Raw genomic sequence first — 72,089 nt, 5'->3', positions numbered from 1 at the left:
TCTTTTGGAATTCAGCCTCTTTGCATAGTTATCTTTTAAACTGAAGACAGATTCCAGCGTAGAAATAAAAGATAGACCCAGTAAAGTCGAATTCTCACTGGTTAGCACTTTCCAAAGTTCTCTCCCTTTTTTCCTTTTGCAGTATAAACCTGTGTTTACATATTGTTCAGAAGAAGTATTCTACATTAAATGATGGATTAAGTTTGTTTTCAGCAGTAATGCAAGTGTCTGAAAGTCTTCAGGCTCTCAAACAACTAACTTCTTTCTGCTATTCATATATAGAAAAGGAGATTTTATTTGATGCTGTTTTGAGTCCTCACCATAAAAACCTGTCATCTCAGTTGACTGACTAAAGTGAAAAACTAGATTGTTTGTTGATTTCCAAAATAAGATTTCCACTCTGGGTTCCCAATATTCACATGTGATCGCAAGCCTTGTTATGAAGTTAAACTCAAAAGGAAAGTTTCTGCCCTGACCAGTGTGCCTCAGTAGGTGGGGTGTCAATCCCCAAAGCAAAAGGTTTGGGGGTTCCAAACCACGGGTTCCATTCCTGGTCAGTGTACATGCCTGGGTTGTGGCTTCAGTCCCCGGTTGGGGCATATTCAAAAGGCAACCAATCAATGTTTCTATCTCACATCGATGTTTTTTCCCTCTTTTTCTACCTCCTTCTCCTCTTTAAAAACAAATATTTTTAAAAGAGATATTTAAGTGATATTATCTATCGTTAAAAAGTACATATTTTATACATTTTAAATTATTTAAGATAATCAATTATAATTTTTTATATTGCTGTGTTCCTGAATATTATAACGGCATGGAACTTGAAATTCACAATTTTTGAATTTCACGTTGTCACGAACAAGCTGACCATGTGGTCCAGTTATATGTGAAAGCTGGCCAGAAAACCCAAGGTCACCACTCCTCTCCCTACTGTCTTAGACCAGCGGCAGGTGTCATATTGGTTTTCACTCATAAGCATCAAGAAATGAGGAGAATCTTATCAGTTGTCTTTGTACTCAGCTGGTTGCCACAGATTCTACTTTAATTGGAGCTCCATCATTGCATACTCTATGAGCCAGATTTCTTTCTCATTGCCCCTGCTTTTGGGGGGTGTCTTTCTCATATTAGAATGCCTTTCACATGGAAGAAAGGCATTCTAAGACTTTACTTGAGCTCAACTAAATGTTTAATTATTTATATGTTTAATGTTTATATGTTTATATGTTTAATTATTTAAATGTTTAATTATCTCTATGTTTAATTATTTCTGAAGTTTTGTTACGGCTTTCCATTGCAGCTTCCAAGGTCATTTGCAATCTGTGTGCTGGTGATTATTACCATTCTACTATAATGATGGAGTAAAAGCAAAATTGTAATTCATTTTATATTGGCCTTTCTCAACCCTGTTCCCCCCAACACTAATTCTTCTAAAAGTTAACATGTGTCATGAAGAAATGTTCTGTGGTTAATATGGTTTACGTAACAATGGTGATTACTACACAAATTAGTGTTTTAAAGGTTCCAAGAAGTCCTACAATAAAGAAACTTGCTTAATTTGGCTTACCCCAGCATTTCCCAAATGTATTTGCCACAAACCCTCACAGACCTCTCTACCCCCCACTACTTTCATGAAGTACAGTTTGGGACATGAATATTCATTAATCTCGGATGGGGTAGACAGTCATAATCCAGACAATATAGATGAAGATGTATTTAGAAACTCAGATAAGGATGTATTGAGATAAGTATGACCCCAACTTCAGCTGAGGGTTGAAGACTATTTTCCCAAGGAAGTCACTCTTTTGCTGAGACCTGAATGGTGAAGGAGACGGCTACCTGCTGGTGGGGCTGGGGAGGGTCGAGGAGCCTTCCTTAGGCTGTGCACTCCTTCCTTCTGTCTCAGTGGGCTGGCTTCTAGGCTTCTAGGTCTGTTCATAAGACAAGAATTCAGAAGAGATTTTATTTTCTGTTATATGGCCATTCCTTATCTTTTCTGGTGACAGTGAGATTTCCTTAGAGAGAGAAAAGGAAGGAACAGAGAAACCACTAAAGCTTTTTGGATAAACAAAAACCCTCATAGGATTAGGAGACAGCTGGGATGTGGGAGGTGGTAGCTGGAGGCAGTGAGGAGGGAAATGCCAAAGATAACACCCATTTTTATAACAAGACTTGGTTATTTTTACAAATAATTGCACAGATTGTTCAACTGTGGTCTATGAAACATAGACAGTCACTCGTCAGTAGTTAAAGGATATTGTATAGTACAAACCTCAAGAGTTTAGCATATTTCCCATCATACATTTGTTAATTGAATGCTGAAATTATCTACCTTCACCAATGAATGGACTAAACTTGGTGTTTAGAGGATTGAAGCCAGGTGCAGGAGGCTTTCACAATTAGGGGAGAGATATGGGCTTATTTAAAGACCATAAAGTTGAGAATTTTTTCTTTGATTTTTTAAAAAAGGTTTTCAGGGAAGATGATCTGAACATTCTTCTTCCTCTGGCAGAAAATATAGTTTTGAGAAATCTGGTATTCACCCTCTTCTAGGTTCCCCTAAATGTAATACAGTACAGTAAGCCAAACCTTACTGCATCATTAAGCAGATGGTGGTGGCTTGTTAGGAGTGGCATGGAGTTTGATGATTGGCCAACAGAGCATTATTGATAAATGATTTACTTTAGCAGGCACTTCCTGGTCTGTGAGGTCAGATAGTCTGAAATGTAGGAATCTAGCAGAGAGAGCCAGAGAGAGAGAGAGAGAGAGAGAGATCAGCTTGTATGCCAGAGAAAGTGCACAAAATACTTAGACTTGGGTGTATAAGTAAAATGGATTATCATGAAAGGATAGGGTCTCCAAGGGTTGAAGCTGAAAGGAGGGGCATAAGACCAAGAGCACTAGGAAGAGAGTGCATAGTTCCCAGACACTGGAAGCCTGCAGAGCAATGTGAGATTTCAACTTGCCTTAATGGTGTGCACTCAGTGCCATAGAATTTACCGTCTCATAGCAAATCCAGTTCTAGTATACTGACCCCGAAGGTTCAGGGAGCAGAATTAGAGAAGATAAAGGGTTGTGGTGCTGGAGGCAGCCCTTAGCCATGAACTCTTCCAGCCCCGTTTTGATCTGTGGGTTGGTGGCATTGTAAACTTAAGTCATGACAATGAGCAGTGGAAACATGAAGTGGGAATCCTCGTGGACTTTCTCTGGGGGAAGTAAATATCACTAGTTTGCAGCTGAAGTTCAGAGAATGTCTCTGTGACTTAGCTGTCAATTACAATGTGCTCTTTGGAGTGTAGGTTCTGGAATCAAATGGACTGAACTTTGAGTCCTAACTCAGCCACTTATTAAATGCTCTATCAGTCAGGGTCTGTTCAGGAAAACAGAGCCAGTTACTAGATGCCAGCTACTAGATGAAACTTAATGTGGAGAACTAATTGCAAGTGGAATGAAAGGGCTAAAAAGCTAAATAGGAGACAGTGAGACCACCCAAAGATCAGAAAAAAGGAAGCTGTTTTCACCCCAACGCCCGGAGAGTGGAAGGGAAAATGGGAATTCCTGGTAGGATCTGGGAACATGGAAGAAAGGCATTCTCGTGGGATCTGGGGCATGAAGAAGAGGCAGTTATTGCCAGAGATGTCAAACGCAGGGGGAAAAATATCTTGGCCTCTCCATTTATCTTGCTATTTAATTTCCTGCCAATGAACCTCATGGTGAGTCAGAAGCCAGTTGGCAAGGGAGCCTGGGAGATATAGTTTGCACAGCCAGCAAAGCAGAGGAAGGCTGGGAAATAGATGTGAGTGCAAATAAGCAAATGACCAGTCCAGGAGCTATGTAATCAGCTTCTTAATGCCTGGTAGCCTCAGTTTCCCCATTTATAAAATGGGAATATTATTCTTACCTCTTAGAATTTTCAGGAAGATTAAAATGACTTAACATATGTTTCAGTTGAGTTTTCTTGGTTGTAAGAACAGTCTCATTCAAAGAACCTCAAATAATTGGAGTGGAGGAAGGGAGACAATTATAAAGATTCCAGTGAGACCAAGGAACTAGAGGTCCACGCCCAGGACCAAGCTTAACAGTAACCAATGAGGAGTCCAACCAGCAGTCTCGGGGAGGAAGGGCAGGAATGACTGTCGAGCTGGGTCTGCTGCAGGCTGAAGTCAGAAAGACCTTCACCTCCTCTGGATCTCAGTGGTAGGCATAGTAGACTTTCACTTTTCTTCATTAATGTCAATTAAAATTCCTCTGTGGGTCTGGTTTCCTCTTTTAGCTGTCTGGCGGTATCTTCAGCCGCCACTCTAAAGCTTATACATTTTGTTGTCTCAGAGTTTCTGCTTCCTCATGACTACTGGTGATTCATCAGAGACCTTTGCCCCTCTGTGCCTCAGGATCTTTCAGCTCGAGTTTTTACTGAAAATTGTTTACTTGGCAACACATTTCCTGATCTCATTTCATTGGCACAAGAATCATTTGGGGGCAGTTCTTTTACACTTGGTAGAACCTTTTATTCCAGGCCCCTCATAGGAGCCCTATTGTTTGGGTGCCTTGGTCCTTGGTCCAGGGAGCAGTTTTGGAGGGAGTAGGGCAGGGTGATATGGTTCAAAATGTGGCTTCACAGCACTGTCCCTTTAGAAGGGGCTGAAGTAAGTAATAGCCTGAGGTCTCACTTCCATCCCCACCTTCTCTGGGGGTATTTTGGCCCCCATAGCCCCACAGGAGTTAGAACCCCTGGCCACCTCTGTTTATTTATGGTTCAGACCCCAGTGGCTCCCACTTCTATTCTTGCCTCTTCCTATTCTAGCACATAGAGATATTTATCTTGTTTTGAACATGGTCATGCTTTTTTCATTTTCTTTTTTCTATTTTACAAATCATAGCAATTCTCTGGGAGCAAACTAAGCCTCAGATCTTGAACTTGCAACACCATCTTGACTAGAATTCATGCCAATGATTTCTAAAATGTATGACCAGTACAGAGCTGCAAGTTATCAAAATTAAGTTTTTACAAGAAACTCTTTTGATAAGAATGAATGACCGAACGGAGAAAAAGAGGGAAGAGGTGAAGATAATCTAGCGTACAGATTGAGAGAACCTGAGGATGCGGATGTCACTGAAGGCAACTGAAAATAGACTAGAGTGTTGTGAGGAATATCACTTCAGGCACAGGCAGTTTTGGAGACTGGGATAAATGTGGACTCCTTGTCTGAAACTCAATAACCTCCTCACAAAAACAAACCAGAAACAGAAACCCGTAAACAACAATAAAATCAATACAAAGTGGATGAGTGGATATGTGGAGCGATGAAAGGAAAATGAGCTCAAAGACAATTTTAGAATTGAGATGAGGGTGAGACGTTTCATCTTAAAATCATCAAATCCTATTCACATCTCCCTACCGTACACTGACCAAAAATCCCAAAGCCACCACCACCAACAAAAAATGTCAGGAACAGCTGTGGCGGGGGTGTGTGTAGAGGGATTGAGCAAAAAAGAAAAAAAACTCATGGACACAGACAACAGTGTGGTTATGGGGAGGAGGGTGGTGGGTGGAAATGGAAAAGGGTATAGGGGGAATAAATGGTAATGGAAAAAATACAATAAAAAACTATTAGAGAATGAACCAGGATAAGAAATATATGGAACCATGTGAAAAAATGAACTGCACATGGGATTTATTGCTAAGTAGATAGAGTTTCTAGGGAGAAAAGAATCACAGCAATGGATTCCTCAGTGCATCCCAGTCTCTGCAGCGGAGGTGGACAGGAAGGAGGGAGAGGCAGGCCTCATGTGCTCAGCTCAGTCCCCCCACTCCAGGCTCTCTGCCAGTCCAGAGCCGTGCTCCAGGCTGGCTGTGACGAGGATACAGTCTTCCCTCAACGTCCCTATGGCCTGTCAGGACTTACACCTGTTGCTTTCTCCGCCAAAGCGTTGGGGGTCCTCTCTCTTTCAGGAGTGGGGGATAGGGCAACGAGAAATGAGAACGGTCTGGCCTTGGCAGTCTCAGAAAGACAAAAACAAAGTTTTCTGCAGATCAGCATGTACACGGTGGGGCTTTCCCTAGTCCCATTTCCACAGCTTGTCAGACTTACGGAGTGAACCCAGATTGATTAAGGAGTGAAATACTCTTCGGGGGTGGGTGACTTCCCTCAAGGGAAGTATTTTGGCTGGACTTGCTGACTGGAGAAAGGAAGCTCATTTAGTGCTGCCAGAAAAGGAAGGTCCTGGCTGACATCCGTGGGGTTGTTCTTGTCTTCAAACCAGACAGAATATTGACTAGCTGCCTCCTGAACCATTGTCCTGGGGCTGAAAAGTAGGTCGGGCCCTGGTGAGTCAGAAGGGACAAGTCAAAGTGAGCTGAATCGAACATGAAGGAGCAGAAGGTTAGCTGGAGAGTCAAGAGACCTGAGACCCCTTCAGGGTCCTGAGACCCTCTCACAGTGTAGGTTCACAGGGCCTGGAATTCTCTTTCCTCTTCAACAAAAGGATAACATCATTTTCAAAGTCTTTCCAACTCTAATATTCAATCATATACGTGGGGTGGAGGATGGGGACCCACAGGGCGTCGAGAATGGTTCAGTTGGAAGCCACAGGGACAATTTAAGTTCAAACATCAAAATGGGAAAAATGGTAAAGGGAAGAAAGCATCTGATTTCTTTCTTCTCAGAAAGAGGAGGAGATTTTAGGTCTGGTCGCATCAAATGTTTTTCTTTTTTTCTCTCACTCAAAAAAACAAGGCACACTCTATTTAATTTTACTCATAATCCCTTTCAGTGACTTTAACACTTTACCAGTCTCTGTGTAGGTATTGGTTTTCACATTTAAGCTGGGAGATCTTCATTTAATCATCCTAAAAGCATAGGCAGGAAGCGCGCTAATTGCCACACTGGGATGTTACAGAAGTTGTGTCTAATTTGTTGTCGCTTCACTATTTCAGACCCATCCCCTCACCTCTTATTCCAAATAGAAGAGTCCAGAGGAAATGTCTATTAGATTCAAGATGTTAAATTCATTCACTATTTGTTTAATATCTGTTGAGAGCCAGCACTGAGACACTGGTCACAAAGAAGAGAACCGGAAGGGAAGCCTGTCCTCGTAGTACCTACAGATGAGTGTGTGTGTGGAGGGGGCACAGCTGCAAACAGGAAAGCAGAAGTTTAGTTAGGTGCCTGTGTATTGTGGTGAGAGCTGGGAAGCAGACAAATGCTGAGACCCGGGAAAGGGCAGTGCTAGGAAGGGGCGAGGGGAGTTCTTCTGAGTGAGTGGTCGGGGAAGGTCCCTTGGCAGTGGTGACATTTCCTCTGAAACTTGACAAGGGGAAGCAGCTACACCAGGAGTGCGGGCCTGATTCTAGGCAGAGGAAAAGTGCTGTGGCCTCTGGTGGGGGAGGATGACTGATGGGAGGGATTGCAGGATCTCCGGGGCAGCTGGGAAGATGGATGCGTGTTCTCTTCTCTACATACTAACATGTGTGGAATTTTCATTTGTAAGATTTAATTTAGCTGTTGAGAACAACTTCCTAGATTTACATAAATGAAACATGCTCAAAGGCTCCTCGAGACGCGCCTGGAACAACTCAGCAGGCCTCACCTTGCTCAGCATAGAGCCCCGAAGAGGTGGGCCTGGTACGCTGTCTCTTTCAGTGGGAACACCAACCAAATTTGGGACTGGAAAAATCTCCACTCAAAGAAAAGTCTTTCCATTAACAGAAGCCCAGAGAACAGAAAGTGTAGTCAAATGATAATAGTCAACCTTTACGGAACTTAATCTATGCTAGACTCTTTCAAATTGTTTTACATGTTTATTTCAAGACTGCTTCATTTCTGTGTGGTAGGAATTATTGTTACCCCAACTTTACACATAAAGACAGGCACAGGGAGGTCCATACGCTCACCCACGGACCCTCGGTGTTAGACTCCAGAACCCCTTTCCTTAACCCCCAGGCTGTACTGCTTGAAGAGTCAGTTTCACGTAAGGACATCACCTTGCACAACATCAGGAAGGAGAGGTGGAGTTTTTTCTCTTTGGGGAGTTTTTTAAGAGAATGCCACTTTTCCATCTAAGAGTGTGATTGCTAAGTGTATCATATATACTCAGAATTTCTAGGGGTGAAACTCAGGAATCTGCATTTTTAGATTGTTGTCCAGTTAATTATAAATGTTATCTGCTAATGTTTGAAAAACACAGATGTGGGCATTTACAAGCATGGAGCCAAGAGGCTCTGAATTTCTTCAATTATAACAGTAATAATAATAATAATAATAATAATAAATGCCATTTCTTGAGTGCCTTCTCTGGGCCAGATGTATTGGTGTGTTCATGGGTGATTATGTTTGATCTTGATAACTTTGCATGGAGCATACAATTTTATATTTTACAAATAAAGAAATCAACTCAAAGAGATAATAAGTAACTTGTCTAAAGTCATGCAGTGAGTTGCAGAGCTGATGTTCAAACCACATCTCCCTGTTCATGTTCTACAACATCGTATGCTTGGTAGCAATAATCCTGGAGGGTCATTTTTAGAATACAGAGTAACCAAATCAACCTCAAAAATTTTTCTTGCCTCATCTCAAAACATAACCAAATAATTGAATGAAATCTTTCCAGATATAAGTCCTTTGGTAAATTGTTTGGTCTCTCCTTTTCTTATTTGCAATATGGGGAAAAATAGTGCTTACCTTGTAAATGTGTTGTAAGGACAAAATGAGACAATCTATGTAAAGCCTATAAGGAAGCACCCAGCATTTGGTAAATACTCAATAAATATCACTGCTGTTAATATTACTGCTGTTATACTGTCCACCTCTTCAAATGAATTTCTGCAATTGTTCTGTGATCAGAATTTCTGACAACCAAGATGGATTGCTGGTTTCCTCTTGGTCCTTTTGAACCTTAAAAAGCAAAACCAGAGTCCTCAGATCTTGCCTTTGACTACCCCTCGCACGACATCCATCATGGCGTAATGCTTCTCAGCTCAGAACCCTCCAACGGCCACTAGGGCTCTGGTTGTGCATCTGCAAGTTCACCTTCTCACCCCTTTGTCAGATGAATTTCCATTTTTCACTAATCGTTAGCATCTTCTCCATCCACCTATCCATCCATCCATCCATCCATCCATCCAATATTCAGTGAGGACTGGTGCCAGGCACTCCCTATTCCAGGCACTGTAGATGCCACAGTAAATAAAACAAATATCCTACCTTTTTGGAGCTTACATTCTGGGGGGGGGGCACTAAGAGACTGCCATAAACAAACAAATGCAGTATAAAGTAGGTTATATATTGATCAGGGAAAGGGTATAAGGAAGGCCCGGGATGATGGGATGCAGTTTTACACAGCATTGCCAGGGAAGCCTTCACCAAGAGGGGAATATTTCAGCACAGGCTTGAAGGTGGTGATGGAGTGAGTCATTTGGGTTTCTGGGAAAGAGTTTTCCAGGGAGAATTTCAGCAAGAGAACAGTTCTTGATGCAAGTATGTTTGAGTAGCTGCAGGTGGAGTGCAGGAGAGGGTAATGGCAATGTGGTCAGAGGGACCATGTGGGGACATTTTGGCCACTGTAAAAGTCCTTGGCTTTTAGTCTGAGTGAGAAGGGATGTCACTGGAGGGTGAACTGATAAATATTCCATGGTGACATTTTTACTCAAAAACATACTAGCTTCTCTGTTGATAATAGACTGTACAAGAGCAAGGATTGAGTAGAACAACAATTATGCGACTGTCACAAAAATCCAGGTTCACTTAAGCAAAAAAAGAAAAATTTTATTAAAAGGATATTGGGTAGCTGACCAAACATCTGAGCAATCCAAAAGCCAACTCCCTCACAGTGTAGAACTGGCCCTGTGATGCCCTCCCACTGCCAGCAACACTCCTCCATGGTGTAGCCGCACGCCCACGCCCATCTGCTGGACCCATTGCTTAATGCCATCGCATGTCACTTCTGATCATTGACTGGCCTTCTGATTCTAGGTCTGGAGGTCACCTGTGATTGGTGGAGCCTGGGTTGAGTAGCTGCTACGTCCATGCCCTAGCTACAAGGGCAGCAGGCCAAACGAAAACATAACACCCTTAGCCTCTATGGTGGGAAGTGGGTGATTCCCAACTGTAGGACAGAGATTCAAAATGGTAACTGGTCAAAAGGAATGACAAGTCCAACACTTGTGTGTTCCCCCTGATCCTTAGCCCTTGCACTTCTGCCTGGTTGTGCACCAAATGGCACTTTGGGGTAAGCCTTTTCATGGTTTTTCTACAATAGCAGCAGCAATGGAATATCATTGTTCCCATGGTCATCCACACCCCCTCAGTGTTGGTAATTCAGGTATATAATGTGAGCCAGGCTGAGGTGTAACTTCCATACTTTTCCACTGCTCTGTAGCATTTCACCCGTTCCATCATCTGAGGCGTATCAATTGCCTACTTCTGCTCCTTTCTTATAGCTATAATTAACAGCTCAGCATTGTGAATACATGGGGAAATTGAAGAGATATATGAAGTCAGGGATGAGTAATAAACACCCCAGTATTCTCACAGCTGTCAATACTGTGACTTCAATCACTTTGTCATCAGTTGACTCATGTTACTGAATGAACCAAATATTTGAGAGAAAGAATTTTAGAATCTGCATTCCTCATGATATTAGAGAGACTGGACAACCAGGCATTTTGTTGCATCCCTTAAAGACCCCTTCTCCCCCACCACCCATTTTCTACTTAAATTCAATATTAATAGGTACCTGGTGACCCAGAAAGAATTTATATGACTTTCAAACCCAGAAGCTGAAAAGGCCCAAGGGCTAGTATTCATCCCTACTTGCGAAACTGTTAAAGATTAATATTTGCACATAGTTATTAGAGATTGGGAGTGCATTACCATCTTACATGCTTGTTTGATATTATGCATTTGATTTTTCTCCTTGCTTAAACCTTTTAGTTTTGTAAGTAAAACCCTGATGAGCTTTTAGGAGATGGTTTCTCTGATGAACTAAACTGAGGAGCTATTAAAAGTGCCTGTACCCGGGCACACTCGAGATCAGTAAATCAGCCTCTCCGAGGGGCAGCCTCCTGCCCCCTTCATTCTAATATGCAGCCAGGAGCTGAGAGCCACTGGTCTAGACCTTGGAAGCATTTGGATATTGAATTAAAGAACATCCAGATGGTGGCTCAGCTGATAACTGAACTTGACTCAGACCAGACATAGGAGTGTACCAGACGGTCTAAAGATAGTGTAGGCTTTACAGCAGGGAGGGATAAGGTATTAACTTGGGGCTGTGAGGGAATGAAGTGGTAAGTTTGCAAGGAAAGCTGGTGACTCCTGACAAGGACACACAGTTCTATTCCCCCAAAAGAGTTAAAAAGCTGAATTTCTCCCAAGGGTGGAATGAGCCTTAAACACAGGCATATGGCTGTCTCAAATAAATTAAACTAGATAGAGGAAAATGGGTCAAAGAAGGTGGTTCTTGCCAGAGCCAGAGAGAAACCTACAGGGGTGATAACAGAGAACTATCAGGTTGTGAGACTTTGGTTTGGACGGCAATGCTGTGAGGGTGGTGTCCTGAGAAGTCTCTCAGATGCAGCAGCAGCAGCCGCCGCAGAAGCCCCAATGAGGCATTGCCAGCCTAGGGCGAGTGGTGTAAACTCTGGGGTCTGTGCCAGCTGCTGTGGCAGGAGGACCTCAGGGGAGCACCCGCTGGTGTAATTTGGGAGACTTTCCTGGCTTCATTCCCTCCATGCCCAATTCCCCAGCCTTCCCAGAGACTGTGGTCCCTCAGCCTCTCAGTAAATCGCTGTTGCACTCAGGCCAGCAGGGATAAGTCCACATTTACAATGAAGACCTCTGAATGATAGACATATGTTTCTATTTAATATTCATTCTATTCCATGAGATGAAAGATCTTATTCCTATTTAGTAAAAGGGACAATGAGAATCAGAGAAGAAGCTTATCCAAGGTTAGACAGCCAAAAAAAAAAAAAAGAAGAAGAAGAAGAAAAAGCACAAAACCGCAGTCCAATCCCCATATGAATGGCCTCAGAGCCCGTGCCCTTCCCAGACTGGGAAGGGGGCCACAGGTGCTGAAAAGTGGAAGACTGGATATCTTTGACTTGGCATCCTTCCCCTTCATGGCTCAGCCAAGGGAAATGGTCTGGAGCTCAAGGTTGCCTAAAATTTGCTAACAAATGTCTCCCTTTAATTGAAGTTGTTCAAAGGATGTGGGCTCTGACTGGATGCTTCTACGGTTTTGTGTTGTTACACTTTGTGATTTCCTAGCAAAAAGTCTTTCCGAAAAATTTCTTCCTTTTCAGCACTGAACTTGCAGGAGATGAGATTTCCCTCACTCCTCAGCCAGTGTAGGAATGGTCACGTGGGCACGGCCTAGGGACCCAGTTTCAGAAGAGCTGGGGCAGGCGGTGAGTGTCCAGGAGGCAAGAAATGAGGAGTCACTGTTGTCGCCTCCTCATGGTTGCTCACAGGTGCCACCCAGCCTCGGCCTCCACAGACAAAGCACGTAGACCCAGAGCCAGGGTAGCAGGAGCAGCTCTGTCCAGTAAACCAACTCTAGCTCTCCTTGGAAAGTTCCGGAACTGAAAAGCTTGAAGGAACCTTAGATATCTCATTTCGCAGTGACAAAACTAGTCGGGAAGGATTTTCCTGAAGTAATGCAATTAGTGGCCAGTGAGAGGCATTGCTTTGGGTTGAGCACAACAGAAACTACAGAAGCAATTTATAATCAGGAAAAAAGAAAGCTTAAGAAAGAACATGCAGCTCTTTTTGTGTTTTACAGTTTAACTGGGGAGACATGCGGAGAGAAGCAAGACGGTGTGAACTGTGAAAGGGCTGAAGGCATTCAGGGCTGAGGGCATCACGGGGGCGGGGGCAGGGTGGTCAGAACCGGCCTCATCAGAATTCGGGGCGCGAGGAGAGCCCGGCAGCCGGCTCAGGAGAGGGGAGAGTCGAGAGAGCAGCCCGGATAGTAGGAGCCAGCTCTGCCACCCCTCCCTGTGCTAAAACCCTAGGTTCTGGAGGAAAAATAGGAAAAGCTGGGGAGATGGTTCTAACTGGTGCCCCCACCCCCACCCCAGAGAGTGCAAGCAAGTCCCAGGGTGGCTTCGGGGTCCAGGAGGAGCTTTCCCATCCCGGATGTATTAAGTCGGCCCCCAGAGCCTTCTCCACCCACGGCCTTTGCAGCCCACTGCTGCTCTGCACGTTCCACCCACACCCAGGCGGGGAACTGCAGCTCTGCCGCCTGGGCCTGTGGCCCATCCTCTTCAGAACCAGCTCCTGTGCCCTCAAATCCCAGTTTCATCACATATTTCTTGTTTCCTGTCCATGGGACCAGCCACTGCAGTTCATACTGCAGGGAGGAAAATGGCGCCCCTCTTCAGTGATGTGGAAAGAGCAGGCACACAGGATAAAGTGCAGGAACAGGGCTGTCAAAACAATGGGAACAAGACAAGAAGGAAACAGCCAATGTTCCAGAAAGCAGAAGGGGCCTTGCCCTCAGGCGCTGCCGCAGGGCCTCCTCCCCTGCAGGTAGGAAGGGCTGGAGACCTCGTGCTCTCCTAGACCCCACCTTTACTTCCTAAAAGTCTTAGTCGGTTGTCCAAGTTTTGGTTGATTTTGCCTTTTGAAGCTCTCACTAGGAGCAGAAGTCCCTTCTGGGGTAGAAAGGTTTATCCACTGATGTTTTTGTTCATTAGTTCCACAAATATTTGCCAAGTGCCTAATATGGGCCAGGCATCGTTCTAATGAACAAACCTGATATCTTTGCCCTCATAAAAATTTACATTCTCATGGAAGAAAGAGAAACTGAAAAAATAAACAAATCAATTATATGGTAGAGGGTAATTTAAAAACACAGGTTAGGGTAAAGGGGATCCGAGTGTGGAGGGCCCCAATTTAAAATGAGGTGGCCTGAGCAAACCCTCCGAAGAGTGCACAATGGAAATCTACCAGACAGAAATGAGGCCATCGGCAGAGTAGGTGCCGCCACCTCAGGGCAGCCCCTGGGGGGGGGCTTTGTGTTGTGTTCGCAGACTTGCATAATAACGCTAGAGAAGCTTGAAAGGGTAGCCCTCCTTCCTTCTAGAATAAAATGAGAGGCAGGGCATCAATTATTCATATTTTAATAGAGCATTATAGGTCTCACTTTCCCAGCTTCCACCCCTAATCTCTGGAGATCTGGAAAAGGGCTTGACTTTGGAAAATAGGTAGGGAGGTGGGGGAGGGGAAAGATCCTAAAGTGCAAGGAGTTCTGTGCTTGGATGGGCGCAGGGGGCCTGAGGGTGGCTTCTGAGAGGGCTAGTGCCAGTGGGCCCAGCTGTAGGGGAGGATATACCTGTACACGGGACAAAACCAAGGAACATATTTTAATAATCCTAAATTAGATTCTTCATTCAGGTTGTAAAAAGCAACGAGAATTAAAATAGCTATCACTGAGTGCTTCCTATGCTGCAGGCACCGCACGCAGGTTTCACAGGTAACCTCTCAGTCTCTGGCTTTTCTTCGACTAGAACACGAAAGCTACAGTAATCAGGCCTGGTATCAGTGGAACAATAGACACATAGATGAAAGGAGGGTCAGACAGACCCACACTAGGATGGTACACAGAGCTTTTTTAAGCTGCCATGGCAAAGTGATGGGGGAAAATAATCTTTTCAACAAGTGGTACTAAAGCGATCAGGTAGGCAAAATATGAACCTCAACCTTAACCTCATATGATACACAAAAATTAATTCTAAATGGATCAGAGATTTAAATATAAAAGCAAAACATATAAAACTAGGATAAAACACAAGAGCGAGTCTTCGAAAGCTTGTAGCAAGCAAAGATTTCTTAGCACAGTCCATAAGAGGAAATTTTATTAAGTTGGAATTCATCGAAATGAAAACTTTTTATTTTCTTTAGGAAATATTATTAAGACAATGAAGACAAATCACAGACTGGGAGAAAGTACTCATGATATGTATAGCTGATGAAGGACCAGAATAAAGAAGTGATACAACTCAATAAGAAAAAGACAAGTAATCAGTTAATGATGGGAAGATTTGAGTAGTTGCTTCACAAAAAAAGACATATGAACAGCAAGTAAGCACACAAAAAGATGCTCGACATTGCTGACCATCAGGGAAGTTCACATTAAAACCCCAGTGAAATACAACTACATACCCTCTAGAATGGTTAGAATAAAAGGGGTGAAAAATTACTGTGCATTGGTGAGGATATGGAGCAGCTAAACCTTTGAGACACTGTTGCATTTTATTATATATAAATTATATCTAAATAGAGCTTTTAAAATGAGCTAAGCCAATGAAGTTTTAAAAACAGTGGTAAATAATTTACAAGAAAAGCAAAACAATATTTAAAGAGGCACTATACTAACTCTTTGTTATATATATTTCCTCAATCTTGACAAAGAGCCTATGAGGTTGGTATAATTATATATCCACTTTAGAGTGCAAACTATTGATTCACAGTAGTATTCAGCACAAAGATGATCCAGCAATAATGTGGACATAAAGTCAAAAGAAATATCAGCATTGAATTAATATCTTCATTTCACCAAATGGGGTGTGGTCAGAAGCTACTAAAGTGACTCAGAGTTAAGAAACATTCTGATCCAGCCCTTAAGATATGAGTGTGTGTGTGTGTGTGTGAGAGAGAGAGAGAGAGAGAGAGAGAGAGAGAGATTCCCCATGGCACCAGTGCTGGCACAAGGGTTTCTGGCATGGGTGACTCAAGTAGCAAAACCCAAAGTGCTATGTGTCCCCTGGTGCAGCTCTGGTGCTCTTTGCCCTCTGCTGGCCTTCCTCTATATCCTGCCTTTGTACACAAGGGAAGGAAAATGAATGTGAAAATCTAAGAAAACAAGAAAAGAGCATGAGAGGATGAAGTAGAGTGGGGAAGGAACAGGGAGAAACCCTTTTAAAGGAGCAGAAATACTGGGGCAACACCCAGAGTGACGGTGAGGCTAGAGAAGCAAATGCAGGTAAATGGGGCTGAAATGTAGCATAAAAAGTGAAAGCAGGTGGGAGTGTGTGGGGGTGGAGGGGTGGCTGAGGGAGAAGTAGGGGAAGCTGACCGGGCTGGGTGCTGTGGCATCAGCAGCAGACACAAAGAGGGGATGTGAAGGAACAAAGAGGCTACAGAACCCTTGCAGGAGTGACACAAGTCTCTGATCACCTGGAGAGTCAGTGACAGCAGCATGGAGGCCTCCCCACGTTTTCCTTCCTGCTGCAACCTCAGGGCAAGGCCAGGCTGAGCCCCAGGAGCCCAGTCAGAATGCAGAGGATTTCCCTTTTAAGTGTGCAGAATGTGGGGACTGTCACGTTGAGGCGTGTTGTTCTCTCCCAGCCCGCTGTCCCGCCCAGAGAAAACCTGGACGGGGACATGTACCCTCTGAGCTGTGCAGCTTTGATGTGATGGAGTGGCGTCTGGTCGGGATCTGGAGACATCACCTCTGGAAACGCTGGAAGGAGCCTTCTCATGTTTTCAAAATACTGCTGTGAAGCAGCATGGCTCTTAGACACTAAGTCAGCCACAGTTTTTCAAAAGGATTCCCATCCCTGCCTGTGCCAGCTGCTCCACTCCTACATCCCACAGTAAACAAGCTTCTCCCGCTCTCCCTGAACAGTCATCCTCTACCACTTGCCAAGTCACCCACTGGGTGTCTAGAAGCTAAAATGCCTATGTCCCTCCCATTAGTTTTCATTAGGAGGGAATCCATTAGGTTCCATTTAGTTCCATTAGGAGGGATTTCTAATCAGGCCCCTCAAGCTGGAGAAGCTCACTCTCCAGCTGTCTCCTGGCTCCTTCAGATTTGAACTGAAAGTGGAGGGAAGGATGTTCACACTGGGGGCAACTGAGGAGACCATGTGCAGAAATGGAACATGGCCACGCCTCTGAGCCAGCAGGGAAGCCACATATTGCATTGGATATTAGAGATCATTGGAGCAGAGACAGAGAGCTGCTACACCCTGGCACCAGATCAGGGGACGGGCAGTAACATCATGCTATAAAATTTGGTGCAACCAAAGCAGTGACCAGGCTCAGAACCACAGAAATATAAACTCTACTCACAATGACTCCCCGCTTCTGAAGAGTCCTAATTGGAACTCGTCCAGCTTCTGACCATCCAGAACACCAGAGCTATCTGTTCACCCCAGCACTCAGCCAACCCCTGATCACGGCAGATGGTGGAGCGAGTGTGGGCTGAAATATACGCTCAGAACAATGTACAGAAAGGTGAGTGTCTATGCCAGTGATCTTTCCCAAAATGAACACAACTGAGTAACAGAAACAGAACAGAATGTCCCCTGTGTTCCTCTAGCCACTACCTCCCCTCAGGGTCCTAACTCCTACGCCTGACCCAGATGTGTATTAATTACCTATCATTAAATTCACATAACAAATGACATCCAACTGTACTCTTCGTTCTGATTTTCTTTGCCTCGGTATTATGTTTGTGGGATTCACTCCTATGGTTGAGGGAGCTCACTCACTCTCATTCTATGACTGTATCGCAGTTAACGCATGCTCTCCTGAAGATGGACATGTGGGTTGTTCCAAGTTTGCGGCTGTTTCACAGGGGCCGCCAGGTGTTTTTTCAAGTCGGATGCAGGGCTCTTCTCTCTCCAGGACAACTGTCCATGCCAACAACCTTTCTGTTTGACTTCCTCTGGCACACGTCTCCTCTCACCTGGGATGCCTGGCATACGTGGATCTTTAGATTCAAATGGCTTTCGTTTGAGGACATGCTGATGCCCTTGGAGATGATGGCAGAGTCCCTGAGGAGCTTTGGGAGAAGTTGGAAGACACCATTCTCACTTCCGGCTGCAACCTGGAGATGCTAGTTCCTGCAGCTCTGAGTCACGCTCCATCGGCTCGCCGTCTCGCTTCCAGATTCTGTGGAACGTAGGTCTCCCCTCCCTCCTTGGGGCTTCTCACGGCAGGCTAAGTTTCAGAATATTAATGTGCAGAAAAGATGGCCAAGGCTCGGGCCTGAAACTGCTGTGACACTTCCTTTGTTCCTCAGATTTATTCTCTTCATCTTGCCAAACCCCAATATCCTCCAAGTCCCAACCCTCAAAACGTGAGAACGTTCATTTGTTTCTTCCTTTCAGCTCCTTTTTTTTAGCATGAAAAGATGAAGTGAGGAATTCATTCGAACAAGTTGTTGAAGAAAGTCTGTTTTATAAATCTAGTTTCCTCACTCAGCAAGTGGGGGTAATAACAGAACACCTATTTTTCATAGTATTAGGAGTAATGAGTAAGAATACTAACCACTTTCGCATACTTACCACGTACCAGGCACGGTTCTAAACTCGCCACATGGCGTGCCTCATTTAATCCTCACAGTGGCCCTGTGAAGCAGCTGCTGCTATCGTCCTCTGTACCTCCTCTTCTTTATAAGGGGAGGAAACTGAGGCAGGGAGAAGTTACACTTCTTCTCCAGTATTACACAATTAGCAAAATTTCAAACCCAGGGAATTCTAGCTCAGAGTAGTAATTTTTAACCACGAAGCCAACTCGCCCTGCTCTCTGAATGAACACTGCCCAGCACACAGCAAAAGTTCAGTAAACGGTCCTTCAGACTGGAGAACAACATCTTTTGTAATACTGAAGATAAAAGTGTATGGTGCAGAGGCTCATTCTGGGATGATTTAGTACCCAGGCCTAACAGACAGGAAGGCCTTTTGCTAGGTGTGATTAATGTGCCTCTGGGTTTTACTGCCTGGTAGAGGGGAGACACGTTGAACAAATGATACCTGAGTATCTAAGCAATTATGGTCTCTGCTCTGAAGAGGAAATCTGGGAGTTAAGAGAGCTTGTAGTAAGGTACCAAATCTGGACAAAATGTCAGAAAGGGTCTTTCTAAGAAAATGACATGTAAGCTGGGACCTGAGAATAAGTAGCATGATGGGGAGGCAGCAGCTTATGCAAAGGGCAGCCTGGGGAGTCCAAGTTCAGATTCTCAATTTGATCCTAAGATGAATGAGGAATCATGAATGATTTTATACAGGAATGGGACATGATGAAATTTGCATTTCAGAGAGCAGATTTTGATCCTTTTGTAAAAAATTATTTGTGGACGGGTAAGAGCAGAATCAGATGAAGAGCTGTAAAGTCTAGCCTAAATCTGATGGTGCCAGTAAGGGCTATCAGGAGATGCAGGTGGACATGCTAATTGCCTAGAGAGATCATGGGATGATACACTCTGGGAGCTACTGTGGTACCTTGTACAGGAGTCTGTTGGAGAATGAATATAGGTAGGGCCTGGCACACAAGCAGTAGCTTATGGAAGTTCATACTTTGAACAGCAACATCTCTACCATGTCCCCACTCCATCCCCAATTCCCAGAACCTCCAAAGCTGAGTACCTGCCTGCCTTTGCCCCACCCCAACCTCCTGGTCTACTTGCTTTGCTGTCACTGTTCTAAGGTATATCCCCAAGCCAAAATTTCTTGACATTCACCCAACAAAGTTTGTGTTCCTCTATTACATACCCAGTGCATTACTGAAAAGCTGGTCGCATCCTCAAAGTTGGTCCAGGAGTGCTGAGTTTGAGGGATGGAATAGAGCTCAGTGTTTGAACTACTGGAGTTGAAGAAAACGCACCCTAGGCACTCCCTGTTCAACCCCATGCAGAGATTTTCTAAGGAAAGTCTGTTATCTGAGGTGGATTGGTTGCAGCATATTATGGTCTTAAGAACTGGCCTGTGGATGTAATCACCAAGGAACATGTGGTTTGTACAAAAAAAAAATGCAATCAAATGCATTTGGGCTCCAAATATTTAATACAAGCAAATGAGCACTTTTAAATTAGGGAATGGCAGTAGTTATACTGAAAAGCAACTATGGGTTTATTACCAGGTTGGAGGTGGGCAAGCATTCTCCTTCAGTGTTCACGTTCATAGTTCAGTAGAGCTCATCTTCTCACATTCTTCCTCTGGAATGGTGTTTTCTCGCAGGCTTTTCCCAAGCACCCTAAGATGGTATGTGTCTGTGGCAGACACATATGTGACAGAAGGGACAAGAAATAATGTTATAAATTAAATCAAATAGGATTACAGTGCCCCCTCCTTAAAAAGTCAGCTAACAGTTCTAGATCACTGTTTCTCTCGGCTCTCACCTCTTCCTTGGGTTGTGCCTGGCCCAGGACATTCATAGTCCTAGGAAATCAGTCCTGAGCCTTGACCGCTGTTGGCTAAGGCATGATCCCCTCAGAGGCAGCCGGTTCTGCTCCTGGCTCTACACCCCCAGTGCCAAATTCTGTCTCAGGAATGTCCACCAGATCTTCCAAGGCCATACTGACTAATGCCCAGACCTCTGCCTTGTCACCTGCATAGCCTTATGTAGGAGCCCAAGATTTCCACTGCGCTAAGAAAATCCCCAATCTGTCTCATTTCTCAGTCTTTTGGGATCCAGCTCACACAGAGGGTCAGGCTTTTCCCTTCTTCAACCCCAATGCCACACCTTTCAGTTTCTTTGTATCTCGACCAGTGGTAAAATTAAATATTAAATGAACCAGTAATGCAAATCAGTGCCCACTGTATACTGCAAGAGAGTGTGATGGGCCACCTGGCAAACTGAAGGGTCCATGTCCTAGCTAAAGTGGCTTGTGGCCATGTGAGAACACAGGCCTAAGGTGACCAGATTGTCTTATTTTGTAAAAAATATGAAAAAAATCAGGATTTTTTAATGTGAAGTATCTTAATTTTAAAGTTTTAGCATTAAAAAGGCCATCTTTTGAAGATATTAAGGAATTATTATTAATTTAAGGGGGCATGATAATGGTGTGGTGGCTTTGCTTTAAAAACACATAGTAAAGTATTACCAAATAAAATGTAACTCGTTTTAAGATTTTACAAGAAAAAATATATTTTATATGTAAAGAGAGTCTAAATTTGATGTTTTTAGCCCTGCCTGGCATGGCTCAGTGGACTGAGCACCAGCCTATGAACTAAAGGGTCACTGGTTCGATTCCCAGGGCACATGCCTGGGTTGTGGGCCAGGTCCCCAGTAGGGGGCACATGAGAAGCAACCACACATTGATGTTTTTCTCCTTCTCTTTCTCCTTCCCTTGCCCTCTGTCTAAAAATAAATTTAGGGCCCTGGCTGGTGTAGCTCAGTGGATTGAGCACGGACCTGGGAACCAGACGATCGCGGTTCGATTCCCAGTCAGGGCACATGCTTGGGTTGCAGGCCAGTTTCCGGCAGGAGCCAGTTCCCTGCAGGGGATGCACGAGAAGCAACCATACATTGATGTTTCCTTCCTGTCTCCTTCCCTTCCCCTCTAAAGATAAATAAATAAAATATTTAAAAAAATAAAAATAAATTTAGAATTTTAAAAAATATCTGCATATTTAAAATTCTTTGATAGTCCTCTCCTTGAGAGATAGCCTCTATTCCCTATCCCTTGAGAGCTAAAGACTTTGACTTAGTGAATTAGTCCTAAAAATAGAAGAATAAGGTGAAAGTAACGGGGAGTGACTTAGGAGACCAGGTCACAAAAGGCACTAAGGTTTGCCCCTCGCTCACTCTCACTCAGTTGGTCTGCTCTGGGGGAAATCTGCTGCCATGTCATGACGACACTGCGGTAACCTGCGGAAAGGGCCACAGGAAGCAAACCCGAGTCCTGCTGAGTGCAGCATGTTGGTAAGGGATCATCCAGCCCAGTCAAGCCTTCCGACGCCAGCAGCCCTCGCCACATTCCAACCTGCAGCCAAACCACCTAGCTAAGCTCTACCCGACCCAAAGACACTGTGAGATAATAAATATTTGCTTTTTTAAAGCCACTACACTTTGGGGTAATTGCTAGACCCCATAAGATAATGAATGCATTAGCATTGGGGCAGCTGCTAATTTACAACTTTTGACCTTAATTTTCAAAGAAAAAATCCCAGGCAGGAATATTTGCTGGTAGCAATCACAGTTTGATGCTGAAACTCAACGAGGCTGGTAACTGCTATTCCCACCTCCACACCACCACCAGAGGGGGTCAGCTTTAGAGTATTCCCACACCTGCCCTCTCCTACATGGAACACCTGAGAGGAAAATCCATTAGTAACCCCTGGCATGGATATAACAGACTATGAGTTCAACTCACCACCTATACAGTCGATTTGTTTCTTCTTTCTCTCCCACACTCGTCAGGGAGAGAAACTCAAATAAATGCTTCTGGGGCAAGATCTCTTTTCAGGTATCTCTACTTAATAGATTTTCAATTGCCAGGGGTCAGAAGATCAGTAGCTAATTTGCTTTATGGGGAGGTAAAATCTCTACTTAGTGTTGTGAGTGCTTGATGAATACCAGTTAATCCCGTGAAAGCTACATATTGGATTTTATTTAAAAGAAAAAACAATAACAGAAACCTTTTGTGAAAAAAAATCCTACACAGAAACTAATACAGACAACAAAATGTAAGTTTCACAGGAATCTAGACTTTGCTGGTTCATTGCTGTATCTCCAGTGTCTGGAAGTCACCTAGCACATGGAAGTTGCTCAATAGGCATTTGTTGAATGAATGAATAAATGAGTGAGTGAATGAGTGAGCGAGTGAGGAATGAATGAAACCAAAGATAAAGGGCTCCATTGGAGGAGGACGGTGAAGTACTACTCATTGGGCATTTTCCTTCCCCTTCCACACCCCCAATCCCTCTCAAATATCACTATTTCTGAAGCACCGTCAAGGAGGGTAAGACTCCTTAAGAAACACTGTTTTACATGCATGGGCCAGGAAGAACCTTTGGAACTAGATAGGAGCAGGCTCGGCCCTGTCCTTCCACTTACTGGCCACAAGGCCTGGTAGAACAGCTCCTCCTTGGTTCCGATTGCTGCTGCTGCTGCGAAATAAGCTCCCAGCCTTAATTCCGGAGGTGTCACAAGCTGTCCAGGCTTCCCTTTCTTTTAATACTCAACCCGAAGGCAGCAAGTCACCATTTGTGAGGCGCTTTGAAGCTGACAAATCAGAGGCCTCAGAGTAATGTGACCTGAGGCGCACAGCTTGGCAGATGACCTAATGTGACTGATTTTCAAAGCAGCTGTCACTGAATAGAAGGCAACCTCTACAAAGGATCCAGCCGAAAATAATGGGGGAGGTGAAAATTAGAAAAAAGAGAGAAGAAAAGAAAAAGCACACAGGGCAGGGCTCAGGGTCACTTGTGTTTCCTCTGGTCTCACCTCCTCCCTCCTCTCCTCCACCCAGTCCTCAAACAAACCCCTCCTGCTTTCTCCAAAAGAAAAGTTGAAAGCTTTCTTTTGGAAAAAGAGTAGTTTGCTCCGACTGCTGCTGTTTACCTTTGGTAGGACAGCCATTGGTGGCAGAGTTCAAACACAGGAAAAGGCCTCTGGTTACAGGAAGGGTTGCAGACAGGCCTGGAAGACTTGCCGAGATGCTGCTGGCGTTTGTACCTTTCCCTGTCGGTGTTCAGTCCTGGGCCCTGACTCCGGGCCCTGGCCTCCGCCTGGGCAACCAGCCTTCAGCTATTTCTGGGACTGTGCTTACTTCTCCCTTCCCTGGGGGATATTGATCCTAAAGCATAAAGATGGTGAGGGATAGAGGGTGGATGGGCAGGGAAGGGGGAACAAGAAGCGGAAAAGAGGCTTACATTAAAAACAAAAATACTGTGACTTATTTTCACCCTAGTATGAAAAATATAATTACAACAAGTAGCAAATTTTGGGTTTATCTTGGGGAATTTTATCTAATTGTTTCCAACCATTAAAATCATCTTCAATGGGCCCTGGCTGGCGTAGCTCAGTGGATTGAGCACAGGCCTGCGAACCAGAGGATCGCAGTTCAATTCCCAGTCAGGGCACATGCCTGGGTTGCAGGCCAGTTCCCTGCAGGCCAACTCCCAGCAGGGGATGCATGAAAGGCAACCATACATTGATGTCTCTCTCCCTCTCTCCTTCCCCTCTAAAGATAAATAAATAAATAAAATTTTTAAAAAAATCATCTTCAATGAACTAAAGAGGCCACATTTGCCAAAACAGACCCACAACCTATTTCTCTGTAGCTGCTGCCAGAACCTTGCTATTTCTCTGTGAAAGGGAAAGAATCTGCCTTCTCACGTCCCCAAGCACTTGCTCATGAAGCCTTCCCCCTCCCCAGAAGGGTTAAGTTAAATGGTGAGAGAAAGGAAGAAAATAATGCTGAGAAAAATTTGACCTGTCAAAATAATCAAAATCTTCTGGGTCTTCCCCATTTTCCCCAAATTTCTTTCCTTTAATTCTACTTCAAAAATCCCCCTGGCTCCAAGGAGTACTATACTTTCTGGTCAGGCCATTTTCAAGTTTACTATGAGGATCTCACTTCTCTCTTTCCCTGATTTTAGAGTCATTTGTATCAGAAACCTTTCTGTCTTCCAGAGAGCCTGCAACATCCTGTTTCTTCCAGAAGACCTTGCCCGACCAAAATGGTCCAGCAACCACCTCCATTTGCCCACTCCCGCTGTCAATGAGCTCCTTGTGTCCAGGGTGTGCTGTGTAGTGCAAAGCAGCAATTTCTCCTCCATTGAAAACATTACCCCAGGGCTTCAAGTTCACCAGACTTTGGCTGCAGTATTTTAATCAGTACAGAAGGAGCCTGTAACCAAATCCTTTTGAATTCTTGTGAGATTGTTCTCTCTGGTACTTAATTTTAGCAGTTTGACTCTGAGATGTTTGGGCACGTGTGTGTGTGTGTGTGTGTGTGTGTGTGTATTTAAATCTGTGCTGTGAGGTTTGCTCTCCTTCCTAAATCTGTAAATTTATCTCTTTCTCCAAAGCTGGAAATTTTTCATCTATTCTTTTATATTATTTCCTGCCCCATTCTCCTTCTCTTCTCCTTCGGTGACTCCTATTATACACATTAGACCTTTAGATATTGTCCACAGGTTTCTGAGAGGACCTGCTCATTTTTTCTTCAATTTCTCTTCCCTTTTTTTTCCATATTGGATCACTCATATTGAATTATTTTAAAGTTCACTATTTTTTCCTGTTCTCTCTATTTTACTGTTAAGCCAACCAGTAACTTTTTTTAGATATTGTAACTTTCAGTTCTATAATTTTCATTTAGTTCTTTTTTAAAATAGCTTTTTAGAATCACTTTCTAACCTATCACCCCATTCATCTGTGAAACATCCATATGAAGAATGGTGGGATATTTTCCTTAATCCTATTTTATACCTTGAGAAACCAAGAAATTTAGAGGTTGAGATGATTTCTCAAAACTAGGGAGGTAGTGATAAATAGAGCCAGGATATATAACATATAGTGTGTAAGATGGTGGAGGGTGTGAGGAAAAGGATAGGAGGGGGATAAGAAGTGTGGGATAAGTGGAGTTTGCAGTTCAAATAGGATGTTTAGGGAAGGCCTCACTGAAAAGGTGCACATAGAGAAAACATCTGAAAGAGGCAAAGGAAGGGGAAAAGCTTTCATTTAGGGAAGAGTAAGTGCCCTTGGTAAGATATGATATTATGTATGTAGGTTATTATATGGATCATGGGATCTCTCATTATATTTCTATGAGTTGGTAGGGTACAAATTCAACATACTGAATCTGAAAGGCCAGAAGCAGTCAGAACTTAAAATTATCTTGTGAGCTATTTTATATCATACCAGATTTGGTCCTCTAAAAGGATCTGATGAGTGTTACATTTTTGTTCTGGGGGATATATTACATCTCTGGCATACGGAAAATGCTTTATAGGGACTAACTGAAAAACAGGAAGTAGAAATTGAAAACTATGGAAAATTTCCTTTCCTCTCATCAACATATAAACTGTCACTTCTATTCCCTGTAATTGGTGATTAGGAAATTTGAACCACCTCCCCACTAAGGAAACCTAAAGAACTAGATGAAGTATCTTTAAAAAATCTTCTTAACAGCATCAAAATGTTAACAAGGTAGTAAGGAATTTAAAAAGCAGAATGAAGAAGAGGAGAACCAAGAGAACAAACTAATAGTCAAACCTGATTTTGCCTTAAGGGCATTTGCCAATCCTCAAGAAAGAGCTGCAAAAGTGAGCTGCACTCTTAATAAACTCCTGAGGTCAGGAGGTGAAGGGCCAGGCCTGCAACCTGCCAGAAGTGGGAACTCCAGTAAACCACCCCTATCCAGACTGGGTTCCCAAAGAGTTACAGCTTCCAGTAAGGTCAATCACTAGTAAATTAGTCCCTGCGAAGAGTTTCTTTCCAGCTTTACATCATCTGAGTGGTCCAGTGAACCTCAAGCCTTGAACTTGGTTTGAGATGGATCCAGACTGGTCGTCCCTCAGGTGCCTGTAGAGGCAAATAAAAATTATATTTCGAAGAAGATGCTATCATGCTGAGCCTCAAATTATTCTCGCAAATAATACTTAAAATACCATGTCCAACATACTATCAAAAATCATCAGTTGTACAGGGAAACAAAACGTAATGAGCAAGAGCCTGCAGAAATAATAGACAACTCAAATAAGCGGGTAAGCAGTGGGGATAATGTCTGTTGGAATTATTAGCTACAAATTAGATGCCATGTCTGAAAAAGAGAGAGAGAGATTCCTGTCTGAAGAAAAGAGAAATCCAAAGTTAATGTTTTAAAATGTAGTATCTGAGAATATTTAGAACTAATGAAAGATATCAACCCATAGATTCTATACAGTATAGCTACACAACACTCTCATATGTATCACAGTAAAATCATAAGAACCCAAAGAGATTGAACTGTATATATACATGATATCTCAAAAGCAGCCAGAGGGAAAAAGACATGTTACCTTTAAAGACATAAAGTTAAACTGACAGCTGATTTCTAAAAATTAATAATGTATTTTAGAGGACAATAAAATGATATTGTCAATACACCAAAAGAAAACAAGTGCCTGGTTAGAATTCTATTTCTAGTAAATATATATATATATATTTACTAGAAATAGAATATTTATATATTATATATTATATTAAATTTTATATAGTATATTTATATATTATATATATATTTAATTTATTATATATAATCTATTATAGATATAAAATAAAGATGAATAAAGATGTTTTTAATAAGAGAAATTCTAACATATATTCTAACACATATATTTCAAGATGAAGTAAAATAATCCAGATATAAACTCTGAGATGCAAGAAAAAATAAAGAGCAAAAAAAGAGTATCTTGTGAAATTCAAAAGTTATACAGAATTTTAAATTTTGACAATAGTAAATGAGGTGGGTTGTGGGTAAGTGGGATTAAAGTTTATGTTTCTGAATTGTATAGGCCAATGATAAAGATCAGTGTTTACATTAAATTTAGGTAAGTTAGCAATCCAAGGCTAAAAATAAATTAATAGTAATTTAATAGAAAAACTAATTTTTAAGCTAACTATTAAAAGAAGATATAATTAGTGTAAATCTTTCAAAACAAGAAAGGGGAAAAATAACAATAAATAATCTTGGTCAATCTAAAAGAAGTCAGAAACCAAAAGAAAAAGAATCATGGAAGGGGTCAGACATATTGAAGTCATAAGACAAGATGATAGATTAAATCTCAAATGTGTCAGTCATTACACCACATGGAGATGGGTTAGCCTACTGTTGCTTATCTCCTGTACATCAGAAGTCTTTGGGGAATGTCAGAGAGTGCACTGGGCCGAGAGAGAGGCCTCAGTTCAGGTGCTGGTTTAGTCAGCAGCTAACCATGGAATACTGAGCCATTCTCTGCACTCCAGCTCCCCCAGGAGAAAAGCCCATTAGGTTGGACGATGAGTGAGGGAGGGAGTTTCACTCAACCCTCATAGACTGAGAGACGGCTCCCGTGACCTCTTTTCATAGGTCCCAGGTCTTAAGACCGCCCCTTGCAGCTGAGGGTTTGTCACATTCCTAGAAGGAAGGGACGCCCTCTGCTGAGATAAAACTGAATTCTCTTCAGCCTCTGTCTGCTACTGGGCAAGATACCTGAGATGGTCTATGGAAACGGTTGTGTGTTAGATGTGGAGAGGCCATAGCTAAAGGTAATAGAAATACTCTTTAAATGAGTGTTCATACTCATGTCAGAATCTTCCACAATGATTTATTTGAGTTAGCAAATGAAAAATGCAACTCATTTGTCTCCAAAGAAAGGTGGGAGGAACTTTCGAAGCTATTTATATGCATCCCCCATAAGAAATTTAATTTTGTCAACATTTCATACCCCTAATGACACTGGTGCCCTCTCTCACTTTGTCTACATGTAAGATGGCCACAGGTCACTAACAGAGCTGAAGTTTTATCCCAAGGGAAAAATGAGAATTTCACCTGGGGAAATGGTTGACCCTCATACCATAAATTCTTCATTGGCTTTCAGTGTATTGCAGTGAAATACAGCTTATATTTTCCCAACTAGCAATTTGGACAATTGGCTTAAAAAGATTTTTGCCAAAATAACTACAAGTTATACAGAGCAATGATGGTGCAAATGCAAGCAAAGAACAAGAAAATAGCAGGCCTGAAATATTTCCTACTCCTCTAAGCATATCACAAAGCAAACAGTGATGATCTAATCAGGTCTGCAAAGAAGCCTACTAAAAGTACCGAACACTATCAAGGAGGATTTTTGATTTTAAAAAAAACTAATAGACAAAGAACAGACTGGTGGTTGCCAGATGGAAGGAAGTTGGGGATTGGGTGAAAAAAGTGAAGGGATTAAGAAGTAGAAATTGGCTGTTACAGAACAGTCACGGGGATGTAACATACAGCATAGGGAATATAGCCAGTAATACGTATGGCACCAGCTGAGTACTAGACTTATTGGGGGGAGTCACTTCATACCCAAAGGTAACGTAGTATTAATGTCAACTGTAATTGAAAAAACAAATGCAAAACAAAGGCTTTTTGAAATATAGATTTAAACCCTGAGTCATCAATGAAAACCTCCATATCAGTTCATGATAGAATGAGGCCATCGTAATTAGCAGGAAACCTGCAAGTATGATTTATGACATTTTTTCTACTCTTAAATATTTTTATTTGTTTTCTGTAATGAACTAATACGTAGTTTGTGTGTATAATTGGCAAACAAACAATCAGACAAATATTTTGGGGACATTTGCTCAAATGAGAGCAGTGGGAGTACATTGCACAAACAAGGAAATCTGGAGACCCCAGGCCTCGTTAAAAACCAGATCCCTGAGGCTCACCTCAAGGTGACCTGAATCCTAGGGCCACCAGGGACCGAGCAGCCAAAGGCCTTGGACTAGAAGGCTTGGGTGCTGCGCTGTTGTGCTTCTGGCAGCAGAGGCTCCAGGTCCAGTCCGGGCCCTCCTAGGCAAGTGCAACATGGCAGCCCCCCGGGGGTGGTAGCGTAGGGATGTTTCAGTCCCTGCGCCCAGGCCAAAGTGCTGTCCCAGCCTCCTGCTTAACTCAGGGAACCTGGTCTATGCAACACACAGAACTCAGTTGGCCTCCAGGTCCAAAGGAACTTTGACAGAACCGACTTTCCACACGCCCCGTGACTTCAGCTGCCCAAACATTTGCTATTTTTCCTTTTGATTCTGAGTATGACATGCTGAACATTTGCTATTTTTAATTTTAAAGAGACTTTTTTCCTTTTCATTCTGAGTATGACATGTATTTTTAATGTTTTATATTCCATTGACATCACCATTCCTATGTTGTATTAGAGTAGGGAGAAGCATTCGCACGATTACTTTGCCATCTTGACTTAAAATCCCTGGGCATTCATTTAAAAGCCTAACCAGCTGACGCCCAGATGGGTCCTCTGAGGTCCACAGGTGCCACAACCAGGCGTTACTGAAGTCCAGTCTCTTGATCAGAATACAGTGTTCTCTCCATTTCCAACACTGAGATGTGAGAGTTTATTTGTCTGTCTATGTAAAGCTATTTATTTACTAAGTTTCAATAGCCTGGGGATACAAACACATAAGACATAATAACAATCTCTTGTGTTTCAAGCAGAATCAGCTCGGCTGCCATCACGGCAGCAGCAGTGGCCCTTGCAAGGCCTGTTCACGAACATCAGGGGTTATTTGTTCCAAACAGCCACCTCTCCCATCGTGGTCCTGGCTCTTCCCGGCCTAGCAGAGTCTCTCACTCCAGATCACTCCAAGCCGCTCAGTGTCCAAATACATAGCCAGTGAGCAGCTCAGCACGGACTGTGTGACCCAATTCTGGACAATTTGACAGGAGAGCAAGAGGGGATACGCCTAAAAAAGATTTCCCCGGTCTTAATAAAAGAGATGAAGAAAGGCGACTCTGGACTTTGAAAATGTCTGGAGGTGACTTTTGGAATTTTCACAAATACATAGGAACCTTGAACTGAGTCAGATGAGAGCAGAACGGAAAAGTGAGAAGCATCGGGTCCTAGTGATGTCACTGGGCCAGAGGGGCGTTGGCAGCCCTGATTCTTCCCAGCCTCTGACAGCTATCTCTGTGAGATAGCGCACTTCTTCACACCACTTTGAGTTGAGGTTTCTGTTATTTGAACACGAACGCATCCTAACTGATAGTACCGAATGGCTCCAGGAGTAGGAACACGACCATATAGACCAGCACCGTCCGGAAGAGATGCAAGCCACGATGCAGGCCGCATGTGTCATTTAACATTTTAGTAGCCACATTAAAATAACGTTAATTTCAATAATGTGTGTTTGTAACCTACTATGTGCAAAACATTATCATTTCAACATGCAGCCAGCATTAAAAAAGATACTTCACAATCTGTTTTTTTATATGAAACCTTCAAAACCCAGTGTGCATTTTACACTTATAGCTCACACCTCTCTTCAGACGAGGCACATGTCAACAAGTCAAAAGGCACGTGTGGTGGTGGTTTTGGATGCAGAGGCCTCTGCAGAAGGCTGCACTGGGGACGGTTGTGGTCCCTCTCGCTGCTACACTCCGGGTTGGAAATGGACCAGGTAGGGCCTCCTGCTGCGGCTCCTGAGATAAGCTTTTGAGACCCTTAGGCCTAGAGAGTTGGGGATGTGGTATTCAAGCTTGGTGAATACAGCAGAATACAGCAGCCTGCGCTGCTGGCTGAGCGGGACTAGCTCCACGCACAGAGACATCCAGGCCTAGTACTCAGCCCATGTCAGGGGCCGGACTGCCCTTCCTCCCTGGGAGTTATCCTGAGGGGGCCCTCCGTGTCTTTTCCTGCTGGTGTAGTTCAGTCGGGACCACACTGCCCTTCAAAACAGAGGCCATCTCAGCTCCCTCTTCCCAACAGGCATCTTCTCCTCCCTCCCTAAAATTTTTTTTTTAACTCTGTGGACCACTGCAAAACGCTTTAATGAACCTGTGCACAATAAAGGCGAATAAGATGAGAGGTAACTTTTTGTTTGTTTTAGGCCACAAATGCCATTCTACCTGCCAGGGTATTAAATGCCTTCTCACCTTATATTTGGATCATTGAGAAAGGACACTTGAGTCCCAGGCAGGCAAAGAAGTCAGGGACAACTTTTAAAAGGAAGCTTTTCTGGCTCAAGTTCCATCTAAGCAGATAATAAAACAGAAGTAAAAACAAACAACAACACAACAAAAACATTTCATTTGGAGCCCTGGCTGGTGTAGCTCAGTAGATTGAGCATGGGCCTGCGAACCAAAGGACTGTGGTTCGATTCCCAGTCAGGGCACATGCCTGGGTTGCAGGCCAGTTCCCAGCAGGGGACCCACGAGAGGCAACCATACATTGATATTTCTCTCCCTCTCCTTCTCTTTCCCTCTAAAGATAAATTAAAAAATCTTAAAAAAACATTTATAAGAAAGAATTTCATTTGGAAGAGTGAATAAACAGACATAGGAGGTGCCTGGTGTGTGTAGCTTTATTATTTATATAGGAACCGAAAAGCTGCTGCTGTTGCTTCCAGTGAACATGTCCATGGGGCAGCAGACAGACATGGAGAGCTGTGAGCATGAATGCTAAGTAAGGGGCCTCAGGTGGTGGTAACAGAAGTAATGGCAGGAAAAGATGGAGGGCCTCCTGGAGGAGTGAAAAACATCTGCTTTTCTTTCTCCATGGGATATTTAGAATCAGGACTGGCCCTTCGGACATTAGCTGCAGGGGTTTTCTTAGACAATCCAAGGTCAGAATAAGGGGGAGGTCTACAGAAGGATGTAGGATTTTCTATGAATTAGTGCTGGTTGGGGTGGGGGCCAGAGGGGAGGGAGGGCTTAGGTGATTATTTTGTCACTACAGTTGAGTTTGAACCTTGTACACCCAGCGGCCATGCTAGTTACAACAGATTCAAAAACACCAGTTTTTTAAAATCAGTCTGGGGTTATAGACATTAGTTTTTAATTGCAACTACATTTCTAATTCTCTTTTCTATGTGGAATGTGTACAATAATAATGGACTATGATGATAGTCCTCAAATTTTCCTGTTTCTAGAATCACCTGCAGAGCATGTAAAAACCCCAGGGTTCAGGCTATGCCCTAGACCCATTAAACCAAACTCTCTGGAGGAGGGGCCCAGCCTTGAGCATAATCTTCACGACCAATGTCAAGAAGGTTCCCCAGATGACTGCTGTGTGCAAGTCAGGTTTGAGAACAAGGGTGTCATAAATTTCCCCGGGGTCTGACAGGGGTGTCCAGCCTTTTGGCATCTCTGGGCCACACTGGAAGAAGAAGAGTTGTCTTGGGCCACACATTAAATACACAAACACTAACAAAAACTGATGAGCAAAAAAAAAAAAAAGGTTTTCCTCTGACTGGTGTAGCTCAATGGACTGAGCGTGGGCTGAGAATCAAAGGGTCACCAGTTCGATTCCCGGTCAGGGCACATGCCTGGGTTTTGGGCCAGGTCTCCCAGTGGGGGCCACGTGAGGGGCAACCACACATTGATGTTCCTCTCTCTCTCTTTCTCCCTCCTTTCCCCTCTCTCTAAAAATAAGTAAATACATTTTTTAAAGAAAAGTTTTAAACAAATTTTCGATTTGGGATTGGGCTGCATTCATAGCCATCATGGACCGAATGCAGCCTGTGGGCGGTGGGCTGAACACCCCTGCAAATTTAACACATACTCATATCTAACTAAGTTTAATAAAGAATATCCAGGTGGAGTTGATGCTGTTGACTGTCTGCTCAATCCTTCTTTACCCTTCTGTTACTGTAGACAGAGCACAGGCAGCCAGGCAGGGTAAGTGTGGCCTGGCTGGCCACTTCCGAGAGGTGCACTGTGGGTGCTGCACAAAGGATGCAGGTGCACTGGGATCCAGGGATGTCTGGGGACCCCAACCTGCTCCCTCGAATGTATGGCAAGGGCACCATGACCGATGTCGAGAAGGGGGCTAAGGGCTGTGGCATCTCCAGGCTTCCAGATGGGGTCCAGCAGTGCCCACCCTCCCCACAGACCCTGACATCCAAGACAGTCAGGAAGCCCCAAAAGTCTCTCCTATTGGCCAAGATGGTACTGGGGGAGGTTCTTATGCTTTGCCACCAAAGGCTAGAAAGATGAATGAGTAGGGCTGACGCCAAAAGGTGGCAAGATAATTGGATAGAAATAAATGCCCTCCCCTCCCTATCACTATAAGAACCTGGAGCTTGAGCAGGAAGGGAAGATGGCCTTTGAGATGGGAGTCCACCATTCTCCTGGGTCATGCACCAACTGGATAAAGCTCTCTTTTTGCACCAGCACCTGTCTCGCAAGTTTGGGTTTTATTGCGGAAGGCAGCTGAACCTGAGTTTTCAGTTACATTTCTTCTTTATTAATAGAACTCCCATTCTGTGCATCCTCTTCGGAGGGGCCACGTGCTTCAAAGAGCAAATCGTGAATGGCCTTTCCTTTGTCAGAGGCATGGAGGGACTAGGGGTAACACATTGGAAATTGCAGTGGCATACTTCAGTGTATTTCCTGAGAGTCGGCCTTTATTAAAAAGCAAATAATACTCTGATAGCAGAAGCAGAGGAGAAGGTTGGGGGAGGAAGTGTTACGTTGTTCATTGTGGGTGGAAAGATGCTAGTGGGGCATACCGAGTGGATTCTTTCCAGTCTAATGATGCTGTATGTGAGCACCCACCTCAAAGCTACATACAGGATCCTGGGAAGGGCACACGCTCCCAGACAGTGGTTCTGCTGGCTTGATTAGCTTTGTCCTTTCTTTCCCTCTCTGATGTCTGTGATGACTATCAACATTCCTTGAGCAGGAGAGCTGTTTTGAATTCCCGCCACTTAGAATGAGTTTGGACGCTTCTGCTGGTAGGGTGAACCAATGATCAGGCAGCAAAAACGGGCCCAGAAAAACAGGCTTCCAGGGGAACGTAGCAGCCACTGAAGGGTCTAGCGCAGCACGTAGGAGTGGCAGCTTTGGGGTCTGCCTTCGGTGACACTCTTTTAAGGGACTGCTGTTCTGAAAGGCTGGCTCTGCTTGGCTCACCTGTGGGAGGACTCTGTGGGCATTCGGCTGCAGTTAAGCCAGGAGTACTTGCACACAGCCTCTGAGAGGAAATTAACTTGTTTAAGTGTGAGATGTTCTCTAAAATCGAACGAGGAAAGCCATTCTCAAGACATACCTATACATGAGCTATCATATGATCTGTGAGAAAGACTAGTATGTCTCTTCTCAGGCCCTCTTTGCATTGTTGCTGGGACTGGACATCTCCCAGGAGGACAGCTTCCGTGTCCAGCAATGTCTGAGGAGCTCCCATTAAATCAACTCTCCTGCAAATGACCAGAAACTCCAGACAGTATATTAAAAACCCGCTACCTGAAAGCGTTGAAAAGTAAAACCCAGCAGATATTATAGAGGATTTGAAAAAAAAAAAAGATATGCAACAGCTCTACACTGAGATCTAGAAAACATTGCTTAGGAAAAAGTAAATACTCAAATAAATAGAGCAATATACTATACCCAATATTACATACTCATCTTTGTTGTGCAAATTCTTCCAAAATTGATAGATTCAATGAAATTCTTATCAAACTGCCAACAGGTTTTTTTTGTATAAATTGACAAGGTGATTCTATAATTAAGAGGAATATAAGAATCTGGATGAGCCAGAACAACTTTGAAAAGGAAGAACACAGCCGGAGGATTTAACTGCCCCAACTCCCAACTCCCCAACTGCCCCTTTGGCCTGTATATCATTTTGACCTGAAGGCAATCAACTTTTACCTCTTTCTTAAAGAATTTAAATGTGGGGCCTTGCTCATAATAACAATTACCATCAGAAATAACTTCTTTTGAGCTACGTATATGGTAGAGCAAACTTCCAACTACTGAACATCTGTTCTTCTCATTCTGCAGTGACCTTCCTCCCCTCCAAAGCCCCAAAGCACCCTACCTCATCCTTAGCTCAGAATGTCGTACGTGCCTCATTTTCCCTTTCTCCCTCTGACCCTTCCATGTATGTGGGATCTCTGACTCTCTCATGTGGATGGGGTTCCTGTAGATAGGTATACAGTAATTAAATCTGGTTATTTTCTCTTGTTAATCTAACTTGTCTCATAAGGATTTAATTATTAGACCCACCAGAGAACCTAGAATGGTAGAGGAAAGTTTCTTCTTCCCCCACAAACGTCATGTAAACTCTGTGAGAGAGAGAACTTGATCCATTTCACTGCTGTGCCTGAAGCAATGCCTGACACATAGATGGCACTCACTGAATGAATGAATGCATGAATGAATGAATGCTGTGGTCCCTACAGTGAGATTCTGAGGAGACTTTAGGTCGCTTATCTTCAGAGTGTGGCAAATATAGTAATATATCTTTTTTAATTGATTTTTAAAATTTATTATATCTTTAGAGGGGAAAGGAAGGAGAGAGAGAGACAAATAGCAATGTATGGTCGCCTCTAGTGCGTCCCCTGCTGGGAACTGGCCTGCAACCCAGGCATGTGCCCTGACTGGGAATCGAACCGAGATCCTTTGGCTTGCAGGCCTGCGCTCAATTCACTGAGCTACGTCAGCCAGGGCTAGTAATATCTTTTTCTCCTTATTTTTGACTACTCTGCATATGACTCCAGGCCTGATTATGTGGCATTTCTTCTCTTTACTGTATTTACCTCCTTCTCCCATTCCACAGTGGATTGGTGGATAGAGGAAGAAAAGGGAGGATGAGGGGGAAAGAAAACCTTATCCTGCCATTTATCTATTACCTCATTTATTTCTTACAACAACCCATTTTACAGCAGAGGAGACTGAGACTTAGAAAGGATATGTGGTTGCCAAGGAACCTTGGACTATTTTGCATTGTTTCCATTGTCCTGCTTACCCCACTTCCAGGGGTAGGAGAGTGTTTAGGGCAGGTTTCTTGCTGTGGGATATTTAAAAGCATGACAAATCCTTTAACAAGGAACTCAAAGCGAGAAACTACATTATTTTGTTTCTTGGAATGAACAGTGAACTGGGTTGAGTTCACTATTATTTAGAGTGGGCTTAGTGCTTGAGGAATATTGGGCCATGAACATAATTTGGGAGCAGGGTTTAGGTTATCACTGTTTTGCCTGTTTATCTCCTCTGAGGTCGTCAAGGAACAAGGTCATATTAGAGCCTGTTGTGCACGTGGTGCTAAGCACATCACTGAGTGGGGAATGGTGGCCAGAAGGATGTGCTTGCAGCAGAAATCCTCCTACCCAATCTGACTGTCCTGATGGTTGGCAGTTACTGAGAACAATAAGAAAAACGACATACCCAAAGAGCTTTGTTTTAATTGTATGTATACATGTAAATTAATATGTAAACATATGAATTCATATAAATACATATAAATGTAAATTCACTTGCCTTTTCCTATCATGTGAGGCTAAGACTTTTGCTTTGATTGCAGGCTGGCTGACTAGAGTCCTGTGTTGTCTTTCTGGAATAAATGACACTCATGAGGAATCGTCTACTATTTCCCAGTTTTGGTTTCTTTCAAGTGAATCAACTTCAGGACAATTTTCCAGTACGTTCAGTGCAAAAAACTGCTAGATTTTTCATATATTTCCTCGTTTTTTAGAGTTGTCTTTATCACACCCAATTTGAGGTTTTTAAGTGTGTGTGAAGTTCAACTTTATGAGTATTTTTAAAGCATTCAAATTAGTTTTTGTAGAAGCATATTTTAAGTGTATTTTACTGATTATGCCATTACAGCTGTCCCATTTTTTCTCCCCTTTATTCCCCTCCATCCTGCACCTCCCTCCCACCTCATTCTCACACCTTAGCTCATGTCCATGGGTCCTACATATAAGTTCTTTGGCTTCTCCATTTTCCATACTATTCTTAATCTCTCCCTGTCTATTTTGTACCTATCATTCATGCTTCTTATTGCCCATTCCTTTCCCTCCCCCATTCTGCTGCCTACCCCTCCCTGCTGATAACCCTCCATGTGATCTTCATTTCTGTGATTCTATTCCTGTTCTAGTTGTTTGCTTAGTTTGTTTTTGTTTTTTTTAGGTTTGGTTGTTGAGAGTCGTGAGTTTGTTGTCATTTTACTGTTTATATTTTTTCTTTGAAACATTTTATTTTATTTTTTAATATTTAAAGTATATTTTATTGATTATGCTGTTACAGTTTATGCAATTTTCCCCTCTTTATTCCCCCTGTGCCCTGCACCTCCCCAACACTCCAGCATTCCTCCCTTAGTTCTTGCCCATGGCTTGTACACATAAGTTCTTTGAATTCTCTGTTTCCTATCCCATCCCTTACCTCTCCCCATCCACTTCATGCCTACCCCCTATGCTTCTTATTCCCTGTACCTTCCCCTCCCGCTTTCCCTCCCTGTTCCCCTCCCTCTCCCCACTGAAAACCCTCCATTCAATCTCCATTTCCCTGATTCTTTTCCTGTTCTATTGTTTGCTTAGTTTTTGTTTTAGTTGTTTTTCTTTTTCTTTTTTTTTTTAAGGTTCTGTTGTTGATAGTTGGGAGCTTGTTGTCATTTTACTGTTCATGGTTTTTTATCTTCTTCTTTTTCTTAGATAAGTCTCTAACATTTCATATAATAAGGGCTTGCTGATGATGTACTCCTTTAACTTGACCTTTTCTGGGAAGCATCTTGATTTCCATGGTTTTGAACTCTTCGTCAGTTAGGTTTACTATCTCCTCATTGCTTAGCTCATTCTCTGGACTTTTGATCTGTTCTTTCATTGGGCCATATTTCCTTGTCTTGGCACAGTTGATAGGTTGTAAGGGGCGGGGCCTTAGGTAGTCACCCTGGCAGGGCAACCTTACTTGCTGCCCTGTGGTGCTGCCTGTAGGGGAGGGGCCTGAGAGGGAACAGTACAGCTCACCTGCTCTTCTCTAGTGCACTTTTCAACGGACTCATGTGTGAGACTGGGAGCTTCTCCCACCACAGCAAATGCCATGGTCCACAGTCAGCTCTGAGCCTCAGTTTCCTATTCAGTCAGCCCTGCCCACTCAGTCCATCTCCTTACCTTGGATTCTCTCAGCCAGCTCCCACCTCATTGAGGGTTCTGTCTGCCCATCTGCCCTGCCTCACTCTTTATCACTCTGGTTGGTCCGGTTGACTGTTTCTTTAATTCCTTGGTTGTCAGATTTCCATGCAGTTTGATTTTCTGGCACTTCTGGTTGTTTATTGATTTTAGATTGGTTGTTATTCTCCTTTTGGTTGTGTGAGAAAGCGAAGGATTTCTACCTATGCCTCGTCCTTGGCCAGAACTCTTTCTTTACTACTGTTTGTATTTGTTATCTTATTCTTTTTCTTAGATAAGTCCTTTTAACATTTCTTATACTAAAGGCTTGGTGATGATGAACCCCTTTAATTTGGCCTTATCTGGGAAGTACTTCATCTACCCTTCCATTCTAAATGATAGCTTTGCTGAATAGAGTCATCTTGGGTGTAGGTCCTTGCCTTTCAAGAGTTGGAATACTTCTTTCCAGCCCCTTCTTACCTGTAAGGTTTCTTTTGAAAAGTCAGCTGATAGTCTTATGGGAACTCCTTTGTAGGTAACTGTCTCCTTTTCTCTTGCTGTTTTTAAGACTCTCTCTTTCTCTTTAATCGCAGGTAATGTAATTATGATGTGCCTTGATGTGTGCTTCCTTGTGTCCAACTTCTTTGGGACTCTCTGGGTTTCCTGGATTTCCCACAAGTCTATATCCTTTGCCAGATTGGGGGAGTTCTTCTTCATCATTTTTTTTTTCAAATAAGTCTTCAATTTCTTGGTCTTCCTCTCGTCCTTCTGTCACTCCTATGATTTGGATGTTGGAACACTTAAAGTTGTCCCAGAAGTTCCTAAGGCTCTCCTCACTTTTTTGAATTCTTGTTTCTTCATTCTGTTCTGGTTGAATGTTTATTTCTTCCTCCTGATCCAAATGGTTGATTTGAATCCCAGTTTCCTGCCCTTCACTGTTGGTTCCTTGTATATTTTGCTTTATTTCACTTTTTCATAGCCTTCACTTTTTTCTCTATTCTGCGACCATACTCACTCATGTCTGTGAGCATCCTGATTACCAGTTTTTTTAACTCTGCATCTGATAGGTTGGCTATCTCTTCAACACTTCATTCTTTTTCTAGAGTTTTGGTCTGTTCTTTCATTTAGGCCATATTTATTTGTATCAGCGCACCTGTTATGCAGCAAGGGGTGGAGCCTTAGATATTCACTGGGGTGGGTAACCCACGTGGCTGCCTTGTGGCGCTGTATGTGGGGAAGGGGTTCAAGAGGGAACAATGCCACTTGCTCGGCTCTCCACCAGCTTTCAGTCACTTCCCCTGCTACCCACAGGCAAATTTGGCCCTTGGGTCTGATTCCCAGGTGAATGGTTTTGTGTACATTCTAGGATCCTGCGGGTTTCCCCAACAAACTCTCTTGTGAGGCTCGGAGTTTCTCCTTCCGCCTCAACCCCTACAGGTTTTTCAGTCAGAGGCTTTGAGGCTTTATTTCCCCACAATGTAACCCTGGGTTGCTTGGTCTCTCTTACTCTCCAGTTGTTCTTCCTGGTTTATCCACACACAAATGTGAGACCACCTGCTCTGCCAGCTGCAGCCTCACCTGCCTGGGTCCTCCAGCTGCCTCCTAGCCATGAGGCCTCTCTACCCAGGCTGCCGATTTCCACCCTTCCTCGCCTGTCTCCACCCCTCTACTGGTCTGGATGAATGTTTGTTCTTTTTAACTCCTTGGTTGTCAGACTTCCATACAGTTTGATTTTCTGGCAGTTCTGGTTATTTTGTTTTTAAATTTGTTGTCCTTCTTTTGGTTGTGAGAGGAGGCAAAGTGTATCTACCTATGCCTCCATCTTGGCCAGAAGAAAATCATATTTTTTCTATTCACATGCTTTGAATTGACCCAAGGGTTAATTAAATTATGCAATTATAATAAAAAGGACTCCTGGTATAAACAGATAGGGGAGCAAGCATATCCTTGGCAGGCTGATCCTTGGCAAGATGAGTGACATAACAGTTCAGGCTGAAGACCTCACAATGGTCTGTAAATACACACAGCTATGAAGAAGCAGTAACCATGATGAAGCAGCTAGAGTTGGCTGAGGGAGGGCTAAGGAGCCCATCTGCAGAGAGAAGCAGGATCTTTGGGGAGTCTATGATCCAGAAAGAGGAGGAAGAGATGAATTCTTGGGCCACCTTACTTCCTGATAGCATTCCAGTTCTAAGTTATGTTCCAATACACATGATTCTTTCAGCAATTTCCTTTTTCCTTTGGGATCACGAACGAATCTCTGTTCTTTAAAGTCAAAAAGATGGAAACTTTTAAAACAAGGACCTTTACTAAATACTTTGGTAGGTCATCAGAGGTCCGAGGTGTCTGGAGCAGGGGCCAGTGCTACAGGTTCCAGTCTGCTCTGCTCGTTGTGCTGTACCACTTGTCCTTGGTTGTTTTCTGGGTTTCTCCAAGTCCATTTTCCTTACTCTTGGGGGTTCTATTTCTTCCTGAATCATCAACATTTCTAGGCTTTGCTCTGGCTTCTTTATTGCCACTTCTCATTTTTCATCACTTTTTTTCGGCTCCTTCTATTTTTCTCCCACTTAATTCTTTTTGACTGCTAGATTTTGACACTCTCAGTGGTTGACTTTTATAATCTTGTTAGATCCCTGCTCTCCCTGAGTGTGTGCTGTTGTCTGGGGTGGGGAGAAATGGTTGCCTGGCATCTTCCGAACCTTCAAGGTTTTAATCTTCCCTGAGTGCTCACTCACAGAGGCCTGTAGGGATATTTTCAGCTGTTGTGGTGAATAGGGTGTGCCAGAGGTCAGACTAATATCAGTTGACTATTAATGTATTGTTGATATTATTATTATTATTATTGATGTAAAATCTTGCATTTAGGATCCTTTGTGTATTTTTTAAATTATTATTTTTTAAGATTTTATTTATTTGTTTTTAGAGAGAAGGGAAAGGAGGGAAAAACAGAGGGAGAGAAACATCAATGTATGGTTGCCTCTTGCACACCTTCCACTGGGGATCTGGCCTTCAACCCAGGCATGTGTCCTGACTGGGAGTTGAACCAGTGACCCTTTGGTTTGTGGACAGGTGCTCAATCCATTGAGCCACACCAATCAGGGCTTCTTTGCCTATTTTTAAAATTAGTTAGCATTCTATGACCTCAAACTAGTAGAGCTGTGGGGGGCAAATGAGCCAAAATGTTTGTTGTGCTAAATTTAGGAAACAGTCAACCTGAATTAAAAATTGACCTCAGGTAATGAACAGAAAATATATTGTTAGATAATTAAGGACTGATGATAATGTTGATTCTAACAGCTAGAAAATACCAGAACACAGTATAAACAAGCAAAATGGAATAACTCAGAGAGAGAATTTTCAACTTCACAAATGCCAAGTAAGCAAATATTCTATGAGGAAATTTCTTATGGTTCATTTTTTTGAGAGATTGGAAAGCCTATTCTTTGTCTAGTTGCTAGAGGCACATGGGTCTTTCACATCTGACATAAAGATGGAACTAAGAATCATAGGCTGGCCTAATAGCATGAGAAAATAAAGTAACCCAGCATTTTTAAAACACCACTTTCTCTGCATGGTTTTAGAGAGTGGTTTGCACAGAGCACAGTTTTCTGTATCCCCTTTCTCTCCTCCCACTGAAAAACCAGGACAACAAACCTCTCACTGCACCCTGGATCTCACTGTGGAGCACTGGTACCCTAGAGTGTGAAAGACAGGGCAACAAACAAATAAACAATTCAAGAGTGGAATCTTTCTACAAGAGAGTCACATGAAAGCAAAGCAAAGAAAGCATTGGGAGGAAAGACTGAAGGTGGGGCACTTCGTTTTTATTCAGGAGAACAGGTCATCCATCCATCCATCACCCATCCATCTAGACCTAAAATTTAGATGCAATTTTTGCCAAGAAATGTGTATTAACATGTTTATGTGAAATAACAAAAATAAAAAACAGCATGTCTGAATGAAAGTAAGAGTGATCTTGCTAATTAGTTTTTAATGAGGACAACTGTTAATGATATGAGCTAAGCTTATAGTTTCAAAGTTTTAAAAATATTAAAGTACCAAACAATTTAAAATATGGCAGAAATTCCACTCTTTGCATTTATTTAAACTAGTGTTAAAATTTAGGAAGCTAGCTTTAAAATGTGTGAATGGGTATAGAGTTTTCCAAAAGAAAAAATTCATTCTGGGGATAACAGAACAAAGGAATAGAGTGCAACGGTCATGATGAATAGTTGAGGGAGTGATGATGTTTGTGTAGCAAAGAGAGAGGGGAACTATGGTGGGTGTAGGATTATTCTTAAACAATTTAATTCATTTAAACAATTTAAATGCAAGTTTGTGATCACCTTTTTTTGTGCAGAACAAAAAGCTAAAGGCACACAGAGGTGAATCAATGCTGATGACACTGTCATGTTCTTAAGCCAGGTTAACTGTTATTTTTTTTTTAAATCTATGCCATATATCACTTTGGGAGGAAGTAGGTGCCTACACAAAATAAAAACAAGGTGTTGTAGCTGCAAAAACATTGTGAATCTTGGGAGCAAACCTTCCTGGTAGAGAGAGTCAGAGAACCAATAGACGGTCCTGCATCAAACTTTCAAAAGTTGATCTGGTGAGAATGTTCAGGGCAACACTACCCATGTGGTCACAAACCAGCCCAGCCCAAATGTCCTCTTTAGTGGAATGTGTATGCAAGTCCTATGAATTTCAGCAACAGAATGCTTTATAACAATGAGTACAAGAGTCAACAAACACCAACTCTATACAACAGGGCTGAATCTCACAAACAAGGTGGAGTAACTAAATAACATATAAGAGTATGCACTGTATGATAACTTTTTAGCGGGTTCAGAAACAGGCAAAATGAATGGCCATGATTAGAAGTGAGTCAGGGTCACGGTTATACCTGAGGAGCCAGTGGCTCAAAGGGACATGAGGGGAGGGGCTCTGGGTGCTGACCAGGTCCCATCTGTGGATCTGGCTCTGTGTAATGCTCACTATACTTTGTGCCTTTTTCTGTAGATACCTTACACTTCACGATATTTTTAAAAATAAACAACAAAAGAGAAAGATGAACAAAAAACAGCACTGGTCTGGTGTTAAATTAGTTCTGGGTTGTGTGGACAGCTCTTCCTTGCCTAAATAATTGGATCTGAAGAAAGAACTAGGGATAAAGATGCTTCTGATGGTAGGATGCCATTTTGAATAGACTTTAACATTTCATGTAGATGTTCAGTTTTGTTGTTACTGTTTCTGTTCCGTCAGTTGCAAGCCATAGTTTTTTTCCTTCTTCTCCCCACCCCATCACAAGGGTTTTCAGACCTCTGGCCCTTGGTTAGAGTGTAAATCATGCACGGTGTGCAGCTTCCCTGCGGGCTCAGAGGCATGGCCATGTTCCACTTCTGCACATGGTCTCCTCAGTTGCCCCCAGTGTGAACATCCTTCCCTCCACTTTCAGTCCGAATCTGAAGGAGCCAGGAGACAGCTGGAGAGTGAGCTTCTCCAGCTTGAGGGGCCTGATTAGAAATCCCTCCTAATGGAACTAAATGGAACCTAATGGATTCCCTCCTAATGAAAACTAATGGGAGGGACATAGGCATTTTAGCTTCTAGACACCCAGTGGGTGACTTGGCAAGTGGTAGAGGATGACTGTTCAGGGAGAGCGGGAGAAGCTTGTTTACTGTGGGATGTAGGAGTGGAGCAGCTGGCACAGGCAGGGATGGGAATCCTTTTGAAAAACTGTGGCTGACTTAGTGTCTAAGAGCCATGCTGCTTCACAGCAGTATTTTGAAAACATGAGAAGGCTCCTTCCAGCGTTTCCAGAGGTGATGTCTCCAGATCCCGACCAGACGCCACTCCATCACATCAAAGCTGCACAGCTCAGAGGGTACATGTCCCCGTCCAGGTTTTCTCTGGGCGGGACAGCGGGCTGGGAGAGAACAACACGCCTCAACGTGACAGTCCCCACATTCTGCACACTTAAAAGGGAAATCCTCTGCATTCTGACTGGGCTCCTGGGGCTCAGCCTGGCCTTGCCCTGAGGTTGCAGCAGGAAGGAAAACGTGGGGAGGCCTCCATGCTGCTGTCACTGACTCTCCAGGTGATCAGAGACTTGTGTCACTCCTGCAAGGGTTCTGTAGCCTCTTTGTTCCTTCACATCCCCTCTTTGTGTCTGTTGCTGATGCCACAGCACCCAGCCCGGTCAGCTTCCCCTACTTCTCCCTCAGCCACCCCTCCACCCCCACACACTCCCACCTGCTTTCACTTTTTATGCTACATTTCAGCCCCATTTACCTGCATTTGCTTCTCTACCGTCACCATCACTCCGGGTGTTGCCCCAGTATTTCTGCTCCTTTAGAAGGGTTTCTCCCTGTTCCTTCCCCACTCTACTTCATCCTCTCATGCTCTTTTCTTGTTTTCTTAGATTTTCACGTTCATTTTCCTTCCCTTGTGTACAAAGGCAGGATATAGAGGAAGGCCAGCAGAGGGCAAAGAGCACCAGAGCTGCACCAGGAGACACAGGAGCATTTTGGGTGTTGCCACTAATGTGTGTGACCTTGGGCAAACTGCACAGGCTCCTCTTCAAGCGTCAGTTTTCTCGTCCGTAGATGGCGTTGGGTCGCCCATGCCAGAAACCCCTGTGCTGTGCCAGTGTTGGTGCCACAGGGAAAGCAAAGAATAAAACTGTCCTGGCTCTTGCAAACCCACTGAGACACAATACCTTTATGTTCTTTCTGATACACAGATTAGATAGATACATAATTAATGCTGGGAAAAATTTGGGGGATATAAGAACAATCTTATAGACCATAGTGCCCAATAAAATTCCTACCGAGAAACTAAATCAGAGTCGCTCTTTCCTCGTTGTTACTTTAATTGCTTTTTGTCATCAGGTATAACTCTCCACACCCTTTTTCACAATTGAGCAAAATAAGGAACTACATTAACGCTGGTTTTCATTTTGCTGCCACAAAGGCCCACATAACTGCTGGTTCCTGTTCATGTGCAGTGGTCTTAACCAAATGAATGAAGGGCATAAGACACGCAGCACAAGTCAGAGAATTTTAAGCCTCGTTTATTCCTAAGTTCCTGCTCCTAAACGGGGCGCATGCCTGCTGCCCACTGAACTGCCAAGTGCCCCTAACTTGACAAAGAACATTTTCTCTCTCCTTCTATTCAGCCCCTGCCCCACCTCTTTTTCAAAAACCGTGGCAGACTGAGCTGAGGCATATGCTGTTCCACAGTACTTTGTGAACCTAAGAAGCATTTAAGAAAGTAAAGGATAGAACAATACAAACTTCCCTTCTGAGAAAACTATGTCCAGCACCAGTGTGGTAAGTTGCCTTTGAAACATATTAGAACCATCAGCAAAGATGGAAGCTTGGTTTGGTCCATGGCATAAAGCTCAGTGACCAGTGCATAGGTGTGCTATTCGATCCTGGAAGGATGTTGGGGATCTAGGGCCCGGCTGAAGGATGACAGCAGCACCCGGGTTGAAAGGCCTAGGAGGGGCCATGTGTCCTGGCCACCTGGCCACCTCCCACTCCTACAGCTGCAGGTTTGCCTCAGCCAGCGCTGCAGACCCAGCTTTCCTTTGCTCAGAGTCGACATGACATGATTTGTTCCCTTTTGGCTGTGTCAGTTCTACAAACCAGATACCAGAGACTGCAGGCTCAGGAGAGCCTGTCTCTGTGGAACACCATTTGTTTGGACAGGCCAGGCCAGCAAGGCGTTTCATCTCTGTAATGCTCCCAGGGCAGAGAGCATTTTTGAGGAATTCCTTTTCACAAAGTTTTTTTTTTTTTGCCCCTTCCAACATTTTGTTTAAGAGAAAACGAGATGTCTATCTTCTGTTTCCTTATTTTTTTTCAGGAAAGCAAAGGGTTGTTGACTTCCTCCCTCTCCCCTCCCTTCCTTCCTTCTTCCCGAAGGTACTCATCTGAGAAAAAGAGAACGAAGTATTGTTCCTGTTCTCTTTCTTAAGTCATTTGAAACACTGTCCCTGTGAGTTCTTTAAGTTCCTTGCAATCTGTACACGAGAGAAAGAGGGAGAGAGAGAGGGAGAGGCCCAGAGAGACGGGGGATCAGGTAAAGCACTGGGGCTGCCGCAGCCACTCACTCGGGAGCTGGTAAGTCGCCGTGCAATTGTTTCTCCTTCCACCTCAGTGTGCCTGGGATGGGGGGTGCTGTGGGCATCTTCAGCAGAGAAGACCTTCCTGGGTGTAATCCTTAATCACAGGGTATGACTGATAGATGGCCCAGAATTGAAGCCTGTACTTTTAAAAAAAGAGAACACGGATGCATTGCAGAGCTGAGGCTGGCAGACGTGGCAACAGACCTGCACTGGGGCTAAGGAGGCCATGGGGTAAAACCTGAATTTTGGCGTGGACGGTGCGGCTGGGTCAGTCAGGAGCCACTGGAGTGTGTGATGTGTCCCATGCACTGGCGAATTCCTCTCTTGTTCCGTGCTCTGTCTTGGGACTCTTCTCAGGGTGTCTGCTAGGACTCGTGGTTTGTTCTGGGGATTTGTTACTCATTGTCTGGATTGAAGCGCCTTTCTCTTGTTCTTTTCTTTCCACTGTGCGCCCTCCAAAAGAGAGATGTTCGTTTTGGGCTGTTGTTCTGCATCACCAAGGGAAGAGAAGAAGGGACTGTCACTTTGAATTGTACTGCATGCGGGGTGCTTTTGTGTTGAGGCTTCATAGGTGGGTTGAGTGTCAATTTATTATCTCCTGTCAGTGGGAGATGTCATCTGCCACACAGAAGAAGACAAAGATTTGGGGGCATATAACTCTAGTTTCGGAAAACAACATGCAACCGTAATAGGAGGATTGAGATTGATTGCTTGTGTCAGGAGGAGTGAAAAACTAAGCTATAGATGTGCTTGGGCAATATTCACCAGAGCCTGGTTTTCCACACACCAATTAGGATGCAATGAATGAGTCAAGCTTAAAAACATACAACTTGCTTTTAAAAGTCTAAATTTTTCAATTAAATGTGTCAGAAAGGATAATGCTACCATGAACTCATGACAGAAAACCAGGAGGGAGGCAAGATCACATTGTCAAAAAGAGGCCAGCAACCTCCTTCAGAAAAACTGTGTAAATTTACTAATATTAATAATTTAATTAAAAGAGGTATTGAATGACTGAAAGACAAAAACCATGCAGAGTTTTAAAATAGTCCTTTCTATGAAATTTGCTGATTGAGGTCACTTGGGATGTGAAGAGTGTAATACAAATATCCAGTCTCTCATTTATAAATTAATTTGGCCGGACTGTACATTAACCACAATCAAGTAATTAATCTTTATTAAAAACTGAGCCATCGTCTTAATAAGAGTGAGAAAGCATATGGAAGTGGATTGTTACGTGGGTTTTGTTGCATTAGCAGACTTCTGTTTTCGTCTCCTTTTTTTCAAGAGACTCTCCTTAGGAGCACTATAAAATGAGCAAGGTGAGAGAGCCGTGATTAGTGTTCGCCTGCTTGAGGATGCAAAATCATTCTAATCACAGTTAAAAGCGGCTTCCAGCTTCCCTACCACTGACCCTAGTCAACCATTTCATAGATCTCCTGGTCAAAGGGTAGCAGAAACTGATTGGATTGGGCACTTTGCATCTTTTATCAGCAATTGTGACCCCAGGAGAAAACTCAGGGCTGCGATTTTGACTTGCTTCTTTCAGTTTCACTTTTCCTTGATAATGTATTTAATTTTGTGCCCAATTAAAATGACATCACAGAACACTCTCCAGATTTGGTTATCGAATAAAAACGCCAGATGCAACACAATATAGGGAAAAAAACTGACGGCAGAGTCACACCGACCAAAGGCGAGGCAGGTAAAAGACATCTGCCAAGGGCACACGGGGCAGCCCGACTGCCAGCACCGTGACCTGAGGCAAAGGAGCTCAGGATGAATATGCACTTTTCTTTTAAAGAAAAAAATGTATATTTAATATTTCTATTTAACTTAAGTCATTGTCATGAGAATATTTGATGAGGGCAAAAAATTTCAGCTACCCAAAGGAAAAAGCCATTGACTAGTTTAGTCGGGTTAATGCCAATCTGTCTTCACTCAGTTCCAAGGAGTGAGCTGGCTGGCACTGGTGGAAACTTCCAGTGTGTGATTCTTCTCTGGGGTCATCCCAGGCTCTTTTGTGATATCATGAGGGGAACTCCAGCTTGGAATGATCCAGAATTTGACGAACAGGAGATGGTATTAATTAATTTATGCCCAAACTGTACACATACCCTTAACTAAATTATAAATTTGTCTTCTAAGTTTTATGTTAGGATGTGTCCTGTTTCTGTATGCTGGGATATGACTCAGGTGTCAAAAGGACAGGCTTTATTGTTATACAGATTTGGGTTTGAATCCCAGTTTTGCGACTTACTGACTGGGCCTTATTCCAGGTAATTCACCCCTTTAAGCATTAGTTTCCCCAAATGTAAAATTGCATCAACATAATAGCGTTGTTGTGAAGATTAAATAAGTTTATGTATGCAATGCAATTAATACAATGTGTGGCAATTAACACATTACAATCGATGTTGGTTGTAATTTGTTAAGAGTCATATTAATACATAAGGGTGCTGTGTTTTTTGAATGTAGGGAATAGAATACATCTTTTATAAATTTGTGGCCTAATTCTTGATCGATACTATACCAAGGGTCTATCAGAACAAAAATTAGTCCTCATAGCTTTCGAGTTAGGCACACATTGAATGAGGATATTCTGAATCCCAAGATCTTGTAAAATAAAGGAATGTAGAGACAAATATTTTGATGTTCATCTCCGATAATGGCAGCGAGGCCAGACTCAGTCGCACTGAAATGCCAACTGTGTTCAGTAGCGCTCCATGCGGGGGGAAGTCAGTCTTGGGATGAAAGTTATCAGTTTAGATAAATGTTCGAAAAAGCTCAGTCATACCATAGACATTTCATTCTCCCTTTCACCCAATTTCCTGTGCTCTTGAGCTCTGTGTCTTTGGTGACCCTGACTGTGAAGGGCTGGAAGCACTTTTGTTGGAAACCGTCGTGGTAGTTCCACGAGAACCAGAGAGAAAAGGACTTGAAGTAACGGGTTCTCCCGACTGCCAAGGGCTGAGCATACTCGGAGATGCTGCTCCTTGAACATTTAGTATGGAGCCCCTGACCTTCACACCAATAAACAGGGGGGGACTGGGGCGTGTGATCCTACTGCTTTTCCCCCTCACTCTAAACTTCAAAATATACATGCTAGTTACTTGTCAAGTAATAATGCTACTTTAACGTAGGTCTTAGTTAAATTTCCCTCTATGCTTTCCAAATGCAAAGCACACAACTACGAACAACCACCTAAAATCAACCACCAGTAACCCAAACCTGTGAAGTTATTTAGTTAGAATAAGAGACTCTGATATAATCTAAACTTGTTTGGGCACATTAAGATTGGGAGAGCAAACTGAAGCTCTATTGTTATACACTTATGTGCAAAAGATGTCTTTTACCGAAGCTTAGGGCAGCAGAACAAAACCAGACTGGGCGTCAGATTCTCTGCTGTTCGGCCAGCCCCGATATGTGAGGCTTGACAGGTTTCTTTGCTTGCTTGGACCTCAGTTTTCCCACCTATAAAATGGTAGGGTCGGACTGTGATTCCTAAGGTGGGGCGTGTATGTGTGTGTGTGACTGCGTATCAGAACTCACCTGCGGGCTTGTTCACACTCGTCTCCTCTCCTGCCCACCGCACTAGAAGATTTATGAGATTCGGACACTGACATCCTGTGACTCTCTCAAACGGATGGTCAGCGTCTTGCTCTGGGTTCTTCAGGGTTGCTCTGACAATAAATTAAAATGTATGTTTTAAGAACCATGACTTTAAGTGGAATTCCAATGCAGCTTTGGACATTCTCTTTAAAAATTAGTGTGGAACACATCGATTGTTATTCTATAAGGATTACGGGGTAAGGCATATGCTAGTCAGTCAGGCAGTTTGATGAGACTGCTCAATGTTCTGTCACGATATGTAAATCATAAAAGAGCAATTCTTGAGACCTAGAAATATTATAAATCTGTATAAACATCCCTTTCTGATGTGTGCACTTCTATATTATTTGTATCTTATTGTGAGCATGCATTCTTAATCAAGGAAAACACAAATACTAAACTTTTCTGTTCACTTTTTGAAAGTGTTGGTGGTGTCAGTCTCATCAGTTTCTTTCGGTTTTGTTTTGTGTTTACCTGTTCACAACATGCGCTGTGCTGAGCCTGTTTTAGAAGTTAGATCCTGTCCCTTGGTTAGTGGTGACGTGGAAAGGTCAAAGGTTGATAATGGTATTTGAAAAACCAACACTCGTCATGTTAAATCTGCTTTAACTACAAGGAAAAAACTGTTTTGATATCCCTGATTTCATTTCTAACTAAATCACTCAACGTTTTTCCTCTTATGGTTATATGGCCAATTAAGCAAAGCACCAGTACACATGGGCCTCCATCTGATGGGGGTAGAGACACAACGACTGTGCGGATGTCTCAGAAACAGCTAGCCAAATGCCAAATATGTCTAGAAGAAACAGTGACATTCAGATAAAAGAATAAGAACATGTCTGCACCAGAAGTAGTGTGTAACATATATGCTCACTAGAAAGCAAGCATCGTGAGGACAGTGACTTCTGTCACTGACTTTTGACCACCTGTACACCCATAGCCTAGAATAGCACATGGCATATACCAGATTCACAATAAATATTTGTTGAATAATGATGTCATAAATAAGTGGGCTGTAGAGTAAAACATGCTACCTTTATATACTGCCAAATCAGCAGTTAATAAGTAAGAAAGTGAGTCAAATTTTTCAGGGGATCCAGACAATGCCAAATTGCCAGTTTGGTGTATTTATTCCCCTCTGAATTGGCTGGAATTACAGCTTGAACCCCCATTATGTGCCTGGGCCTGCTCCATGTATATGACTGTGTCATCTTGGAAGGGACTCGGCCCATGTGCTCGTGGAGATAAACATGGATCAAATACACAGAAAAGACTGTTGGTTGCATTTTATTTTTTATTTGTTTTCTGGGCAGATGATGGGTTAGCAGATTGTTTTTGGCGAGAAAGAGAGTGGTCATTTGTTTTTCCTTGACTAACAGAGCTGTGAGCCAGGGTTCAGCCTTGTAGGAAATGCTGAACGCTCCCTGTTTTTTTTAGGCAGGGCTGTAAATCCAAGTTAAAGGGATGCCTCTTGGGCTGAGTTTACACAAATACGAAGGGGTGAATTCAGGCAGGGAAATGTGATATCCTTGCGGAGCACAATACCCTTTCCTTTATATAATTAGGCCACGGAGACAGCCAAATGAACAAACACTGGACTGAGGCAGTTTTTCACTTATTTGGCAAACTTCAAGCGGTAAGTATAAATACAGTAACAACCCTGGGGTCTAAGGTTTCTGTTAGTTGAGGTGGAAACGGGAGAATCTCTCTGTTCGCACGGATGAAGAAGCCTATCCCTTTGGTGCCAAGCACCAGGGGCCACAAAGGTAATTCTGACCCTTTCTCCTATTTTCCTTGGATATATTCAGGCCCCACCTGAACCTCTCCCTAGGATGGCCACTGATATTAAGTGTGAGAATGAGATAACCAGAAGAGCACCACCGCCTCCAATGGCCACATTTATGGAGGTGTCATTACCAAGTTTGGGGCCTGCTAAGAATTCTACACACATCATTTCCCTTACCCCTCTAATTCTATGAAGTAGGTGCTTTATTAGCCCCATTTTAGAGATGAAGAAACGCAACCACCTTGTTTAACAGATACCCTAGAAGTGGTGTTCAAGGCCACCAAATCTATGTTGCTCATTTACAGGTTTCTCATTAAGAAGAAACTGTAATTAATATCTTAAAAAATTAAGTGTACCTTAAGGCAGTGCTTCTCAGAAGTATTCCAAGAACCAAAAGCATAGCATCACCTGCGAGTCTGTTAGAATCTCAGGCTCCATCCCAGACCTCCTGCATCCCAAGTAGCATTTTAAGATGATCTCCATGTGGTTCAGGCCTCAACAGCACTACTGTGGCCCTTTGTTCTACATGTACACAGATTGATTTTGGAGTGTCAGTCCCTGTTCCAAAGAGTTACAAGGTTAACTTTGACCTTGACCAAGAACACATTACTCCTCCTGGATAGTGGTGTTGCTGGACTGGTCTTGAGTCTATTCAGCTCTGAGCGACCTTAGGCATGATTTCTGTAATCTTGCTCAGCAAGTTAACTCTGTCTCAAAGGATCCCGATAATCTCAGAGAGGAAAGGTCTGGGATATTGTTTTCCAAGTGTGTTCTGAACTCCAAACTTCAGAATCGTCTGTGAAGGATTCCTAGGCCTTTCTCAGATCTAATAAACCTGGGGCAGGGTCCAAGTCTCTGTCTAGTCTACAAAATATTGGCTTGGGGTAAGAAAGTCCCAGCAGGGGCAGTGACAAGTATTTGGGGGATACCAGCCCAAAAAGATGTTCAGTTTTTTCAGCAGTTTATAAAATATTTAAAAGCAACAGTGTATGAGAGAGTACCTCAGAGTCCTTCCAGGAAAAAGATACTCTGCCAGCTTTTTTCTTTGAATGCTGGTAAATGGGGACAAGAAACCCTGCTGCTTGCCTTGTGTCTCTCAGAGAGAAGGGAGAGGGGTCCTGGGACTCCAGCATCACCACCAAGGAGCAGATGCCAGAGCACACACTTCACTCTCCCCAGTTAGAAAACTCTGCGGAAAGAATCCTTGGAGTTTCCTTTGCACTGGGGACTCACCGTTCTCTCTTGGAACAGAAATCAAGAGGGGGCTATTGTTGGAGGGGTGGAGAAAGGAAGCAGGGCCGGAAGAGAGTGAGGGAGAGGACCGGAATCGCCTCTGGTTTGCTTCAGCCTGGACAAAACTGGCCTCTGCCTGGATGGAGATGATGGTATCCCTTCTTAGTGGAGGCAGGCCCTCTGGTCTTCTTCCACAGGAAGTGAGGGGAGAGGAAAAACTTGAGGTTTTCAGTGCTGTTTCATGGAACTCCCACCACAATGCACCACCACTTCATTTCTTGCTGTTTCTCTAGTTCAAGCAGTTTTCTTTCCCACAACACAGTGCAACTTCCTCCTCCCTGCTCACCCCCACAGACATTTTCAGTTTAAAAAAATGTACAAAGAGGTCTTCCAACGCTATCCTAAAAAATATGTGTATATCGAACACTTCTAAGGTGCTAAGGAGCACTATACTTAATCCACAAAGATGGGGTTTCTGAGTTACTAGAACTTTAAGTCTCAGGATGAGGAGCATGCAAAAAATTCTACGTGGCTACCCCTAGATATATCAGAGATCCTGACTCCTACAAGGGTTTTAAAGAGATATGAGCATCATCCTTCTTGAGTGCAGGAGATACCCAACAATGGAGCAAGCAAATTGGCATGTCCTCCAACACCATCCTCAGCCCTCCTGAAACCCAGTCACTTCCTGGCACAATCACCAGTCAATGGCTCCATTAAGGTGCCCAGGGATGGAGAGTTCTTATCTGTTGGCTGTAGCCACAAGAGATGAAAAGGAATGTTAGAGAAAGAGTGGAAAGCCCAGTTTTTTGGAAAAGAAGGTGCACAACACAACATCATTTTGAAGAAGACAATTCCATTTGGTATATCTTTACAACCACTAAGTGCTCATACGTCCCTCTCTTTACCATGGCTTACCCTGGCTTCTTTCTGTTCCAGGAATTTTGGCCTCACATACTTAATAAATGCAGTTAGGGAGACACTGAACCATGAGCAAATCTTAGCCCAGAAGGATCAGGACATAAAGTGCCAAATTTATTTGCACTTCAACCAATATAGAGTTGGTGGCAAGAAGAGTTGGTTAACTTAATAAAGTGCTATCTCTTCTGTATGTGGCACATCTGCCTAATAGGTGTGTGTATAAACAGACACATACACAACCTACCCAAAATTATTTACTCTTATGGAAGGGAGCCGTGAATTAGCACCAAATTGTTTATTTGACTCAAGAACATGATATCTGATTTTTGGTCAGATTTACTCTCCTAATTATGTATTTCTTAACAATGTTAAAAAGAGCTTGAATTTTATTAGCTAATGGCAGTGGGGTAGAAGGTGAGAGATGATTTAACTGTTATGGCAGGCAATTCATAAGCGCTTCATCCACTCACTGTATGTCATTTAAGAATGTTGCAGGAGAGAAGGCGTAACTTGGACTCAGTTTAGAGGTTTGAGTGTGCTTGTTGACACATAAAAATACAGCAAATCAGTGAATCTAAATGCATATGGACATTTAATATATGATAAAAATATCATTGTATATCAAAGGAGAAAGTTGGACTATGTAATTATCAATGTTTGGACAACTCATTAGCTATTTGGAAAAAAATAAACTTATATCCCTACTTTATTTCTTAAATGAAAATAAATTCCAGATTAAAGATTTAAAATGTTGCCCTGGCTGGTGTAGCTCAGTGGATTGAGTACGGGCCTGCGAACCACACAATCGCGGTTCGATTCCCAGTCAGGGCACGTGCCTGGGTTGCAGGCCAGTTCCCAGTAGGGGACTCACGAGAGGCAACCATACATTGATGTTTCTCTCTCTCTCTCTCTCTCCCCCCCTTCCCTTCCCCTCTAAGAAAAAATTTTTAAAAAGATTTAAAATGTTAAAAACAAAAACATAAAAGTACTAGAAAAAATAGGAGACTTATTTTTTTGAATCTTGGAGTAGGAAAGTTCTTTCTAGTTTTACCTAGGCTTAGCATTTACTATATATTTTATTCCATTAAGAAAAAAGCTCCTACAGGACCCAACTCAATAAACAAGGTTAAAAGACAAACAAAAAACTGGAGGAAACAACTTGTAAGGTGTATCACAAAGAACCAGAATGAACAGCGTACAGGCCAATGACACAAAAACACACATTTCCTCTAAAATGAAATACAGCTGGCTCTTAAATGTATAAAATATGAAGACAGTCATCCCACTTCATAAAAAATGCAAATTAAATGGAGACACCATTCTTTACCTACTTGATGAAACAAAAGATGAAACATTTGCCAGCATGTTTGTTTCCGAGGATCTGAAGAGTACTGTCGTGCATTGAGAGTGTAATGGTGAAACAGTAAAGCTTCCACAGAGATCGACTTGTGAATGCTATAAAAATGTAAAACCGGCTCCTCTTGGAGTTTATTTGCAGGTATAAGATGCAAAAAAGACATGCAATACATTTGCCATAGCGTGACTTCAAAAGAAAAACAAAAGATCAGACTTAAGATAATTGTCTATTGATTAGGGATTGGTTAAATTAAGCAAGATACAGCTATAAAATGAAACATTATGCAGCCCTAAAAATAACAAAGGAATAGAACAGAGTCTAGCAATGAACTCTGGGTATACTCTCAACTGATTCTATTTGCAAAAGGAAAGGAATGACAATCTTTGAAACAAATGGCACCAGAACAAGTGAATGTCTATATGCAAAAGGAAAACTGAATTTAGGCCCTTACTTTACACCACACACACAGATTGACTTGGAGTAGATCATAGACTTAAATGAAAAAGTTAGAATTATAACATTTTAAAAGAAAACATAGGAGAAAATATTTGTAACCTTGGGTTAGTCAACACTTTCTTGGTTCTGACAAAATACACAAACAATAAATGAATAATTAATGACTTGGACTTCATTAAAATTAAAAACTTTTGCACTTCAAAAAAGGGACACCATTATAGAAATGAAAACGCAAGCCATAAACTAGGAGAAAATATTTGCAAAATAAATCTTATAAGGACTTGTTTCCAGAATATATAAAGAACTCTCAACTCAATAATTTAAGAAAACAGTTAAAAACTAGGAAAAAAATTTGAGTAGATATCTTAACCAAAGAAGATATACAAATGGAAATAAGCACGTGAAAAGATATGCAATATCAGTAGATTAGGAAAAGGCAAACCAAAGTCACAATGACATACCTGTACACATCCAATAAAATGTCTAAAACCAAAAAGACAGAAAATACCAAATGTTGGTGAGGATGTAAAGAAACTAGAGCTCTAATACAGAGCTGATGGGAATGTAAAAGAGTACTGCCATTTTGGCAAACAGTTTGGAAATTTCTTAAATAGTTATATGTACATATATCATGCAACATGGCAATCGCACTTTTACAGTAACTAATTCCCCCCAAGTAAGTCAAATATCCGCCTAGACTTTTGCACAAATGTTCACAGTAGCATTATTCATAATATCCTCAAGTTGGAAGCAATTCAAAGGTCCACTAGTTGGTGAGTCAGTAAACAAAAGGTGGTATATCTATACAACAGAATAGTACTCAGCAGTGAAAAGAAACTCCTGTTATACACAACTTGTGAGTAAATCTAAAAAATATTGTGCTAAGCCCTACACAGTATGATTCAGGGAGCCAGATATAAAATAAATATTGGATGACTTCATCTACCTAATTTTGAAAAGCACAAAATTATGGAGGCAGGAAGTGGATTGGTGGATGCCTGTGGCTCAGGTGGAGGCCAGGAGTGACTGCAAATTAGCATAACAAAACTTTGGGGGAGGATAAAATTATTTCAGCATTGGATTTTAGTAATGACTTCACAACTGTAGGCATTTTCTAAAACTTATCACACTGGCACTTAAAAATGCATGAATTTTATATTATATAATTTGACCGTAATAAAACTGTTAAAAAGTTGAAAAAAAGTGAGGCAGCCCTACATGTTCAGATAATGAAGCAATCTCTAACCTGGACGGTTAAGTTAACAAGCAAGATTCAGCCAGTACGTAGAATGCTATAATTTTTGTGTTTAAAAAAGAACCCTATTTTTGACAAGCATAGGTTATCTCTAGAAGGACACAATAGATCTGCTAATAGAATTTGCCTTTGGGCAGGGGACCAGATGGCCGGGGTGGGGGAAAGGTGTGTAAAGAAAAAATTTTCGCTATCCTTTTGTACTCAGCCAGAGAGAATTATTGAGAGAAGAGAGGGAGAGAGTCATGAGTCCCACACCAGCTCTGTGATCGTGGACAACTGCCTGAGACTCTGTGTCCTCATTTGTAGAGTGAAGGGGTTAGACAGCTGATCTTTAGGGATACTCGTGATTTTAATTTCCATACTCTGATCATTTTGTTAAGGATGATCACCTCACACCTGTTTACATTCCTCTTGTCCTTTCCCTGCCAGTATGTTGTCAACTGCCTCCTAAAAGCCACAACCAGAGCTTTGTTCTTTCTCTCTCCTTTGCCTCTCAGCTTGTTGCGTCCCTGTCCTCATAGCAACATGTAAAATAGAGTGTCCACCAGGGTGAGGAGGCCGCCGGGAAAGCCTGCTATGAGGCAGGGGCAAGACTACACAGAGGAGCAGTTACAACTCAGGTCTTAGGGGCAACCTGCTGAGGTGTGAACACAGGTTTGTAATTTCTTCATGTACAGGACAGGTATAAAATTGCACCGCCCTCTCAGGGTTTGTTATGAGGATGAAGAGCGATGATTCGTGTCATTACTTAGCTCTGTGCCTGTTAATACTTGATAAATGTTATCCCTTTTCATTATTAATCTAACTCCTCCTGCTCATGGGCCCTGGGGCTTTCCTGGAGGCATCTGAGTTATCAAGCTGTGCACTCATTTACATGTGAACCAGGAGTCCTGGCGATGAAATGGCTTTTCTGTTTTCAATCCAACAAACCCAAAAGGACAGACTGAAGTAATTTCTGCTGCCAATATCATTGAGGGAAACTTCTTCCAAGATTTCATCCCCTGGAGGCAATTACATCTTGAACATGTGATGGATGCCGGCTGTAGAATTGCAAGACTGTGACAATATGCTGGGGTTGAGCCATTTAAATTAAACTGGGAGTTTCTTTTTGCATGACAAATGTGCCTTGAATTACATTGAAATCAAAATAGCATTAACTATTAATATTAGGGCCATTGTAGAACTTCCTCTCCATGGTAGCCGTTGAATAACTATGAGTTGCAGCTTCAAACCAAAACGAAAATCTCCCATCGCCATCTCGTGTACATGCGCGTTTTCCCAGTGTTAGGTTCAGCGCTGCACATGGGCGCATCTACACTGGCAACCTCTGGGATCCTGAGGCTTCGAGCTCTCAGCCATTGAGAGCAGCCAAAATACATCTACGTTTACTCGTAGTGAAAACTCGTAAGTGAACTGAATTCCCTGTGCAAGGTGAAGGCCTTTCACATGCACTCCCTGCCTTGCAGATGATCAGATCACATTCTAGAGCTAGATCCCAGAGGCACAGCTGAGTTTCCTGGGGTGCCCTGCTTGCTACTTCTTTCATGTGTGTCTGTCTCTCTAACTACATTGGAAAGGTTTTCATCAGGGACTGTGTTTTCAACCATCTTTGTAGTCCCCGGGATAAGAGATGTCCAAGTCCTTTCTGGTCTCACATTAATTCTGAGATCCTCTGAGAAACCTCTTGTTATGTCCACTTAGAAATGAGGAGACTGAGGCTCAGAGGAGATACTGAGTGTGGCTGAAGCCATACTGCTCTGTGCATCTCTGAGGGTCTGTGGAGCTATGGCAAAGAGTCCAGGAGTCTGTGTTTGGATGTCAAGTGCCTACTGTTTGCATACCGCCCAGAACAGTGTTTTGAAAATAGGTGAACCTCTGCTCTTCCGATCTGGTTATAGCGTAGTAATTAATGAAATATAAATTAATTTAAAATGTTACTGAATTCAAAATACCTTTTGGCTATTTTGCATCTTTTATAACTCACTGGAGATTTGCAAAATAAGTTTATTTTTAAAATTTATGAAGGGAGTCCTCACTCCGAGAAGCCGGGGGGCCGCTGCAACAGACCAAAGCTGTGGTTCACTAGTACTTTGTAGGGAGGTGCTTTGAATAATCATGGTCTTCTGGTGGCAATGAACTTTTCCATTCTCAGACTGCTTTCTAGAATAAGTTTGTGTATTTGATAGAAGTCTAGAAAGCATCTGGAAGTATATATAATCATTGTTTAATTTCTTCAATCCAACAACTATCTACAAAAAAAAACCCCCAAACCCCCCTGGTTCCTTCTTTCATTATCTGTATGACCTGCACAAATTGTGTAACCCATTTGTGTCTTAGTTTCCTTAGTGGCAAAATGGGGAAAGAGTCTTGCCTACCTCATAGGGATGCTGTGACAGTCACGTGAGTGAGCATAGAAAATAGTCAGCAAATGTTGTGTTAGGCACTGTTTCTGACACAGAGTTGGGATGTGAGAGACATTCTTAGAGTCAATTAGTGAATAAAGAAAATGTGACCTAGGAATAAGGGGCAGCTCTAGACTATGTAATTCTTCATTGACATGGCCTCAGTCAATGGCAGGCAGTTAGGGAAGCTGCTTTTACCTGAATGCTCCATTTGGGAATATTCACTCCAGTGAGCTCAAGCCAGAGATGATAATGTTTCTTGTCCAGTAGACTTTACAAGTCTACCAACTGAATGTATTAGATTCATCAAGACATGTGCTTAAGGGATCAAGCAGAAAGGACCTGGGCTTGGAACTAAGGTCAAGTATAGGCTTTACCCCTCATTCAAAACTCTAAGAGGAAACAAGGCTAGTAGACCATTGGACAGGCAGAGAAAAGCAATGGTTTCTTGCTACAAACCAAAATGCTGAGGACCACAGTTATAGGGGGGTCAAAGGAAGTTAGAATGACCTTATATAGCAGGCTTGATGTTTATCTAGGTTAAAATTTCACTTCCAGATCATTCCACGACAGTTTTTTAGCGTCATTACATAAACAACCTTTGAGCCTCATTGAAAGGTCTTTTTTTCCAGTGTTTTCAGAGTGTGGTGTTGAAGGTAGAAGAAAAGTGTTGGTCGCTAGGACTCTGGGGTGGGCTGCCCTGAGCTTCACTGCTGGCTGACACAGGGGTTTTAACAAGGTCTCAAGCAGATAGGTCAGTGAGAGTTAATCAGTTTCTCAAAATTGACCGCCCCCCCACAAGACCAGCCGGTGAGAATTCTGTCAGTTACTGCTCCTGGACTGTCCCATGTGGATGAGGCCCTGTGCTGGCACCAAGGAAACTAAAGGGAATAAGATCCAGTCCAAGCCTTCCAGAAGTTTCCAGTAATTTAATGGTTATACTGAATGGAGATGAAAGCTTCCCTTGTCGCCTCCCTCCACTGGCCCTGTTTCTACCTCCTGGGATCACAGGAAACAAATACAGCCCATCTAAAGGTCAGCTCTGAGGTATTTAAACAGGAGCTACCGAGGCCCCAGGCCCCCAACACACCTCCTTCATAACATGCCAGATCCCTTCCGCCACCTCAGTAAGATGCCCCTAGTTCGTCCCCCTCCACAGGTTTGGCCCAGAATGGCCCCTCTCCCCGTCCCCGTGGTTTGGCCAATGCGCAGCAGAGTGGGACTCTCTGGGGCCCATTTTCAGGGTCTCAGAGGCTCTGGAATTCTCCCTCAAAAGGTCCAGATGAAGGGGCCTGGAGTAAAAATAAGGAACTTGGAACGAGAATTATTATTTTAAGAATCGTGACTATTTTTAACTTTATTTTTATTTGGACACTATTACAGATGTCCCCCTTTTCCCTCACTTTGCCCACCTCCACGCAGTCCCCGCCCCCTCCCTCCGGCCCTTGCCACTCTGTTGTCTGTGTCTGTGGGTCGTGCATGTATGTTCTTTGGTATGCTGCTTCCTTCCCCTTCTTTCAAACTGCCCCCTCCTCCCTCCCCTCTGACAGCTGTCAGTCTGTTCCATGTATCCATGCCTCTGTTTCTATTTTGTTTGTCCGTTTATTTTGTTCATTAGATTCCAAATACAGTGAGATCATGTGGGGTTTGTCTTTCTCTGACTGGCTTATTTTACTTAGCATAATAATCTCCAGGTCCATCCATGGTGTTGCAAAAGGAATGAGAATTACTGATTTGACTTATTTTCCCTCTGTCCCCATCCCTAACCTTGGCTTAGGTCTCCCTCCTTCCTCTTTACAACCCTGAGAATATCTTCTTACCAGGGTTGTTAGGGAGCCAAATACTAGTATATGTACTAAGTATTTACTGAGTGCCTTTTTTTAAACATCAGAGGCTTTAAAATTTTTATTTTATGAAATCTTATAATAACCCTGTGAGATGGGTCATTATTTTCTATTGCCATTTTCTGTATGGAAATTGAGGCTCAGAGATTAAGTAACGTCGCAGTTGAAGCAACTTCAGAGGTTATCTAGTTCTAGCTCGTAGGCACTCCATTCCTTTTTCCTTCCCCTCCTCTCAAAATTGTTAGCAGTTTGGAGACCCATAGCTGTAATAAATGCCTTCTAAATTGATCAACTGAGATTTACCCTTTGAGTAAAGCTCAAAGACATGCCTTCCAGAGTAATTTCAGGTAGGAACTGTTTTTCCTTCAAAGTAAACTTCAACAGCCTAAAAAGGCATTCGGCTGGTGGCCTAATTGAATAAGTTGTTAAGTGATTAGTTCCAAGTATTTACGCAAAGCAACAGCAGCAGACGCCCAGCTGGCTTCCCAATGTCACAGCCTGGATCAGAGGGAGAAAGAGACAAGCCTTTTAAGGGGCCAGTGAGGAAAAAGCTAAAAGCTTGAGGTCTGACCATCTTCATCATTCTCGATGAAAAGAAAGCTGGCACTCAGTAGGACAGAACTCCACCTCCGTGCAGGACAGATCACCTGCTACAGGAGAGTCAGAACTGGATCCCCATGGGACACCTGGGCCGAGGTCCCAGCGTTATGATAGCAGCACAGTGCTGTGGGGTGGAGTGCTCTCTGTGGCTGGAAATTTTCAGAGTTCATTGGTTTTGCTTTCTGGCCGATTTCTTTCATAAGACCCTTAGCTCCTTTCTCTTTTGTACATTTCAGAGAACCAGGTTCTCTTCTCAACATGGGAATTCCCAACCCGGGTCTATTCCAGGAGGCTCTCTCATTTTTAAAAAAAGGTATTAGGGAATACTTTAAGAGCTCTTAAAATAAAGTTCATTTTTGTTTTTCTTTCATTGAAAAACTCTCTGAAGAGTAGCGTAGCTCAGGGCTGATAAGGAAGGGCTGGGAAGGATCACAAAGTAGAGAAATTCAGTGAGGGAGGAAAGAACTATCATTGTTTAGCACTTGCTGTGTGCCATGCATATTACCTATTAGGTAGCCCATTTTAATCTTCCTCCAGCTTCACGAAGTAGTGTATTCATCAGGATAGACTGGGTTATGCATTAACCACAAACAACCTCCAAGAAAGGAGAGAAAGAAAAAGCAAGGATTTATTTCTCATTTTCCTTACATGTCCATTATAGGTAGCAGCTGTAGCTTTGACTCAGGTCCTCAGGCTTCAGGCTCATAGAACAGATACTATCGGAAATGCTTGAGGTCGCTATGGCAAAGGGAAAGAAAATTATGTGGAATCATGCATTGCTTCTCAGAGATTCCACAGGGAAATGACACATATCACTTGTACTCACATTTTAGGGGCCAAAAAAAGTCTCATGGCCATGTCTACATATGAAGGGAAAGGGAAATGCAATTCAACCGTGTGCCCACAACAGATAGAAATATTGATAAATAAAGTGTTATTAGGGCTGAGAAAATGGATGCTTAGGAAAGTCAGTAGGTGGTGGAGCTGGGACTCACAGCCTGATTTTCTGACTTTGTCTCTGAGCTCTTTGCTGTCCTACAGTTGGTACATTCTACAAGCATGACACATACATGGTCTTGTACCTTCTCTCCAAATGTTATGCTGGACTAAAGCGTCCTCGGGGCCAAAAGAGATACACAGGCACGCACACCTGGGTGAGGACAGGTAAAGCCATATCCTGGTTACTGTGGCTCAGCCTTTTCTTTATTTTACCCATTTCGATTCTCTTTAAAGGTCTTTGACACATTCAGCATGAAATCATTATGTAACAGAAGTTTCATCTTTGAACACATGCCAGATTTTTCTTCTTAATCACAGACTCAAGTGCTTATTGTTTCCTTGCTTGTTGCTTTTATTTGCCGAATAATGAGAAAAGAGACACTCTGCCCTTGGTTTGCTAAGACTGCTGCCTGGTGGATGTTCAAGGACAGGGAAGAGGATGGTCCAGGTTCCCTCCATTATTACTAGGAGGCCCCAGAAAAAATTTTTTTTTTGCTCATAGAAACCATAAAGTAACAAGATTGATTCCACCAGCCCTTAGAAAATCAATTCCAGTATTTTTTCTCCCTGGAGCCCAGAGGAGAGACTATTTTTGTCAGTTCTTCTCAGACTTTGTGCATCTATGTACCTCTATTGGGACAGAAAAATCTAGAAAAGAAATCTTAAGTGGTCTACCAGAGGTGGTATTTCACACTTTAATCTGTCCCATTTTTTCTTTTTCTTTTTTCGCATTCTGGTTCAGAACATATCTATATTTGTTTGCATTTAAAAGGTTTTATATCACTCACCACTATTTAAAAGTGATAGGTCAGGAAGACACACCAACTTATTCCAAGGCTTTTACCCCACTTAGAAACTGGATCTCAAGCCTCCCCCTTCCATTAGCAATTTACTTAGCACCTGAAAGTGGGTCCCAGAAGGACAGGGATAAGGGTCCCTGTTGGGTTGGGGGGATGGTGAGTTCCCCTTGGTGGGTAGAGTATCCCAGAAACTGAGAATGGATAGAAGTAGGAAGAGGAAAGGGAGGACGAGGAGGGTAAGGAAGAAGGGAGAAGAGGAACGGGAAATGGTTTCCAGGGACAGTGTGGAGCCAGTACAGCCATGGGAGCTAGTCACAGTATGGCTTTGAAAAGCACAAAGAAAGAACTCAGAACTAATTTACTGATGAAGACAGTTGTTACTGGTTATATTTTCCTATCCATTAAAAGAGACAAAGCACTCTGTCCCAAGCACAGCTCGCTGTAGCCCAAGGCAAATTGTTTAACCTTCCTGATTTCCCAGCCATCAGGCATGAACTCAAGTGCTGCTCAGCTTAATGGAGTGTAAAATCTACAAAACTCTTTGAAGGCAGAGAGTGCAATTTAAGTATTATGTATTATTAAGTAAAATGCCTGTTTAGGAAAGCAACTCTCCATTAGCATTATATGAGCCTTAACTAGCAGTCAACACCTGGTAGAGCTGGCTGTCAAATTTTTTGTGACAGAAAAGACCCAGGTGTTGGTCCCTTAAAATAGAAAGTAAGAGAACAAAGAAATATGCCGAAGCAGTAAAAAATGGCATGCACTATTAAGGCATTGGCTTGGTTCACAGAAAGATTCCTGAGCTAAAGAAGACCTCCTTTACGGGAATGGAAAAATATAGGGCCAGGAAATTGCTCAGAGGTCTTCTGTCTTTTCCTGTGCCCATTCAGAAGCACTATGTGTTGGCTACTGTTTTGGACCAGAATCTCAGTTTTAGAAACAGCCTGAGTTGTGTCCTTGGAAAGGGAGAGGGTTGTGTGGTATATTTGTGTGTGGTGGGGGTGGAAGAGGGATCAGAGGGAGGATGTTGGAAAGAGCCATTTAGATGCTCTTGGGAGCCAAACTGCTTCTTTGGGCCTCACAGACAGTTATAGAAATGAGCCGGGAGACTAAGCAACTGATCAGGGCTTAGGGAGCCTCAGAGCCTCCTGCACTAGCTCTGAGGTGGAGCCCAGTCTAGCCCCTGACAACACAGGCCAGGTCTGCATGTTCACGCTCAATGACTGGGCTCAAGCACACTGATTTTGGGGGTTTGTAAGTTGGGTCTTAGTCTTTTCTTTAATAAACATATATTGAGCAACCATCTCCTGGCAGACACTGTATTAGGCCCTGGGAGTGTACCAGGGAACAAAAGACAAAGTGGTTGTGGAGAGAAGATAAGGAGTGCTGGGTGAGGGAGAGCAGGGTTAGGGTGGCCTCATAGAAAAGGTGATATTGAGCAAAACCTTGAAGGGAGAAGAGAGAGAGCTGAGTAGGTATCTTGGGGAAGAGCTGTCTAAGCAGAAAGAAAAGCAGGTGTGAGGCCCTAAGAGGGACAATGCCTGGTGTGATCGAGGAACCACTAGAGGCCAGAGAGGTTGGAGAAGAGTAGGCAAGGGAGAGTGTGGTCAGGTATGAGGTCAGAGGGTTAACTCTCTCACGCAGAGCCTTGTAGGCTATTGGGTAGACTTTGGCTTTTACTCTAAAAAAGAAAACCACTGGAGGGTTTTAGGCAGGGGAGTGACAAAATGCCACTTATATCTCAATAAAATCAGTTTGACTAGTGTGTTGAATAGGCTAGAGGGAGTCAGGTGTGGAAATAAGGAGAAGAATGAGAAGGTTGTTAGGAAGTGATTTTCCATATATTTCAGAGAAAAAGCCAAAGTTCCTAGGAGAAAGGTGTTGTGGCTTGGACCAAGATAGAGACAATGGAGGTGGTAAGAAATGGTTGGCTTCTGGATAGACAATGAAAACAGAACCCATAGCATTTTCTAATCCATACACTGGCTTACTCAGGTTCTCTGTCCAGGGGCCTGTTAATGAGCTGTGAAAGAGTGAGGGCAGGTGTCCCCTCTCCTCTCGAGAGTATCAAAGGAAGAAGAGGCAAGATTCTTGTTGGTATAGACTACCTTGCCTTTCTTCCTTTGTCCTTCTTATTAATTGGGGCCCTACTACGTGCCAGGCACCATGCTGGGAGACAATAGTGAATGTGAACTAACAGACTTCCTGCTCTGCTGGAGCAAATAGTCTGCAAAGGGAGCCAGGTGCTAATCATACAAATAAACATAAAATGACCACACTGATATATGCAGGGTGTCAAAATTGGTGTATCTGCCCTGGTCAGGAGGTGCTGAGGGAGGGACACTTGAGCAGGGATCTGGATAAATAGGTGTCAACCAGGTGGAGAAGGCAGAGGGAGAGGCATAGTATTCTAGGCAATGGGAATGGCATGTCTGGAGGTTCTGGAGGGAGGGGGGCATCGCATGGATGAGGAACTGGAAGAAGGCCAATATGAATGAAACATGAAAAGCTCAGGGGACGTGGGCAAGGTGCAGCTGGAGAAATGAATGAGGGTCAGGCTATGTTGGGCTTGTGGGCCAGGTTCAAATTTTGAACTTCATCCTGAAATCACTGGGAAAGTATTGGAAGCCTTTAAGCAGGGAAATGGCATGGTCACATGCACTTGTTGAAGTTTACTACGGAGGAGTAGTAAAGGAGGAGAAAAGGTGACAAGAGTGCAGTAAGAGTAGCGTGGATGACCACTCACGAAACAAATGCTGCAGCTCAGGTGAGGTCATGGTTGCTCAGACCGTAGAGTTGGTGACGATGAACATGGAGCTCTGAGAGGTATTTAGTAAGTGTAACTTGGTTTTGAATTGGCCATGAGGGTTGATGAGTTCAAGAATATTTGCTAGTGTTTTGTTTAAAATCCTTGTATAAGTGGATATAAGACTCTACTACTTGCATTCTATCAAGCCGCAGAAAAAGTTAGAAAATGTATTTTTTTACAAACCTTTAAAATAAGATTTACTGCAGGATGATTTTGTTAGTGTCCAGCCTTACTGGAAAGAGGGAGTGTGATGGAGGGCCTCCCCCAGTCCTCCCCAGCCCCATGGCCCGGTTGTATAATAAATTGACGGAATCCTTCATCAACAACATTCTCTAAACCAGTTTTGTTCAATAGAAACACAATATAATGCAAGCCACAGATGTAATTTTATATTTTTCAGCAGTTTTATTTAAAAGTAAAAAGAAACATGTGAAATTAATTTGAATGACCTATTTTATTGAACCCAATAAATTAAAAAAATTATTTAAACACGTAACCAATCCAGTAAGGATCAATGGCACATTTTACATTTTCAATAGATGTTTAAACTCTAGTGTGCTTTTTATATGCACAGCATGCCTCAGTTCAGATGAGCCAAATCTTCTGTGCTCAAAGCCACATGTGGCTAATGAGTGCTCAGTTGGACAGCACAGTTCTAAACCAGCAAAGCAGACACACATGTGTACACTTTGTAGAAAGCAATGGAAACATCAGTCCTTCTGTATTTAAAAGATAAGTATACATTAAACACAGCCTCTTAAATGCTTTACCTCTCAGCCAGACTTAGAGAGTAGGCGCTCATTTTCACTCCCAAAGGAAGACCACTGTTCATGCCCAGATAAAACAGTGTCTACAAAGAGAGAGAACGGTTCTCAGGGTAAGAATGTTTTCCTTTTGCATTTTCATCAGCCAAAGGAGGAATGAGTTTAAGGTACCAACATATGGCACAAATGTTAATTTTAAGAAAAATTTGGCACTCTCAACATACTAAATCATGCTACTTTCTACACATGGTACTTGGCTTCAGCATTAGCAATATAGTGACAGAGTTTCTTTAATGTCAGGCATTTTAAGAAATGATTTCTCTGAATTTGAAATTACACACACACACAAATAAGTGGAAATGATATTGAGATGTTTCTAAATAAAATAAATTTGACCCCTGGGGGGAAACGAAGCAACAGCTGACCAAAGGCCACAGTGGACAGTTGGTTGGCCGTCACACAGCAGAGTGCTATTTTAATTTGCAGGCAACTTATTCTAATTCCATAGCACACTAACCAGATGATAATCTGCCAAGAATATCCAAATCTTGGGGTGGAAGGAGCCTTGAAAGTTTTCCTTGAGGATTCTTGCTGTCTGTTGACATAACTCACCTACGCTACCTAAGTCACATGAGCAGGTGAGAATTACCCAGGGAAAATGATTCTTCCTGTGTCTAAACATACCACCGCATGGAGCCATCCTCATGGTCAGAATTGCCTGGTGAAATATTTTGAGCCCTAGGTTTGTTCCGACTAAGTTTCCTTTATTTCAGTTTATTAAATCCACCTCCAAGTTCAGACTTGACTCTTTCAACTTCATTGGCTCGTGGTCATCCACGTGCTCTTGGGGTTTCTTTTCTGGGTCATCGTACACAACACAGATGAAGTGCTCATTTCAAGATTGCTCTGTTTCTGCTTGTGAGTCTGAGTTCAGATTTCCAGTTATTGCAAATCCCGTTGACAGGGAGAGATTGAATGGTGTACTTTCCAATGGAGTGGTAAAAGAGTGCAAGGGAAGGAGGAAATTGGGAATGAGTCAGAGCCTCACAGGGATCAGCACAGAGTCAAGGTCACCAGTGAGAAGGTGATATATGAAGTAGATTCCAGACACTTAGGCTCTAGAACTTTAAAACTCTCATGTCCTCCCTGTGCCTCTGGCAGATTGAAATGTTAATCAAAGCTGAACAAGATCATGTCTGAAATCCTCTCCCATGCTCCAAACATTCTACCATTAATCCTCTTCATCTCATGGGGGATTTGTGGGGACTAAATATAATAATGGGTATGAGAGGTTTGTGAAAATGTTGAGAATTATTTCAGTGTAAGTTACCACAAATATCACAAAATAATTCTCTAATGAAGCTGAAATTGTTTTTTATTACTGTTACAAAAATGTTGGCTCAATGTTAGGAGTTCACTTAATTTCAGGTGGAAAAAGTAGGTAAAAAGTACATTAAAAGAAATGAGTTCAATTCCCAGTCAGGGCACGTGCCTGGGTTGTGGGCCAGGTCCCAGCTGGGGGCACGTAAGAGGCAGCTGATTGATGTATCCCTCACACATTGATGTTTCTCTCCCTCTCTTCCTCTTTCCCTCTCTCTATCAGTAAATAAATCAAATCTTGAAAAAAGAAATGAGTAGTTTAAGTATAAATTAAGGAGACCTTTGTGGAAATCAATTTAGCAATATGTATTAACACCTGAGAATTCATATCCTTTGATTTAGTAATCTATTTCTAGAGAATCTAATCTAAGGAAATAGAGACTCAACCAAGATTTATATATCAAGTTGTCTACTGCACTATTACTTGTGCATTGAATAGAGATGGATAGTAAATAGTGTTATGAAAGAAAGCATTTATGCGTGTAAAAGACTTGAAAGAAACAAATCAAAGTATTAATAGTTACTTTGGGGGAGGTGGTGGTATTATTGATTATTTTCATTTTCTTCTTTAAACATTTCAGTATTAAATTTTACAAGTGTAATGAATTTATATTATCCAAAGGTCATTAAAAATAAATTGTGTACAGTAGGTCACCTGAATGTAATTCTGGTGCTGACTCATTTTGTCTTTTAATCCCTTCTTGGTCAATAACAGCCAGTTCTTCTCAACTGCTTTCCTGACTTCCTTCTTGTTCTGCTCACCACAACACCACGTACACGACACGGGAGTGAGGTGCTCAGGCTCTCAGGACAGGCCCATCAGTATCTTACTTGGCTTTTCCTCACCACCTCATCAGCTTGCCACACAGTTCTTACTCAGTTTAGATCCGGCTATTCCTACACACTTTTACATTGATTTGGAAAATATCCTTCACACTTTGGTGTTTGTCTCTATTCATGGAATGTCATTTGCATTTGGGTGATTTAGTTTCATGAATGGATTTTCCCTAGTGTGATTTTGTCTTAGATGAGCCTCAGGTCTTGCATGCTTCATACCAGACATCGTTGTGAAACAAGAACGTGTGGGGCTGCTTCCATCATATATATACAGCTGACCCTTGAACAGCTCTGGGGTTGGGGTGCCAAAATGTCATCCCCGTGCAGTTGCAAACCCACGCGTGACTTCTGACTCTCCCAAACGTAACTGCTAATAGCCTACTGTTGACTAGAAGCCTCATCAATGATGTAAACAGTTGATCCAAATGTATTTTGTATGTTAAGTATGTTGTATACTGTATTCTTACAATAAAATAAGCTAGAGAACAGAAAATGTATGAAGAAAATCTTAAGGAAGAGAAAACATACTTACTGTGTGTATTGAAAAAACAAATCCACGTATAAGTGGACCAGTGCAGTTCAAGCCTGTGCTGTTCAAAGGTCGATTGTGCGTATTTCTTTCTCCCTTTGTCCAAATTCTCAGAGTTAAGATCTTGGTTACATTTGTATATGCTGTTTTCATAAATTTTAAATCTGACATTCAGTCCAATCCTCATCTCCATTATCATTCTCTGAATGTCTTGGGTAGGTGCAGGTTTATTGTATAGAGAGATTACACACACCCATGCACACGTATGTATCTTAAATATGCCAGATATAGCCCTGTATGTTTTGTCAAAACATTTCCATTACTGGTAATTCCATAATAATTGGGTGTCTGGTGTTTCTTGAAACTATCCGAGGAAGTTTTTTTTAATTTGTCTTTAGAATTGTTCCTGTGCACTGCCTTCTCACAGCTTTTGGTCTGTTTTCCACATTAAGTAGTCACTTTTGTGAATGATTTGTCGAAGCTCTTAGATATCAAGTAATACCATCTCTATGTTTTGTGTTGCAAACATTTTTCCAGTTTGTCATTTCCTTTTTAATTTATGTAATTTTTACATATAGAAGTTTTTCCCTTAGATAATCAAGCTATTCAACTTTTCTACTTTCTAACTTTTAGACAAGGGTTTTGAAAGTTCACAGGTTTAAGGCAAAGACACGTGAAAGGCCTCACGACCAGAGAGCTGGAGCTGCAGGCTTTGAATGAAGCTGGTGCCACATTCCCTACCACACTGTTGAAACGACTGGGCAAGAGTAAGGTCAAAGAGAAAGGGCTGCATTTACACTCATCCCAAGAAGGAAAAGCCCTTTTGAAACTAGAACAGAAATAGGAGAGTTTCTTGGGAGGAAGGTGGGGAGGGATGGCGATGACACTTACTTGTGTGTTTATAAGAGTCATTTTTGTGACTAGAAATTGGATGACTATTCGGTAACCTTTTCCAAGTTCCTAAGCTTTGGTCTGATTTCAGGGGATTTCTAGGGGCCAATTCCTTCCCAGACTTGGGCAACCCAAATGATTCAGTGGCTGGGGTCCCCTGGGTGCAGGGGAACCCTTTCAGTGGCCAGCAGTGTGGTGAGGAGGTGAAAGGGCCTCACCACGATTCTGACCAGTTCCCCGACGATGCCAGCACTGTATGTGCCTAGAAGTGTTTCACATTTATCAGAGTTTTTCACATACTCTGTCTACTTTGTTTGATTTTTACAGCAGCTATATGAAGCCAGTAGGGCACACCAAGGCTTCTTATTCTCCTTTTTACAGAGTAGGACTAAACAGAATTTCAAATTTAACTGGCTTTCCAAACTCTCTTAGTAGTTGAGTTATGAAGCAAGGTGAGGTGTGCAGTCCACTATGAAGGGCAGTATGGCCTAGTGGAAGGCGAACAGGCCAATAAATGGGGCACATCTGGAAGGAAATGTCTGCTCAGACACTCTGTGACCTCAGGCAAGTAACTTCCCTTCTGAGTTTCTCTTTCTCATCTACAAAATGAAGTAAAGGCACCTGCCTTGCAGGATTGATATAGGTATTGAACACAATGCTCCATTTTCTTAAATTCTTTGATCCTGTGGTGTGATTTTAGTGCCACCTTGAAACTTGCACAGATGGAGGGCCACATGAAGACTCTCTGAAGACATGGGAGAGCACGAAGAGCTCCTGCACGGGGCCTGGCACTGAGTGGATGCTGCAAACACCAGACTCTTCCTCCACCATGCCAACATGCAGACCTCTGAGAGCTGAGATGCACTCAGAGGCTTTCCTCCTCATGTAGTTAATAATCTCACTCATTCAGAAGTCTTCTCCCATCATAACATTTAGCGTGTTGCTAGCACTGAGAAATATGATTCATTAAAAAAAAACAGCCTCAATTTTATTTACTCAGTAGGCCTCAGTAGGCCTTGTTAGGCTCAATGAGCATTTGCAATAGCTCATATGGAAATGTAACAGATCTTGAAAGGAGATTATTTAAATAAAAGTTTCCAGCAACAGGTCTCAAAAGAGTTTAGTGCCATGGCTAAGAGTTAATAAACTGTAGCCTTAAAGCTAAGTGCTTGTTTTTGTTAGTAAA

This window comes from Sturnira hondurensis, unplaced genomic scaffold (assembly GCF_014824575.4).
Source record: "Sturnira hondurensis isolate 20B ecotype Veracruz unplaced genomic scaffold, ASM1482457v3 Scaffold0021354, whole genome shotgun sequence".
In the NCBI taxonomy this organism is placed as follows: domain Eukaryota; kingdom Metazoa; phylum Chordata; class Mammalia; order Chiroptera; family Phyllostomidae; genus Sturnira; species Sturnira hondurensis.
The sequence above is the reverse complement of the archived record's forward strand: the minus strand, read 5'-3'. Positions refer to the sequence as shown.